Source organism: Coregonus clupeaformis, chromosome 11, assembly GCF_020615455.1.
Source record: "Coregonus clupeaformis isolate EN_2021a chromosome 11, ASM2061545v1, whole genome shotgun sequence".
Classification (NCBI taxonomy): Eukaryota; Metazoa; Chordata; class Actinopteri; order Salmoniformes; family Salmonidae; genus Coregonus; species Coregonus clupeaformis.
This window is the reverse complement of record NC_059202.1, coordinates 43,675,921-43,747,320: the sequence shown is the minus strand read 5'-3', so window position 1 is coordinate 43,747,320 and position 71,400 is coordinate 43,675,921. Positions and strand designations below refer to the sequence as shown.

Genomic DNA, 71,400 nt, shown 5'->3' with positions numbered 1-71,400 from the left:
CAGTGTTAGTAGCTTTAACATAAAATCCATAGCTCCAGATCCAGTCACCCACTAACTCGTTTAAATTACACACTAGTATGGAGAATGTGCTTAGGCAGTTTAAATAAATACATTTAGCCTGTTGTCTGAATGTTACATTGTCATGTTATTACATTTTCAAAAGTTAACTTTTGAAGCTCCTCTGATAGTTACGAAGTTCCATTTTATGAAGTGTTTTATGACGTCTCTAGGGTTAGTATTGGGTCGTTCCACGAAATGAGTGCCTTTTGCGTCCCTGTGATATTTTAAGTAGAAATTGTAGACCAATATTTAATTTTAAAAGTCGGTTATATTAAATTAAGTCCCCTTTAATATAGACCACATGGAGAATTCAATAAATCAGATTTTTCATATGAAAAAAGACTGAACCCACTGGGCACAGTCTATTCCTCGTTGGTTCAATGTAATTTCTTTGGAATGACATGGAAACAACCAGTGCTGAAGTGCCAAAACAGCTGAGGTGCCAAAATTCAGCATTTTGACATGTCCCTCCATGTGACTTCTAGGAAGGTTTTAACCCACTTAACCCCAACATTTCTCCAGGTTCACCATCATTGTAAAGCCCTAGTTATTTTTGTTGCTTTGACAAAGTCCATTTGGAATATTATTATTTATTTAATGTGATTAGTGATTCATTTACATATGTCCCTCATTTTAAGGTCAAACCTGTTACGTGAACTGAACTCTTGTTTTAATATGGTAAAACTATTCCTTTTTAAATATGTTTTTAAAAGAAACATTGAACATCTAATACTCAAATCACAGTGTAAAAGTAGGTGAGCTGGTTCTACTCTTTTTGGCCATTTGCTGGTGTTTTATGGTGAAAAACTGAGCAGGTTGAGCATAACACATCAACCCTGTCATGCATAAATAGATAGGCTAGAAATGTTTTAACAATAAATAAAAATGGTGAAGCTTGCATTCAATTGCCACTCCCTGTTCCACACAACAAGCTTCCAATCCCCTTGTGACAGGGATTGTGATCATCCTTGAGATGTGTCTACAACTTGGAGTCCACCTGTGGTAAATTCAATTGATTGGACATGATTTGGAAAGGCACACACCAGTCTATATAAGGTCCCACAGTTGACAGTGCATGTCAGAGCAAAAACCAAGCCATGAGGTCGAAGGAATTGTCCGTAGAGCTCAGAGACAGGATTGTGTCGAGGCACAGATCTGGGGAAGGGTATAAAAAAATGTCTGCAGCATTGGCCTCCATCATTCTTAAATGGAAGAAGTTTGGAACCACCAAGACTCTTCCTAGAGCTGGCCGCCCGGCCAAACTGAGCAATCGGGGGAGAAGGGCCTTGGTCAGGGATGTGACCAAGAACCCGATGGTCACTCTGACAGAGCTCCAGAGTTCCTCTGTGGAGATGGGAGAATCTTCCAGAAGGACAACCATCTCTGCAGCCCTCAACCAATCAGGCGTTTATGGTAGTGTGGCCAGATAGAAGCCACTCCTCAGTAAAAGGCACATGACAGCCTGCTTGGAGTTTGACAAAAGGCACCTAAAGACTCTCAGACCATGAGAAACAAGATTCTCTGGTCTGATGAAACTAAGATTGAACTCTTTGGCCTGGATGCCAAGCGTCACGTCTGGAGGAAACCTGGCACCGTCCTTACGGGGAAGCATGGTGGTGGCAGCATCATGCTGTGGGGATGTTTTTAAGCGGCAGGGACTGGGAGACTAGTCAGGATTGAGAGAAATATGTACAGAGAGATCATTGATGAAAACCTGCTCCAGAGCGCTCAGGACCTCAGACTGAGGCGAAGGTTCACCTTCCAACTGGACAATGACCCTAAGCGCACAGCCAAGACAACGCAGGAGTGGCTTCGGGACTAGTCTCTGAATATCCTTGAGTGGCCCAGCCTGAGCCCGGACTTGAACCTGATCAAACATTTCTGGAGAGACCTGAAAATAGCTGTGCAGCGACGCTCCCCATGCAACCCGACAGAGCTTGAGAGGATCTGCAGAAAATGATGAGAGAAACTCCCCAAATACAGGTGTTCCAAGCTTGTAGAGTCATACCCAAGAGGAATTGAGGCTGTAATCGCTGCCAAAGTACTGAGTAAAGGGCTGAATACTTATGTAAACGTGATATTTCAGTATTTTTTTAAAATAAATTTGCTAACATTTCTAAAAACCTGTTTTTACTTTGTCATTATGGGGAATTGTGTGTAGATTGAGGGGGGGGAAACAATTTAATCAATTTTAGAATAAGGCTGTAACGTAACAAAATGTGGAAAAAGTCGAGGGGTCTGAATACTTTCCGATTGCACTGTATGTCCATCTACTGTATAACCTTGTGACAGGGAGCTTATAAGTCGACCTTGGACGTAATGGAGGAATGAAGAAACAGGATTATCAAACTTCTATATTGTCTGGGGTTGGGGTAACTGATTGATCTTGCTCTCTCCCTCTATCAGACAAAGGTGATGGTCTCTCTGATGAGCACGAGCTCCTTCAAATGTGGTTCAAGCTGGTCCTGGAGAAGAACAGACTGGCACGCTACGAGGAAGAGCTGGTCATATTGTAAGTAGGAAAAGATGAGAAACACAGTACATTCTCAGACAGTGACCATCTTATGGAGTGAAGAGTGTTTGAATAGGTTGTCTTGTCTGTTGTTAGTGCTCAGGAACTCGAGCTGGAGGACAGACAGAGTCAACTACAGATGGATCTACGACACAGGATGTCCATAGACGGTATGGGTCACACACTGTGTAATTGTAGTGTAGTACTGTGCAATTGTAGTATAAGTTACACATTCTGTACTTACCACTGTTACAACTTTTATACGTTTGCGCCACTGCCCTCTATCCGCTGTGGCCCTTTGCAGATTCCAGGAAGAGCTCCAGTGAGCTGGCGGAGGAGCAGAAGATGCTGACAGAGATCATGAAGGTGGTGGAGAGGAGAGACACTCTGGTCAGCCTGCTGGATGAGCAGCGGCTGCAGGAGAGGGCTGAGGACAGAGACCTGGAGAGCCTTGTACTGTCTAGAGGCTACCAGTTCCACTGGACCTGAGGAGAGTCAGCCCTCTGGGGCAGGGAAAAGGCTACAGTACCATGCAGTTCCACAGGCAGAAGAGACAAGTGACTTCACTACTACTGACTACACTACTGGATTTGGCCACACGTGGCATGATGATCCTTTGAATATGTACATTTGACTTGTCAATTCCTACTTGAGGATCACACCTCTTATGGACCTGAGGGTTGTACATCAAGTGTCTGTATAGCCTAGTCTCTCGAGACAGCCTTCAGAGATTACTGTATGCCTATCCAAGAACATCTCAGAATGTATGCAGCCTTATGAATGGAATAAATTAAATAGAATAATATAAAACACTTTGTCAGTTGCACTTATAAACACTACAGAAACCCAAAGATTCAGCCTATCAAATATTTTTTCCATCTGAAAGTAAAATATACTTATGTATAGGCCTCTATTAATTCTGTTCATGTGTTGTATCGTTGCTGTTGTGTTGAGGAGCACTGGAGAAAAAAAATGACTGGATATTGTAACTTTATCTGCACTGTATAATCCAATACACCAAGGACAGTGTCAGTGAAGTTAATGGGTGTCCATGTTTGTAATGTTCCACAGGACTTTTTACTATTATTATTATTATTATTATGTCTGAAGTCATACACGTCAGTACTGACCACAATCAACATGATTTGATTCACTTTTATGAGTACAATTTTCCCTCCTTGTTTCATGTAAATTAAGATTGTATCTGTTGGTTCAATTATTTATTTAGTTGACAAGTTTAAATCAAATCTTATTTGTCACAGGCTTCATAAACTACAGGTGTAGACTAACAGTGTTGAAGAGATGAAAAATATTCCTGGAGAGATTGATGCACGTCGGATGAATCGTGTGGTGAATGAAGAAAAAGTGAAAATTCTATCTGTTCTTTTGTTTTTTTATATGGAGTCTCTCCCTACTCAAGTGCAGTTAGGGTATATTAACTACAGAGTCAGAGCATTTATCCCAAGACCAATGCAGTGCGATCATTGTAAAGCTTTTGGTCAAGTGTTTTCAGAAGGGAGAAGCCGAGATGTCCAAGTTGTGGAAAATATATCATGTGTTATAAAAGTGATGAAAATGTGACATGTTGCAATTGTGGTGGGAACCATGAAGCCACGTCTTTTAGAATGCCCCACAAGGGTGAAAGAGAATGAGGTGGCCAAAGTCAGGACTGTCCAGAGCATTTCATATGCAGCAGGTGTTAAAGGGGTTGAGGGTTTGAATGGTGCACTTGAAGAGTTCATGGTGGTGGATAGGCCTTTAGTGCAGGATGCAGGGGTTGCCTTTCACCAGCAGGATCCTGACATTTTAAAAGTTAAGAGGGTGGACTTTGTGGCCTTTATAGCTATGGTGATAAATGGCACTGCCAAGGTGGAGAGAAGGTCCAGGAAGATAGAAATCATTGTGGATGAGGCGGAGCGGTTCCTGGGGCTGAAAGATTTCTTGGTGAAGGAGTTACATGGAATATTGTCACAAGCCGTACCACCCTCTCAGGCCCTAGAGCCTGAGAAGGGATATATGGAGATTTGTTTTGTCAATGTACTATTATTATTTGGGTGGATTAAGTTAGTTTCCGTATTACATATGGATTTTCTTTTTAGCTTGTTTTGGTTTTAACCCATTCAGTTGGTGGCGGCAATACACCTTTAGGGTTGTATTCCGCAATAAAACCCACAGAAGAAGAAGAAGAAGAATCTGGGAACAAGGAAGGAAGGAAGGGATTCAAGGCTGGATGAATGTTTGAAATTCCGTTTCCGCTTTAGGGAGTGAAAATTGATTTGAGCAGAACTTGACTTGAAAATCTATTTATTTCAGAGACCTACTCAACTTTTACAATATTGATTGTACTTTTGGATAAGTTGTATCATGGCTTCTTCGCCGCAAAAGTCGCCATCGTCTCCGTCGCCGACGACTCCGAAATCACCCTCTTCCAGAAAGAAAGATGACTCGTTCCTGGGAAAGCTTGGAGGAACTTTAGTAAGAAGAAAGAAGGCAAAAGAAGGTACAGTTCTGATCAAAACAATACTGTCACGAACATTTCTAAACTTTACCTGCGTGAAGTAGCATGTATGTAAAACACATTATCAGCCAAGCACAAGCAGAAAATGCGTATTTTATGGAAGCCCATTTTAACTAGATAGTCGCTACAACAATGTTTCAATCTGAGCAAAAAATGCGTTGTGTAATGAAGTCACGCCTCAACCATTGTCTACTCGTCAGTCTGATTCTGTCAATTCATTATTGGTAAAGGAATATCGCATTCGCCTTCTTTCCAAACTGCAAATTCATTGAAGAGATCAGAATGGAGTAGGATACTACATAGGCCTAAATATCTGTAAACTAGCTTACACACTCAAATAATAGGATGTCTTGTATTTCAACGTTGTTGTATTGCATTGACCCGAGTTGGCCTGCAGGGCAGCCTGGGGGCGCATGCAGTGCCTAGTAGAGTTACTTACTGTAGCTGCAGACTATGGTTGCCATGTAGGGTATGCTACTACTTCAGATGCAATTACTCAGGAATGAGGTAAGAGCAAACACAACTCCAGGAGTAGCTGCACTGCTAGTATGTGTCCTTAATTTCACTGCTACAGGATTAACAAACCTATAAATGAATGAGTTGCTCCCCCATTGTTTTTCCTCAAGTTCATCATCAAATGAATTAAAGTTGCACATTAAGTGGAAATGTTCCCTCTTTGTTTGACCTGTTCAGAGTGCCCCCCACCTCCAGGGGGCCCCCAAAATGCGGTTGTCCGGCCCTGCACTTGTGCTATGATTGGTTTATATCAATCACGGATCACAGGGCTGAGTGGTTGACACACTACAGCTGAGCCCCATCCCGTCTCTCCCTCATACACACACACAGTGGCCAGGATGTCCGCAGTGTGTTTCTGGTGATTTGATGGAAAGCTTCTCTGGACCCGTGTTGCGGGAGTATATTTAATTTGAAAGACTCTGATATTTACGAAGGGGAGCAAGAGAGGGGGCACGTCCTTGAACAAGCCTGTTGATTGGACCGCGGCGAGAGAGGGAGGAAAGGATGGGGAAAGGGCGAGACAGAGTGTTAGAGACAGGACAGTGGACGTTGAGCAGGCTGGAGGAGAGGATGAGTCAGTGAAGAGTCACTGTGATGAAGGGAAGATGCTGGAAACTCAGAGGGAGAGATGGGCTGTGGAGCACTCTGCCCACCAGGTAAGACAGCCTGTTCGTGTTCACCTACCCACTGCTGGAGCATGAGGAGAGGAAGGAGAAACACTGGCTGCATTTCAATAATCTAAAGTGGCATCCTTCGCTGCTTTCCTTTCCTTCATTTACACACAGATGACGTCGCAGGATGGGTGAAAGCAATGTGTGGTAGATACCTACCACGTACTTGCTTTCACCCATCCAGTTCCTTCACATCAGTGCATATGAAGGATAGGAGACCCAGTGTCTCTGTAGCAGGTCTGAGATAAGGTTAGCGCCCCAACTCACAGCATCACATGCTCTGTGTGTGAATCACTGCTGGTCAAGAGGACATTGTGTATGGATATCATTTTAAAGGGGTGATTAAGAGGGCAGTGATAGTACCTCTCTTATTCTCTGTAGGCACATGCTGATGCATGCAATTATCAGTCATCCAATTATTTCTGAGAGAAGGCATACAGTGCCTTCAGAAAGTATTCATACCCCTTTACTTATTCCACATATTGTTGTGTTACAGCCTGAATTAAAAATTGATTAAATAGGTTTTTCTCACTCATCTACACACAATAATCCATAATGACAAAGTGGAAACATGTTTTTAGAAATGTTTGCTAATTCATTGAAAATGAAATCCATAAATATCTCTTTACATAAGTATTCACTGAGGCAATACTTTGTAGAAGCAGCTGTGAATATTTCTGGGTAAGTCTGGAAGAGCTTTCCACACCTGGATGGTGCAACATTTGCCCATTTACTATTTTCAAAATTCTTCAAGGTCTGTCAAATTAGCTGTTGATCATTGCTAAACAACCATTTTCAGGTCTTGCCATAGATTTTCAAGTAGATTTAAATCAACTGGAACATTCACTGTCTTCTTGGTAAGAACTCCAGTGTAGATTTGGATTTGTGTTTTAGGTTATTGTCCTGCTGAAAGGTGAATTCATCTCCCAGTGTCTGGTGAAAAACAGACTGAACTAGGATTTATCCTGTGCTTAGCTCCATCCTGTTTATTTTTGTATCCTGATAAACTCCCCAGTCCTTAGCAATTAAAATCATACCTATAACATGGTGCAGCCACCACTATGCTTGAAAATATGGAGAGTGGTACTCAGTAATGTTTGGGGCAAATCCAATAAAACACATAACACTTTGTATTCAGGACAAAATGGGAATTGCTTTGCCACATTTTTTGCAGGATTACTTTAGTACCTTGTTGCAAACAGGATAACTGTTTTGGAATATTTGTATTGTGTACAGACTTCCTTCTTTTCACTCTGTCAATTAGGTTAGTATTGTGGAGTAACTACAATGTTGTTGATCCATCCTCAGTTTTCTCCTATAACAGCCATTAAACTTTGTAACTGTTTTAAAGTTACTATTTATTGAACTGCATTGTTGGTTAAGGGCTTGTAACTAGGTAAGGTCTACACTTGTTGTATTCGGCGCATGTGACAAATATTATTTTATTTTATGTTCAATGTCAGCTTATTAATTTTTTTACACATTATTTTCTACCAATAGGTGCCCTTCTTTGCTAGGCATTGGAAAACCTCCCTGGTCTTTGTGGTTGAATCTGTGTTTGAAATTCACTCCTCGACTGACGGACCTTACAGATAATTGTATGTCCATTAATCAATTTTAAATTCAGGCTGTAACACAACAAAATCTGGAACAAGTGAATACTTTCTGAAGGCACTGTATGTCATGCTGTCAAGACACAGGATATTCTCCTTCGTCTTGATATGATGCTGTACAGGCGGTCAGAAGCAGAGCTGCTGATGGTGTTGATTAAGAGGATGTCATCTTCACTGGAAGGAATGCTGAGAAATCCAGCACAGGATGTTCACACCACTACAGGTGTCACTGACACAGCAGTATGGTGAAATGCCTGCTGGGGCAGGGCAGGGGTTGATGGGAAACCAGGAAGTTCTGTGTAATACATATGCTACTAACAGATGGGGAAAGTATATTGTCTTGATTAACTGAGAACAGTGTCAGATCAGATAAGCTGATTTAGGAACGGGGACACCGAAAGCTGAGGCAGTGCAGTGAGCTAAGGAGAAAAACGTGATATTGACTAAGAATCAATTGTAGCTGCTGCAATTGATTTAAGAATACAGAAGAATCTTCCCCTTTAGAACATGTCTCCTCTGTTGTGAGATATAGCCTAGGGAGGAGGAGTGTACTGATGAGGGCCAGTAAGTAGTAGACTGAGGAAATGCCTGTCTGGAGGACTCCCTGGACTTGAGATAAAATTGCAGTGTTTTTCCAATGTGCAGCAGCCTATAAGAAAATATTACTTGAGGAAAGACCAGTGAGTGAAACTACTTACAGAAATAACCACTACACCTCAATAATATACCCTATTAGACATGATAAATCAAGCAAAGCCAGGCTCCTGTGTTAGCACTAGGCTATTTTGACAAAATAGCTATGGTAGTAGTTAGCTGGTGTATTAATGGTGTGGGAACACTATTACAGTGCTATCATGTGCTGGTCCCTATCCTAGTAGTTGTCCCCCGCCTTAACAACAACCTCTCGTTTCCCCTGACCCTAAGTGCTTATGTCTGGTGGATTAGCCATAGTGGCAAAACTTAACTGATACTAAGAGCAGCAAAATACTGAGCAAAAATAAACATGTAGTAGCCTAAATTGTAGAAATACTTTTTCGTAGAATCATCACAGATTCTAAGTGGCTACTGTTTGTGCCTCCTTTTTGCTATGCGTTAGAGAGGATGCATTGTGAGGGATGTGATATCTCTCTGAACTCCGCCATCTCTCGCTTCTTCTCACCCTACAGTGTCTGAGCTCCAGGAGGAGGGGATGAACGCCATCAACCTGCCCTTGAGCCCCACCCAATACGAACTGGACCCAGAGGACACCATGCTAGGGAAGTACAGTACAGTCCCCATCTGAGAGCCCTGGCCATAGAAGATGAGATGCCTTGACACTGGCTATACCTAATCTTGCTTTCTGTTCCTACAGATGAGAATGAGGTCCGCACCATGGTCGACCCCAACTCCAAGAATGACCAGAAACTACAGGAACTCCAGAAGGTGCTGATCGACTGGATCAATGATGTGTTGGTGGGAGAGAGGATCATCGTGAAGGACCTGGCTGAGGATCTTTACGACGGGCAGGTTCTGCAGAAACTCTTTGGTGAGGAACAAGTCCCTTAATGGTTCTCCATCAAACTTAAAGGATCACTATTCCCACTCTACTACTAATCACCTTCTCCCTCTGACCATTTTCTCTCATTGACAGGAATGGATCTTGTGCAATGCATCAAATGCCTGTATTAATACATGCTGTTTTCTTTGTATATGTGTTTCAGAGAAGCTGGAGGGGGAGAAGCTAAATGTAGCTGAGGTGACCCAGTCGGAGATCGCCCAGAAACAGAAGCTGCAGACGGTGCTGGAGAGGATCAACGACTCCATCAAGGTCTCTGCCAGGAGCATCAAATGGAATGTGGACTGTAAGTAGAGGCTGAGAACTAGGTCGTATTAATTAGGGCACACCGTAGCAAAACATTACGCAACAGAAAATGAAAACAAGCGTTCTTATTGGACATGTTCAGATAGACTGAAACATGGAGGGACTGTTTTCCTCTGTTTTGGTGAGAGAGACTCTGCATACAGTAGCTATTGAGTGAGCCCAAGTGGTCAGACAGATGGAATACATGGGGGCTTCAGCTTGTTACGAGTCCATACTTGACTCACTGGTCATTGAGTTTTCTCTCTAATGGAGAAGGAATGTCTGTCTATACAGTACATTTCAGTAAAGCACTTTAGGTTTGCCTTGATGTTTGAGGCTTTTAACAAGAATATGATAATACTGGTAATAGCATTCAAACTTGTGTTTTATCATTAGCATACATGTATGAGAAAAGGGAAGAGAGTTGAAGGGATGAACTGATTTGAGTGAAGTAGTCCAGAAATATACAGTGAGGGGAAAAAAGTATTTGATCCCCTGCTGATTTTGTTCGTTTACCCACTGACAAAGAAATGATCAGTCTATAATTGTAATGGTAGGTTTATTTGAACAGGGAGAGACAGAATAACAACAAAGAAATCCAGAAAAACACATGTCAGAAATGTTATAAATTGATTTGCATTTTAATGAGGGAAATAAGTATTTGACCCCCTCTCAATCAGAAAGATTTCTGGCTCCCAGGTGTCTTTTATACAGGTAACGAGCTGAGATTAGGAGCACACTCTTAAAGGGAGTGCTCCTAATCTCAGTTTGTTACCTGTATAAAAGACACCTGTCCACAGAAGCAATCAATCAATCAGATTCCAAACTCTCCACCATGGCCAAGACCAAAGAGCTCTCCAAGGATGTCAGGGACAAGATTGTAGACCTACACAAGGCTGGAATGGGCTACAAGACCATCGCCAAGCAGCTTAGTGAGAAGGTGACAACAGTTGGTGCGATTATTCACAAATGGAAGAAACACAAAATAACTGTCAATCTCCCTCGGCCTGGGGCTCCATGCAAGATCTCACCTCGTGGAGTTGCAATGATCATGAGAACGGTGAGGAATCAGCCCAGAACTACACGGGAGGATCTTGTCAATGATCTCAAGGCAGCTGGGACCATAGTTGCCAAGAAAACAATTGGTAACACACTACACCGTGAAGGACTGAAATCCTGCAGCGCCTGCAAGGTCCCCCTGCTCAAGAAAGCACATATACATGCCTGTCTGAAGTTTGCCAATGAACATCTGAATGATTCAGAGGAGAACTGGGTGAAGTGTTGTGGTCAGATGAGACCAAAATGGAGCTCTTTGGCATCAACTCAACTCGCCGTGTTTGGAGGAGGAGGAATGCTGCCTATGACCCCAAGAACACCATCCCCACCGTCAAACATGGAGGTGGAAACATTATGCTTTGGGGGTGTTTTTCTGCTAAGGGGACAGGACAGCTTCACCGCATCAAAGGGACGATGGACAGGGCCATGTACCGTCAAATCTTGGGTGAGAACCTCCTTCCCTCAGCCAGGGCATTGAAAATGGGTCGTGGATGGGTATTCCAGCATGACATTGACCCAAAACACACGGCCAAGGCAACAAAGGAGATGCTCAAGAAGAAGCACATTAAGGTCCTGGAGTGGCCTAGCCAGTCTCCAGACCTTAATTCCATAGAAAATCTGTGGAGGGAGCTGAAGGTTCGAGTTGCCAAACGTCAGCCTCGAAACCTTAATGACTTGGAGAAGATCTGCAAAGAGGAGTGGGACAAAATCCCTCCTGAGATGTGTGCAAACCTGGTGGCCAACTACAAGAAATGTCTGACCTCTGTGATTGCCAACAAGGGTTTTGCCACCAAGTACTAAGTCATGTTTTGCAGAAGGGTCAAATACTTATTTCCCTTATTAAAATGCAAATCAATTTATAACATTTTTGACATGCGTTTTTCTGGATTTTTTTGTTGTTATTCTGTCTCTCACTGTTCAAATAAACCTACCATTAAAATGATAGACTGATCATTTCTTTGTCAGTGGGCAAACGTACAAAATCAGCAGGGGATCAAATACTTTTTTCCCTCGCTGTACATATTAATTAAAGTTGGAATCCGTTGCGGTGAAACTGCCACGTCTGTTTGCGATATTCTAACAACAACAGACATTACTTCAAACAACACACACTGTTTTATTCACTCGGACATCAATGCACATCCTTGCACACACGATTGTACATACTCTGGTGTTCTATATATTTTTATTTCTTTATTACTTTGCTGGCTGCTCATCTCCTTTTCAAAAACAAAACAAAATCAATGAGGTGAATGCATGACTACATCACGAAAGAGGAACACTTGAATGAAATTATGGAGTTTTTGATTGAATTTACAGCAGAATTCTGTCACCCAAGCTCTAACCGAATCAATGCATTGTTCCCTGCTTTCAACCTTTTCTTTTAAGCTGGGGAAAACACTTACGGGAGATGTAACACACACCTCTGTTCTGATCCTTTTAGGCTGAGAGGATCAAACCGATATCAGAGGGCTTTTAGATACTTCTCCTTTAATTTAGCATTTTATTAGGCAGGAATCAAAACCTTGTTTACTTCATTGATTGTTCTTCCAACCATTGAAAACTAAAGCAAATCCCAGTTTCTGTCGGTCTCTTGCCCCAGCGGTCCATGCTAAGAGTATAGTGGCCATTCTTCACCTGTTGGTGGCGCTGTCTCAGCACTTCAGAGCACCAATCAGACTTCCTGATCATGTGTCCATCCAAGTAGTGGTGGTTCAGGTACTGTACATCCTCTTATTTTGCTTGGCGGATAGTACACATATACATGTTTGTTACACGTTACATTCTTATAAATGCTGTTTTTACGATAAATTACAATACGACAGTACTTTGTCAAATTATACAACGGGTGGGTCTAATCCTGAATGCTGATTGGTTAAAACCGCATTCCAGCCGGTGTCTATTCCACAAGTTACTACCGGCTATGTTTGACGTAAAAAAAAATGCTCATTTACTCTGTTCTTTCTCCTGTTTCATTTCCCTTTTTTCTTTATTTTCTCTCAGAAAATGGAGGGGATTCTGCAATCTCGCCAGATCCAGGAGGAGATCACAGGCAATACAGAGTATGTCACGTTTTCACTGGTGGGATGAACCAGTCATTGAGAGAACACACTCCTCCTCACTCAGTCTGAGAGCTATGTTATGTCAGAAATAGGGAGAGGTTCAGCACAACAGTACACCACATTATATCACGGTCTTCCCCAAAAACACAATGCAATCTCTTATTCACAATATTAAGTACTTTAATATTGATTTTCATCTCTCAAATGCAATCCCTTCTGTAGCCTTTATGAAATAACTGCATCCTATTAATAGGTTTTCAAGCACAATTATTTCACTGGTGTGTATGAACACAGAAGACCATTGTATAGACCGGGATGTGGTGGTTTCTTGCCAGTCTAGCACAGCCCCAGCTGAGGTTGGAGCGGTCCAGCAGGTCCAGAGCAGCTGGGGAGATAAGTGGGCAAGCAAAGCGCTCATATTATGATCACGGTCACAGGGCTGTTATCATATGACCAGAACTGTTGCCCTGCCACTGCCATCAGAGATTACACCATGAAGAGAAAGGGTGCCGTATGCGCGTGTTTAAACCATTCCTTGTTGGCCCTCTTATGGGTGAGAGCTGTTGGCATGTTGCAGCAGCCCCTTGACTCAACATCTGTGACAATGCCCAGTGGACACATCCATTTTGTTAATGTTCAGTAAGGTTAACCTCTTATGTACCCCAACAACATTACTGTATTCACCACCAACATTCCTCTGTATCAGGTTGATATGAACGTATCAATAGGAGTTGTAGAGCAGTCCCGTGTGGCTCACTTGGTAGAGCATGGGGCTTGTAACGCCAGGGTTGTGGGTTCAATTCCCACGGGGGACCTGTATGAAAATGTGTCCACTCACTACTGTAAGTTGCTCTGGATAAGAGCATCTGCTAAATGACTAAAATGTAAAGTAGGCTGATGTAGAAATGTAATTCAATTCTTCGTGAGCTGACCTTGTAGACCAAATGGAGCTTTTATATCTTGTTTTATTCTTCTTTCTCTTTTCCCTCAGGGCTTTATCTGGGAGACATGGTATGTGTTCTACTGGGTTTATTCTCTACTAATGCATTTTCTCATCCGTCACAGTGAAATTGAAACTTTTTTTCTTAATAGCACAGTTTTCAGTATATGACAACCTTGTCACTTTTTACCTCGTTTCTTTGAGTAACGGTATTACTGTTCTCTCCGTCCATTAAGAGCGAGATGCTTTCGACACCCTGTTTGACCATGCTCCAGACAAGCTCAATGTGGTGAAAAAGGTAGTGTGTGTTATTTGTTCATACTTGTTGTAGAGGGTTTTCTGTTGTACTGTTGGTGTGCCTCACAGAGATAACTGCTGTTTCCACAGACTCTCATCACCTTTGTGAACAAACACTTGAACAAGCTCAATTTGGAGGTGGCTGAACTGGACACACAGGTACAGTATGAGCTAGAATGATCTAATGAGAATCATACCTCATCTTGTATATTGATATGAATAACCTTGTTTGTTCTTTAGTTTGCTGACGGTGTGTACCTGGTTCTGCTGATGGGACTGCTGGAGGGCTACTTTGTTCCACTCTATCATTTCTTCCTGACTCCTGAGAACTTTGACCAACAGGTATGTTGACATTTACTCGCCATTTTTCCAAATTCTATCTTTGCTCTGTGTAGTACAACAGTGAACACATTAGTCTTTGTTTTGTTCCATTTCATACATTTCCAGCAAATTGTAATATTTTCAGGCCCTAATTGTTATAGGAATCCATTAGAATACAACATAATTCAATCATTTGCATCATTATGTTCAATTCAAGATGGCTAATCCTTCAAAGTTATGAATTATATTTGCTGATATTAGTATTTATCATGAAGATTATCCCATACTGTCAGACAGACAGTATGCAACCCAAAGCCTCTTGACTGCTATTCTTAGCAGGCTTTCTAAAGGGACGCCCTGTCAGGCCTGAGCCTGGGTCCTCTCCAGCAGGCTGTGCTGTGCCAGGCAGTGGGCACCCACCCGCCAGGCAGCATCTGTAATCTGCTCCTGCACAGAAAATCAATAAGTGGCCAAGAGATTAGCGCTAATGCAGGGAGAGGTGGAGGAGCAGGGACAAGGGGTCCTTTCAGGGACAGCTGCTATATAGGAGTGCCTGGTACTCGCCTGAAGGAATCCTCCAATGGTCGGTCTCGGTATTGCTTGATTTAACACGCTCTCGTTTTTCCTTCTCTTTCGCTGTCTCTCTCTCTCTCCCACTCACTCTCTCTCTCTCTCTCTCAAGCTCTCTCTTTCTCTTAAGATTTGGCTACTAATTACCCACTCCATATTTCCTACATTGCCTTCACCTCCTAGCTGATCTGTTCTAAGACTTCCCACGTGCTGTACTGACACTCAGTACCTCACTTTTACATGAACCAACTCAACCAAACAACAACCACATTCTGACAGAAACCCCTCCCCCTTCCTTTTTGCCTGGTGCAGAGTGACTGTTTGTCCAGCTGGAAAGGGCTTATGGGTTTATTGAGCTGATGTTTGCACACCTAGGAACCTGTGGTAGGGGAACTGTAATGACTCGTGTGAATTGTATAGGTGTGTTATGGTTTGGGAGCCGTTTCCTCATACTCTAGGCCTACCTGTGGTGGCTGGCTCTTCTGTTGTGTAATTTTGCTGTCATTGTCTTTCTCATGCAGGTGCACAACGTGTCCTTCTCCTTTGAGCTGATGCAAGACGGAGGTCTGGAGAGACCCAAACCTAGACCTGAAGGTAGGTGTTCTCCTTTAGGATGCTGTTATATAGTTGCCATGGACAATTGTTTTGTATTATTTGTACATTTTTTAAAATCCTTTTCTTCTTATTTTAAAGAAGACTGATTATGGATATTTGGTGCAAAACCATGATGGCGCAATACATTTGATGCCTAATTTAATGTCAGTATTTTCTTTGTGAGAATTCCGTCAGGCAATAAGCCCTGACGGCAGTATTCTCACATAAAGCCAAACTTCTCTTCCACTCGAACTGCTCTGAGAGAATTGGCTGTATGCTCTTCTAATATACAAATCCATTCAGTGAATCGTAAATGCCACACTTTGCTGAAGTAAAAGCACTACACACCAAGCCCCTTTGTGGATATGTTTACTTTTTGGGTTTTGTGTGTGTTTACGTAACGTCTTTGCTAGTCTGTCCTTAGTATTATGTAGTAGTGTCTGTTAATGCGTGTTGAAACACATTCATGTTCAGTGTACTTTTTTGTTGGAAGTGTTGTTCCTGAATCATTTCTCATGGTCAAAACATTTCCTTTATACCACATCCTGCTGGAATTCTATTAGAAAATATGTTTACTTGTATTGAATCTACAGTTGAAGTCGGAAGTTTACATACACCTTAGCCAAATACATTTAAACTCAGTTTTTCACAATTCCTGACATTTAATCCTAGTAACAATTCCCTGTCTTAGGTCAGTTAGGATCACCACTTATTTTAAGAATGTGAAATGTCAGAATAATAGTAGAGATAATTATTTATTTCAGCTTTTATTTCTTTCATCACATTCCCAGTGGTTCAGAAGTTTACATACACTCAATTAGTATTTGGTAGCATTGCCTTTAAATTGTTTAACTTGGGTCAAATGTTTCGGGTAGCCTTCCACAAGCTTCCCACAATAAGTTGGGTGAATTTTGGCCCATTCCTCCTGACAGAACTGGTGTAACTGAGCCAGGTTTGTAGGCCTCCTTGCTCGCACACGCTTTTTCAGTTCTGCCCACAAATTTTCTATAGGATTGAGGTCAGGGCTTTATGATGGCCACTCCAATACCTTGACTTTGTTGTCCTTAAGCCATTTTGCCACAACTTTGGAAGTATGCTTGGGGTCAATGTCCATTTGGAAGACCCATTTGCGACCAAGCTTTAACTTCCTGACTGATGTCTTGAGATGTTGCTTCAATATATCCACATCATTTTCCTTCCTCATGATGCCATCTATTTTGTGAAGTGCACCAGTCCCTCCTGCAGCAAAGCACCCCCACAGCATGATGCTGCTACCCCCGTGCTTCACGGTTGGGATGGTGATCTCCGGCTTGCAAGCACCCCCTTTTTCCTGCAGACATAATGATGGTCATTATGGCCAAACAACAGTTCTATTTTTGTTTCATCAGACCAGAGGACATTTCTCCAAAAAGTACAATCTTTGTCCCCATGTGGAGTTGCAAACCGTAGTCTGACTTTTTTATGGCGGTTTTGGAGCAGTGGCTTCTTCCTTGCTGAGCGGCCTTTCAGGTTATGTCGATATAGGACTCATTTTACTGTGGACATAGATACTTGTACCTGTTTCCTCCAGCATCTTCACAAGGTCCTTTGCTGTTGTTCTGGGATTGATTTGCACTTTTCGCACCAACGTACGTTCATCTCTAGGAGACAGAACGCGGTATGACGGCTGCATGGTCCTATGGTGTTTATACTTGCGTACTATTGTTTGTACAGATGAACGTGGTACCTTCAGGTGTTTGGAAATTGCCCCCAAGGATGAACCAGGCTTGTGGAGGTCTACAATTGTTTTCTGAGGTCTTGGCTGATTTCTTTTGATTTTCCCATGATGTCAAGCAAAGAGGCACTGAGTTTGAAGGTAGGCCTTGAAATACATCCACAGGTACACCTCCAATTGACTCAAATGATGTCAATTAGACTATCAGAAGCTTCTAAAGCCATGACATCATTTTCTGGAATTTTCCAAGCTGATTAAAGGCACAGTCAACTTAGTGTATGTAAACTTCTGACCCACTGGAATTGTGATACAGTGAAATAATCTGTCTGTAAACAATTGTTGGAAAAATTACTTGTGTCATGCACAAAGTAGATGTCCTAACCGACTTGCCAAACCTATAGTTTGTTAACAAGAAATTTGTGGAGTGGTTGAAAAACGAGTTTTAATGACTCCAACCTAAGTGTATGTAAACTTCTGACTTCAACTGTATCTCAGTTTTTAGAGAGATTGGTGTCTGTATATGTGTTTTTTCAAATGTTATTATTAATTCCCTTATTTCCCAGATATTGTGAACTGTGACCTCAAGTCAACGCTGAGGGTGCTGTACAACCTCTTCACCAGGTACAGAAATGTGGACTGAATATGCAGTGTTGGGGAGGACTCATTTTATGGGGTACCACATTAAAACGCTTCAGGCATTTTTCCACAATTACATGCTACAAGGGAAGTTGTCCCTTGCAAAGAGCACTACAAACCAATTCAGGACATTCAGCATTGCTATTATGATAATTGTCTATAGATTCCATTATTCCAAATAATGTATGTTCCATATTAATAACTATTGTATGTGCCGTTTTGCCATTTTGAAAATACACTAAATACTGTATCTGTTTTTGTTTCTTAAATTAATGCATATTAGTTTGATTTTACTTCGTGATTGTATGATTGGTATTTTAATTATATATTTTTATTGATGATAATTCCCATTTTTGATTCTTAAAATGTAATATTTCAAAAGGTTTGGTATAGTGATTAATGTTTCCATCCCTAAAGCTTGTTTCATTTATCTACTAAACAAATGTTTGTTAACCTATATTTATTTTGATTTCATGTACACCTGACCTTCTCATTCACTTAGCCATTTTCTACTTTCATTAGTAGATAAGTGCCTTTATTTAAACACATACTGCATGCCGTTATTAGGAAGACACCACTTAAAGTACTGACTGTGATTGAATATGCTCTTTTACTTTATTCTCAAAACGGTTTTGCATGTATCATATATGATAAATGTTTTAATGACCCCGAAATGAAATTCCTAAATGTTGAAATGTTAAAGTAATAATCTTATAAAGAAACGGAAGCTATCACTCACGGTAACCCTTTATTTGGATAGTCCATCTGTAGATGCTCTACAGCGGTGGTCACCAAAGTTTTTTGAGTCGATCAGTTTCGGAGTCAAAATGCAAGCCGAGATTTACCGTAGAAAAACGGAAGCCTATGCAACATTAACCTATTAAAAACAGTACTGTAGTAATGAGGTTTGTGCCGTAGGCTATAGCCCCAAAACATTATCACCGCATATTGGCTTTGTTTGAATTGCCCTGCCAATGCATTGTTGTTCTTCCCAGACCATTAAAAAAAAATATATATATATATATATATATATATATATATATATATATTTCAACATTTGAGGTAGGCTATAGGATCACACCAGTAATAGTTCTGTTGTTGTATTACTTGTGAAGCACAGCTGACTGCGCATAAATTGAAATAATTTGCTTTTTTCTGTTTACTGGGCTGATGGAGCCTGCATCTGATGGTCAGTCTCAGTGGAGGGAGAGAGCAGCAGACTGAGGGTCCGCCTCTCAACATCCCTCCGCTCTCCCTTTCCTCCGCTGATACTGACCAAAAAGGGACCCCGTCTTCCAGCTGATGGGAAAACTCGAGTCGCACCGCATTATTTCTGCCTCATGCACAAATTCATGTTGTAACTCCTGTGACCAGAGAAAGTATTCCTTGATATTTAAAAATAAATAAACAAGCTGCTAATAATAACAATGCAAGCCTATCGATGCACTTTCCTACTTATTAATTGCTGCTGCAGTGCTGGTTTTAGCGCGAGTGGAACTAGGGAAAACTAAGTGAGTAAAAACTTAAACATGAACTCACTCATAAAAACAGCAGCTCTTTGCTGTATTCGTTGACAGTCTCTCTCTGGTCATGGTTTTAAAAGTTTAGAAATCATACAGTATCAACTTTACTGTAGCTTTCTTTTACGCCTGCTACATTACTGCAGACATGGTAATCTGAGCCATCCGATTGGCCAGTGGTAGGCCTATGCTGCACTTGATTTGCTCCCCCCAGGCCTGCCGGAAGGCAGAGTTTTGTACCTTGGGACATGAAATGGTTCAAAATGGGAACACATCGACTAACCGGCGGGCAGGGCAGCTGAATCGGGTGCAACTACCACCAACAGCACAAGACTAATACAAAAAAATAGGAACGCAAGGCTTATCGTTGAGTTTTTTACAGAAATGTTTGGCGATTGACTAGGAATGCCATGGAGATTGACCAGTTGGTGACCACTGCTCTACAGACTATATGTAACATTTCAACTATCTACTAATCCTAACCCTTCTACCAAACCATAAACGTAACCTTGGCAAGCGTTTGCTTTTCAACAGATAGTTTTGTTGATAGTATGACCATCTGTAGATGCTCTACAGGTGGTCATACTATCAACAAATTATCTGGACTATCCAAATAAAGTGTGACCTCCCTCACTAATGCAGAGGTATTAAAGATTTGTAAATGTGTGAGAATTGGGGTTTGTGCAAACACTGTTTCAAATGATATACACTACAAGCTTTTGTATTTTGATTACTGTAGGTACATTTAGAGTTAATTCATCCGTAGTTTGTATTACTCATCTGTTAATTCTGAAATAAAACATTCAGTCTGTGGATATTGTGGTGATTGAATGTTATTCCATTACTGTGATGTTACCAGCGGTCTCAATTCTCAAACTCTCCTCTCCCTCTTCAGAACAGGATATGATATTTTAGAAAGCTGAGGTTTGATCAGAACAGTGTTTGTAGCGGGTCTCAGCCTTGCCTGTCATATAGAGCTGAGTGACCTTTACAATACTATTAAAGATTGGGAGCAGGTGGTCACTGTTGGGGAAACAGCAGGAAAACAAGATTCTTTCTGTATTTGATCATTTAAAGGTTAAAGTAACCCGATGTACCAGGTCATGTCTGTTAGTGTAACCTATATGATATTTGGATGTCCCTGTAAGAATAGGGTAGAGCTGTGCTTTATTTCTCAGTTGATATCAAGCTAAATGGCAGTCGGCCTAGTATGAAGCCACTACAACCATAATAACGTTAGTTTCCAATGACCCATTGCTCTACCTCTGACACATTCACTACTGAACTATTATCACTAAAGCTAAGGGAGTGAGAGCTTTCAGTATATTTGAGTACACTTCCACCCTATAGAGAGAAAATAACAGGAAACGACAGCAGAGTAATTGACTGCTCGTGTAAGGTGCCTTGAATACTAGTGTTCTCCCCATTAGAGGGCAATTACCCCTTTCTCTCTCCCTCTCTACATCCCTCTCCCCCTTATTCCTTTCATTACCTTTCCTCACAGCAGAGCTAGTGTTAGTGCATCTGCCTCTCACACCTCACCTTTAGCTGGCATAAGAGTGTAGCGAGCGGAGGAGAGAGAAGGGACCATTGGCGGAGATGTGAAGAAAATAATGTAATACCTTTGGCGTCCTTTATTTGCATGTGAGGATTGAGCATTCATTTTTGGGAAAAGCTGAACACGTACGCTAAACACCAATAGAAACGCACACAATGTCTGCACTGTTAGACCCGTTTCGCTATGGGTCATGTGACCTGGCTACCCTCTCTCTCCTTCAAGTGTTGGGATTTTAACATGCTGCTAAGAAACCAGGGCCAACATCGAAGGCTGAGGCATTCACCCATAACATCACAAGCAGGCCTGTGGACTATGAATCGGAGAGACAATTGGTGCACAAACATTCATGTATTTACAGTGCATTTGGGACCCCTTGACTTTTTCCACATTTTGTTACATTACAGCCTTATTCTAAAAGTGATTTAAATTAATTTTTTCCCTCATCAATCAACACACAATACCCCATAATGACAAAGCGAAAAAAGGTTTTTAGAAATTGTTGCTAATTTTTGTATTAAAATCAATACATAAGTATTCAGACCCTTTGCTATGAGACTCTAAATTGAGCTCAGGTGCATCCTGTTTCCATTGATCATCCTTGAGATGTTTCTACAACTTGATTGGAGTCCACCTGTGGTAAATTCAATTGATTGGACATGATTTGGAAAGGCACACACCTGTCTATATAAGGTCCCACAGTTGAAAGTGCATGTCAGAGCAAAAACCAAGCCATGAGGTCGAATTAATTGTCCATAGAGCTCCGAGACGCAGAGGGTAGTGCGTACGGCCCAGTACATCACTGGGGCAAAGCTTCCTGCCATCCAGGACCTCTATACCAGGCGGTGTCAGAGGAAGGCCCTCAAAATTGTCAAAGACTCCAGCCACCCTAGTCATAGACTGTTCTCTCTGCTACCGCACGGCAAGCGGTACCGGAGTGGCAAGTCTAGGTCCAAAAGACTTCTCAACAGCTTCTACCCCCAAGCCATAAGACTCCTGAACAGCTAATCATGGCTACCCGGACTATTTGCACTGCCCCCCCACCCCATCCTTTTTACGCTGCTGCTACTCTGTTAAGTATTTATGCATAGTCACTTTAACTCTACCCACATGTACATATTACCTCAACTACCTCAACTAGCCGGTGCCCCCGCACATTGACTCTGCAACGGTACCCCCCTGTATATATAGCCTCCCTACTGTCACTTTATTTTACTTCTGCTCTTTTTTTTTCTCAACACTTTTTTGGTTGTTGTTTTATTTTTACTTTTTTGTTTAAAATAAATGCACTGTTGGTTAAGGGCTGTAAGTAAGCATTTCACTGTAATGTCTGCACCTGTTGTATTCGGCGCATGTGACCAATACAATTTGATTTGATTTGATTTGAGACAGGATTGTGTCGAGGCACAGATCAGGGGAAGGCTACCAAAAAATATATGCAGCATTGAAGGTCCCCAAGAACAGTTTAGAACCACCAAGATTCTTCCTGGAGCTGGCCACCCGGCCAAACTGAGCAATCAGGGGAGAAGGGCCTTGGTCAGGGAGGTGACCAAGAACCCAATGCTCACTCTGACAGAGCTCCAGAGTTCATCTGTGGAGATGTCTGAACCTTCCAGAAGGACAACCATCTCTGCAGTACTCCACCAATCAGGCCTTTATGGTAGAGTGGCCAGTCGGAAGCCACTCCTCAGTAAAAGGCACATGACAGCCCGCTTGGAGTTTGCCAAAAGGCACCTAAAGGACTCAAAAAAGAAACAAGATTCTCTGGTCTGATGAAACCAAGATTGAACTCTTTGGCCTGAATGCCAAGCGTCATGTCTGGACCATCCCTACGGTGAAGCATGGTAGTGGCAGCATCATGCTGTGGGGATGTTTTTCAGCGGCAGGAACTGGGAGACTAGTCAGGATCGAGGGAAAGATGAACGGAGCAAAGTACAGAGAGATCCTTGCTGAAAACCTGACCTCAGACTGGGGCAAAGGTTCACCTTCTGAAAACGCTCATGACCTCAGACTGGGGCAAAGGTTCACCTTCCAACAGGACAATGACCCTAAGCACACAGCCAAGACAACGCAGGAGTGGCTTCGGGACAAGTCTCTGAATGTCCTTGAGTGGCCCAGCCAGAGCCCAGACTTGAACCCGATCTAACATCTCTGGAGAGACTTGAAAATAGCTGTGCAGCGATGCTCCCCATCCAACCTGACAGAGCTTGAGAGGATGTGCAGAGAAGAATGGGAGAAACTCCCCAAATACAGGTGTGCCAAGCTTGTAGCGTCATACCCAAGAAGACTCGAGGCTGTAATCGCTGCCAACGGTGCTTCAACAAAGTACTGAGTAAAGGGTCTGAGTAGTTCTGTAAATGTGATATTACAGTTTTTTATTTTTTATAGATTTGCAAAAAAATCTGAAAACCTGTTTTTGCCTTGTCATTATGGGGTATTGTCTGTAGATTAATGAGGGGAGGGGAGGAGGGGGGGCAATTTAATCAATTTTAGAATAAGGCTGTAACGTAACAAAATGTGGAAAAGGTCAAGTGGTCTGAATACTTTCCGGATGCACTGTATGTGTATACTGACATCAACCGCTTCAAATGTCCCATTTATTAGACCATTTGTAATACATGAATGTGCAGAGTGAATGCAGGCGCCATCTAAGTTATAGAAAGAGTGGGTTATATGACCTGCATTCACTCTGAAGAGTTTACATGTCATAAAATCTGCTCCCATTGACAACTGTCATATGTATGTCCCGTCAGATGACCTTCTGGTATAATGACAGTGTAATAGTGAAGTGAATTGATCTTGCCTGGAAGAAATAAGAAATGAAACTATGCTCAATCACTGTATGGCTCAAATTGAAATTACTGTCCCAGAGGCTCAATTGCCAATGACCTGAAAGCATTTGGATGCTCAAGCATTGCTGCATCCCTTCCTGTCATTCTATTTACCCCCATCAACACTGCTTTCCTCTGACCACAAGATGGCGACTGCTCACATGCTGAGATCTAATTTACCAGCTCTTCTGTCGAAGGCAAATGATGTTCAAAACATGTAGCCACTTCATGATACTGTGGCCAAGGGACTGTCACGGGCCGAGGCAGAGAAGAGGAAATGAAGGAAATTGTTATTATACAATATAAAGTTTATTATACAATATATAAAGTTCTCCATGTGTTTCATCCCCCTAAGTATTTAATTCCCAGGGTCTTTTCTCTTTTCTCTTTGCTGTTCTGGGAGATGGATTAGGAGAGGTCACACGACACCGGTATAGGGTAGTAAATCAGGCCAATTTAACCCCTGACCTCAGGGTGAGAGGGGTCAATTTAAGCCAGCAGAGACATTAACCATCAACACACTTATGGAGAGGCAAGGGCCTCTACTTGAACATCACAGTTTTTAGTAATGTTTCTGGTTTCCATGAAAATTGCTCTGCATGTGTATTATATTGGCAATGCAGCATCATATCCTCTGTGCGTCCGTGCGCACACGCTTCTGTTTGCATGCGTGTGTGTGTGTGAGCGTGAATGTGTTCATGCCTGTATTGCTGAGCGATTTGAGAAATGGGAGGACAATCTTATCTGTCCCCTGCTGTGGATAAAGAGACTGGCTCTGAGAGGGGTCAGGATGCCCTGGTGTCAGGTTGTGGCTGCTGACTCAGGTCATGACCCAGGAATACCTCTTAGCTTTGTGCCAAGACCCTCCTCATCTGAAGACATGGCTGAAGAGCCCCAGGGCTGGAACCTGAGCTGGGATGAGTTAAAAAAAAAACTTCTTAAAAGTCTGAGGCAGTGCTGCCTTACACAAGGCACCAGAAAGGGTGCATATTCATTCATTAATGTTGGTATGATTAGGTAGAGGTAGAAACATTTAATTCAAAAAAATATCTGTAATCTATTGTGATGACTTATCTCCTTGAAAGATAAGTTGGCTTTTACACGTTTGCAAACAAGTGGTTGTGAAACACTCCTTCTCGGTTTATGACCTTACAGCCTTTTGGAATGGTCAAAAATAATGATTTGGTCATCAGGTCAGCTGTAGGTACAGTTCCATCCACATGCTGCAGGAGAGAAGGTTATAGACTTGACACAAACAGACATGCCATGATAATAACAATTATGGTGCATTGCTGGGTAACTTGAAAATCAGCTCTGACAGGAACATTCTATTTTCGGCTACATAATAAATGCCTACAGCTAGTTTGTTCATTTTTGTAAAAAAAAATCTCCAAAATACTGTCTATTTGGAAAGAAAGTAATCCTATCGATAGTATAATGCCAACCAACAGTCTTATTAGTTCATGGATCATTCTTGGAATCTAAGTTATCTTTTTTTCTAAACAGAAATATCAAAGAGAGTTAGTGGATAGCCTATGTATAATATCCACAGATTTTTCGTTTGTTCTTTGAAGGAAGTTTGGGCGCACTACTGTTGTTTTGTTGAATGTGTACAGTCCCTCCCACCCGTCTGGCTCAGTGGCTTCAGAGTTTACAATGACGCCACTCACGCCCCGCCCCGAAAACTCGATCTTTGCGTTCATTTCATTCCTGCTCCCATTCCGCGCATACTTCGCATCCCTGTAGATACGCCGCGAATTTTACGCACTAGCCGGCTGGTCTGGAGAAAAAAACCTTGGCAGTTCTGAAAAAACATCTCAGCTCTTACAGCAAAATCGTAATACAGCGTTGATTGTGACAATTAACCATACTAGAGGTGTTTAAGGTAAGTTTGCAACTACTTTGTATGAGAAGTTATTGTGATGCGTTAGTAGGCAACTGGAAAATCAAAGTGGTCAGATTTAATTGGAAAATAAATATTTAAGGCTGACTAGAGTATATAAAAAAGATGTAGCCTATCTAATAGAATTAGGCCCCTAGTGAAATAGATTGTAGAAACTGCAAGCGTGCCATATTGGCTGGCTGAACTAGCCGACATCGGAGATCCGTCGCTTTCACTTTGTGCATAGACGTCGTCCGACATTGCATGAAAATCTTTGACATTTAAAAATAATAATAATAATCTGAAGACTCCTTTGGATAGTGCCACGGCGTCACAGTATATCGTCGTACAATTACTGTAGAACACATATTGTTGCTTTTACATGATACAAGTTATTCAGACACTTTTGATTGATCAACATTTTTGTGTTTTCCCCCCAACAGGCAGGGAGTTGCCGTCAAGGATATTTTGCTTTCCTAGCGCAAAAAAAGCATACAAGTAAAGAGGACTTGTTGCATTCTCGGGTTTTCATTTGGCCCTTTGACATCTGTAAGTACACATTTTATTCGTACAATATAACATGTCGATTATGTAATGTTGTATCCTAATCAGTAATGTATTGCCTGGGAAAGTTATTGTTGTGTGATATATTTCTGTTTACAGTAGTATTTGGATTTGTAAACAGTTTTGCAATCATATTCACCACCGAATGACTTTTCCTTAGAAGTTATTTTGAGATTTCCATATAAAAAAAATTATATATATTTTCATTATTTTATCTGGTACATTATGTGTGAAGGTGAAAGTCCATATATTACAGAGGGCCTTTGCCTTCGTTAATGATTCATTCATCTAGGTGTGTAATACAGCCCCTAACCCTCCTGTGATTTCATGACTCCAAGAAGCAGCTGAAAATCTTTTGTAATTTGGTTTATGAATGCTATGATAAATATAGTGTTTCGTTTAATTTAATCACCATTCTCTCATCAGAGAAAATAAGAATGCAATTATTGCATGAGCCCATGGATTAGATTATAAGTTTGTTTTGATCATGCTTAATCAAATCTTAATAACCTGCTTATTTTGACACAATAATGTGAAACATCTAATCTCATTTAGATAATTAAGAGATATCTTTAGTGAAATACTGACTTGAATCAAATGTCTTCAAGTATTCAGGTTTACTTGTCATGATTTTTTCCCACGTGATATGTTATGAAACTGTTTTTCAGTCTGATCATTGGTATGTCAGTAAAGTTCATGTAATTATCACTTTCCTAAAAGTAGACTTAGTTATTAGATTGAAAATAAAGCTTGAAATAAATATTTTGTCTAGCCAAGAGGGACTTCAAACCTCTTCTGAAATCAGAGGGATGGGGGGAGGTGCAAAATTCACTTCTGGGAGTGGAGGACTGTGGGGAAGAGGGGAGGGAGGGATGGAGGGAAAGAGGGTATTTTATTATCTTTGCTGTGTTTAGGCTGTGAGCGTATGGACAGTGGCGTAGTGCAGTTTCGCGGGGCCCCCGGAAGATCTGAGCAACAAAAATGCAGTTTTCTTTGTGTGGATATTTTTTTTTTGCCATGTGGCAGAGAGAAACATTTCCAGTTTTATAGCTAATTTCATGCTATTTTACACATTTTGCCATGAGTCGGAGAGAAAATGTTCCAAATTTCCTGTAATTCCAAAAAATCTAAATTGGGGTCCCCAACCTCTGGTTGGACTCCAACCCCAAAGGTTTGTGGGCCTTGCGCGGGCTGCGGGGATTGTGTGCTACGCCAGTGCATATGAAGCTGTTGAATCACCATGGGCAAACAGTCCTGTTCTTCAGTCCGTTGACATCTGGTTTAGTACTTCATGCACCTGTAGAGGGAAAGAAATGCAAATCCAGACGTTTGCTTTTACCCCTCCCTGCTGTAGAAATGTGGACTAACGACCATTTGTTCGGCTGTGTTTGTCCCTCACTGTCTAGGCCAGCCTATTGTTATCCCTGCAACAGGCTGTAGTGGCTGAGGCACCATATGCCTCCTATGTGCCTAGTCGGTGCTATCTGCTCATTTAGCTTATCAATGGCATTACAATATGGTAGATTTTTGAGTGCCAGCTTTTCTCCTTGTTATTCTGTCTTTGTATGGGGAAAAGGGAAAGGCCTGACACACCGAAGCATCCACAGCCTTAGAAAGTTACTTGGATAGGCTACTGTGATTTAGGAGTCAGGCTATCTGAATCTATGTAAAATACCTGGACTTTATCCAAAACAACAAAATATGTAATTGACATGTCTTTTAAGAACCATTGGTCTCATCAACATGTTATAAAATCAACAGGTGATTTACCTTCTGAGTGTGGGAATGATAGGCCTACACTGCTTTGTGTAACAAGAATCTCTCACGATTTAATCTGATTGCAAATCATTATCCCTCTCCTATTCTAAAGAGATTTTGTCTTAAATGGCCATTTTAAACATTATTAGAAGTGACCATCTTAACTAAAAGCCATGGAAATTAAATAAATTCTCAGTGGAAACAGTGTATCATTTGGTCCCTTTCTGACATTCCCATGTCTTATTTTCATAGTAGTGAAAATTAATCCTGAGATAGATTGCCTGAGAGAAATATGTCTCATTTCTCTGGTCTGATAAGTTGCCTTGTTATCTGATACTCACAGGACAGAAAATGTGCGGCGGCCACAGAGAAAGGCTGTATTTTGGGAGGGAGAGACAATTAAACAGAAGGTAAATGGAGTGTAAAAGAGAAGAAAGAAAATTCATATGTAATGACATTTGGGAGTGGGTTTGTTAGAGCAACAATGCATGGTGCGGTGGACTGGTGTGTCGCAGCACTGGGGCAGGGGCACGGGGGGCAGGCTTTGTTTGGAGAGCAGGGGAACAATGGGCGTCCTCCGGGGGCATGGCTGCCTGGCTGCAGGAGGGCCGGCCGCTCTGCTGGCCTGTTCCCCGGGCCTCCCCCCGTGCCCTGAGGTAAACCCTGTGTCACAAAGGGAGCGTTTCAGCACGGTCTGCTGCGCTGCACTTTCAGCCGCGCACGGCCCCACAAAGCAGACGGTGGGTGCCACCAAAACCGTACAGCTGGCACTCAGCCAGTGACGTCATGGCAGTGCAGCTGCTCCAGCGCTAGCTGCAGCCGCGGGGAATCTCTGCCTGCCAGCTTCTTCTGGCTGCACTTTGGTCCTGTCCACCAACCCTGAGACCACTGTAACTGTAGGGTTAGGACACACAAGACCACAGGGTTAGGAATGTAAAGAGGATGACAGACGAGGGAGCTTTCATTATCCCTTCTCATTAGTATCAACAGCCCTCACAACAAAAAAGTTGTCCAAATGTAACAAGTTGAGGCGTGCCATCTATTTAATCAATGGGATTAAATAAATTGCTCCATAAAGCCTTTTTTTTTATTATACCATATTATACCACTTAAATTCTTACTTAAATATACAATAGCAGCATCAGAAATTAACAGCTTCGTAATTCAAACCATCTGACAGCTGAAATGCTATTTTCCTTTTATTTATTTTTTAGTCTTTCTCTTTTCTAAAATAAAAATCCTCATAGCTGTTTAGGCTATGGATGGTGGGACCCACGACCGATGTGTCATGAGAGCAATATGCAACCCATCCGTCACTACATGAGTCAGAACCTGAAGTTAAACCAAACCTCCTCAGAGTTCTTGGCCTCAGCTGAATCAGGAAATCCAGGCTCCAACTGCTTCCTTTCCCCGGACTGAGTACAGTACAGTAGTAGTGGCAACATGTACTGATTAAACCACAAGAAAATAAAAATACCTTATTTTAGCAGATACATTGAGTACAATTGTTGGTTCCTACAATGTTATTTAGCATATGGCACAATGCTACTACTTTACTTGGATTACTGTGGCCTACTGCATCATTGGTTAAGTACTAACAGATAGGTAGCCTAGCGGTTAATAGTGTTGGGCTAGTATCCGAAAGGTTGCTGGTTCGAATCCCCGAGCCGACTAGGTGAAAAATCTGTCAATGTGTCCTTGAGCAAGGCACTTAACCCTAATTGCTCCTGTAAGTCTCTGGATAAGAGCGTCTGCTAAAATGTGAAATGTAACAGTTATGATATCTAGGCTCTTTTGACAAAAATGTACATTGCAAGAGGAAGTCAGATGTATTATTTAAATAAAAGATGCCCACATCACATTAGGTTGCACTTTTGTCTGTAAATAAAAGGTGCCTTTGACTATTTCAATGGGAGAGGAGGAAAACACAATTTGGGCTAAATTGAGTTTGTACATTTCATTAGGTGGAGCTGAAACGGCCTCTTTGTTGCATCCTGAGCGCCATGACTGTTATCTAACAGAGGTTGTATCAGTGGTTAGCCTAGGGACACACATGGTTCACAGCCCTCTTTGAAACCACATGCTCCTATCCTGCGGAGTGTCAAGGAAGGATTATACACTTACACTCAGCAGGCTGCTCTGGAGTTCACACTTCTTGGAGCATGTTGATATTACTCCAACCCAGGCCTGTCTTTCCTGGTAGAGCCTATTGTTGAGGGAGAGAGTGACGCTCCAGGAAGATGACAGATAATAGAGGGGTCTGACTCAGCAATATAGCCACCTGAAGAAGAATAGGAGTTGTGCTTATAGGAAACACCAGTAACACAATACCTGGAGGAAGTGGGCCTGCTCACAGATCTATGGACAATACATGGGGGAAGCAGAGTCTTTTTGGCTGCTACAACTACGTTGCTTAAAGCTGAAAATTGCACAAGATAGTTTTGAATTCTCGGACAGAACATTAATTGTTCAGCATATATAGTACTACAGTATTACTGTGGACCCCTTTCCATAGTTCACAGAGACAAGCCTCACTTGAACCAATTGAACCATTGGGAATCTGCACTGGCTGGCGGTCAGCAAACAAAATAGTTTCCAGAGGGTTGCGTTTCACCTACATGCCATTAGCACTTAGGTGGGAGGAGATGACACTGCTGAAGGGGAGACAGACAAACAAAAAGCGCTCTCCTCTCCTCCTCATGTAGTGGAACTAGTGAAGTATCCTGGTACTGTAGCTGTCTATCGGGGCCTGAATGCTATCAGAGTTACCATGCTGCCAGGTTAGCTTGGGTTTAGTGATTACTCTGCCTCCATAGCCTGATAGCTGGACATTGTCAACCGTTCAGAACTGTAGGAGGAGGCCAATGACCCATACAGACAGTCATGAAGTTCCTCTAAAACAACTGGATGGCTAGTGTAGGCACAAGTGGACCACCTATTACTGTTGCTTTTTATATCTGAATTGGTATCTTATTTTCCCTCAACAAAATATTCCGTTTTACATAATTCTTTCATGAACCATTCATCAATTAAGTTGTTGCCTGGAAACAGCTACATGTTATTGCTTTAATGCAGTCAAAATTGATTTCCCATTTGTGTGTTGGGTTTGTTTCTATAAAAGAAATGCAGCGCCCCAGTGTTTTGTATCATGATGTAGCAATAAGTAGAACATTCAAATTGCTGTGGTTCGCTACTACACATTTGAAATAATATTGCATGATGAACAAAAATTTCTGTGACATCTGTTTCATCTATTAAAGTGAAATGGTTCAGCACGGTGTGTGATTGTTGGAAAATACAATATGTATATTTTTTATCAATCTTTACATTTAATATTGAACACAAAATGAACACAGGATTTCTATTTGATGTTTCTGTTCCCAGTTTTCCAGCGTACAATGAATATATCTGAAGTTCTCACTATAGTGCAGGCCACCTTGAACTGCATTGACTGAACTTGAACTGCAAGACTCATCCGGGTAGAATTCAATTTAGCTCTATACAATGATAGACATCAGACTCCAAAAATAAGCTACATGCTGTGACTAATATTTGTGAAATTCACTTAAATGGATTCGTCTTTAGAGTGACCGTCATTAGAGTGACTTGCTTTATACTATGTTGGATCCTATATCATGCAGGGGCATAGCTCGAGCCCTTTCTATACCCTGTAAGATATGTGTTCCTACGTCTCTCTATCTTTATGTCACTAATAAGAGCATTTCCATGTTGTGCAGCTTGTGGTATGTAGTAATCTGCTCAGACTTGACTGTTGAATTGACACTGGCATTTCCTCCTCTCACAGCCAGTGATAATTAGCTAGTGTGTTTTGTATTCAGTAGAAACCTCAGAGCACCACTCAGTGACTCTGTGAATAGCCAGGGTCTCAGCCTGTGTCTCTTATTAACAAGTATGGCAACAGTCCTCTGACACATCAATGACCTTGTTACTGCTGTCTTGTTACTGCTGTCTTACAGGACAGAGCCACCTGGTTAGGACTGGGGTTGGTTGGTGCTCTCTGTGGTGTTGAGGCAAAAGCCGAGAGCTGCACCTCTGAGGATGGTGTTGTCATTTGTCATGTCATTTGGAGCTGTGAATGGACTGGAGCCCCATCCAGCCGTGCTCACTGAGAACCAGTCTCTCCTGGTAATGAGGATGTCTCTCTCTGTCAGGTGTTGGGAGATGGAGGGCATGCTCATTAGGGTTGACTATTTTCCCGGTATTTTACAAATGTTACATCCCGAGAATAAATCACTTTTCTCCCGGGTAACCCAGTATTTCCCGCCAAATCCGGAAGTGTCATTCAAAAGCATCATAACGTATATGATGTCTGGATTTGATTAGAGCTTTGATCAGCATGAGAATTTGATTTTAATTTTGAAAAATAATAGGGCCTATTTGTATAATTAGTAGGCTGACGCATATATATATATATATATATATATATATATATATATATATATATATATATATATGCGTCTACTAATTATACAAATGAAGATAAGGACAACAAAACGTATTTCATTTAACTTTTGAAAGCGAGGAAGGAATTAAGCAACAATAGAGATAGAAAGACTAATATTCTGAATATTTCCCCTAATGTTATTAGCCTACCTCCTCTTTCTCTCTCTATTGTTGCTTCATTCCTTCCTCGCTTTCAAAAGTTAAATGAAATATGTTTCGTTGTCCTTATCTTCATCATTCTAATGACATCATTGAATAATATAGGACTAGAATTAGATGTAGAAGGCTTTCAATTCTCTTCACGAAGATTGAATGGTTATGGGTCTGAATAAATAACTGCTATAGCCTACCACCATCGCGCGTTCGCTCTTCTTTCAAACTACCCGTGAGTTCTATTGGCTGCTGTATTTAACATTCAGCAAAAAAGAGCTTGCATCCCTCTTCGACTAGTCCATTGCTATAACAAATGCAAAATAAATAATGTCCAGCAAGCTATTCTAGTCTAGATTTTTCTGCATTGGACTCCAAGAGCTAAGGAGCATTTTTTAAGGAGAGGCCAGCAGAGCACAAGTGCTTGCGTATTGCGCAAGAGACAGAGGCTATAAGTTAGAAGCTTATTATGCATAACCCATCATTATTTAGCTACATATAAGGCTAATACTGCATTGAATGTATTACCTGAAAGAGGTAGGCTAGGACATCTAAATATAGGGCTATATATCAATCTAGAACAGGATTATCTATTTTGAATACAATTTGAATGGAGTTGATGGAGAGAGAAAGACTGTGAGAGAGTGCTCGCACGTCCACTGATTTAAAGCAATTTGAGTAATAGGCTGTTTTAAAACTCTGCAGCTGCAATATTTTTTTTAAATGTACAATTAAAAACCAAGGTGACCCCTGAAAGCCAGATGGAGATGGGTAAATAAGACGCACATTTGGTCTTTATATTACTGTAGCATAGGCTATGCTGCAGAAAATGTACAGTGGCTTGCGAAAGTATTCACCCCACTTGGCATTTTTCCTATTTTGTTGCCTTACAACCTGGAATTAAAATGGATTTTTTGGGGGGTTTGTATCATTTGATTTAAACAACATGCCTACCACTTTGAAGATGCAAAATATGTTTTATTGTGAAACAAACAAGAAATAAGACAAAAAAACTGAAAACTTGAGTGTGCATAACTATTCACCCCCCCAAAGTCAATACTTTGTAGAGCCACCTTTTGCAGCAATTACAGCTGCAAGTCTCTTGGGGTATGTCTCTATAAGGTTGGCACATCTAGCCACAGGGATTTTTGCCCATTCTTCAAGGCAAAACTGCTCCAGCTCCTTCAAGTTGGATGGGTTCCGCTGGTGTACAACAATCTTTAAGTCATACCACAGATTCTCAATTGGATTGAGGTCTGGGCTTTGACTAGGCCATTCCAAGACATTTAAATGTTTCCCCTTAAACCACTCGAGTGTTGCTTCAGCAGTATGCTTAGGGTCATTGTCCTGCTGGAATGTCAACCTCCGTTCCAGCCTCAAATCTCTGGAAGACTGAAACAGGTTTCCCTCAAGAATTTCCCTGTATTTAGTGCCATCCGTCATTCCTTCAATTCTGACCAGTTTCCCAGTCCCTGCCGATGAAAAACATCCCCACAGACTGATGCTGCCACCACCATGCTTCACTGTGTGGATGGTGTTCTCGGGGTGATGAGAGGTGTTGGGTTTGCGCCAGAAATAGCGTTTTCCTTGATGGCCAAAAAGCTCAATTTTAGTCTCATCTGACCAGAGTACCTTCTTCCATATGTTTGGGGAGTCTCCCACATGCCTTTTGGCGAACACCAAATGTGTTCTTTAAGCAATTGCTTTTTTCTGGCCACTCTTCCATAAAGCCCAGCTCTGTGGAGTGTACGGCTTAAAGTGGTCCTATGAACAGATACTCCAATCTACACTGTGGAGCTTTGCAGCTCCTTCAAGGTTATCTTTGGTCTCTTTGTTGCCTCTCTGATTAATGCCCTCCTTGCCTGGTCCGTGAGTTTTGGTGGGCGGCCCTCTCTTGGCAGGTTTGTTGTGGTGCCATATTCTTTCAATTTTTTTATAATGGTGCTCCGTTGGATGTTCAAAGTTTCGGATATTTTTTATTACCCAACCCTGATCTGTACTTCTCCACTACTTTGTCCCTGACCTGTTTGGAGAGCTCCTTGGTCTTCATGGTGTCGCTTGCTTGGTGGTGCCCCTTGCTTGGTGGTGCCCCTTGCTTAGTGGTGTTGCAGACTCTGGGGCCTTTCAGAACAGGTGTATATATACTGAGATCATGTGACACATATATACTGAGATCATGTGACACAGGTGGACTTTATTTAACTAATTATGTGACTTCTGAAGGTAATTGGTTGCACCAGATCTTATTTAGGGGCTTCATAGCAAAGGGGGTGAATACATATGCACGCACCACTTTTCCGATATTTATTTTTTTGAATTTTTTGAAACAAGTTATTTTTTTCATTTCACTTCACCAATTTGGACTATTGTATGTCCATTACATGAAATCCAAATAAAAATCAATTTAAATTACAGGTTGTAATGCAACAAAATAGGAAAAACGCCAAGGGGGATGAATACTTTTGCAAGGCACTGTAGGCCTACCTGTCACAAGAAAAAACGCTACCATGATGAGATGATAGGTCTACACGTGTATTGTGAACTGCGCTCCATACTGAGATGGGCTAACAATTTATTGTAATTTACCGGTTTCTCGCAGTTATATATCCCGGGAAAAGGGAGTGGTTTTGGGTGGTAAATCCTGGTAAATCTCGGTAACCGGGTTCCAGCCATTCAACCCTAATGCTCATATTAGTCAGAAATTCAGTTAATTTTTTTTATAGCATTAGGTCCCACATCTTGCTATGAATGTATGTAATGTACCTCATATTACATCAAATGCAGTGCAATCCACAGACTGCATAGCAAACTTAGATGTGGAGGCAGAAGTCAGCATTTCAGAAATATTCTGGATTTTTCATCCGCTCCTCTCCATTTTTACAATTATGACGGCAACAAAGGATGTGCAAATGTTAATGGCATAGTAGGGCAGTAAATAGACCCGTTCAGGTGTAGGGATATTGAAATAATGGCGTTGTGTTGAGGCCTCTCCAGAGAGATAAAGGAGCTGTGTCTCACTTAGCCCAATGCTGAAATGACAAACGGAACAAGATGGGCACACTCTTTCACTGATGCATCATGCTATTGAAATGCAAAGAGATATCTGACAGAGAAAAGCATGAAAGGAGGGGTTGTCAGCCTTTGAATTTGAATATCCAGCCTTATAGACTCATAAACTAATAGCAGGGCTTAAGTAATTCATGTTATCAGTAGAAATTAACTGAATAGCAGGGGATAAAAGTCTTTTTTCTCAACGATTGCTTGTAAGATGTTGGAAAAGATCTAAGAACATCATTCGTTTGTTTCCTCTTGTAGATAATTAACCCTTTTGTATTAAATCTGTACTTATTCATACAGGTCTCATTTCATAATTACAAAATGCAAAATTGTATTATGAATGGCCTTGTTAGTGCAGTTGTCAGAAATATTTTCAGGCTTTGTAACTGGCATCTTTGTGCGCTTATATGGCTACCTCCGAGTCCAGCTTTTGTTTAACGGTTAGGTTAATAGAGAAAAATCCCACTGTACGTCTCTCTCTCCCTCTCTGTAGGTTTCAGGCATGGCCATATCCATTTAGTAGTGTTGTGTGAAGGTGTTTTCACATTGCCCCTGTGGGGAACAGCTTTCCTAGAAATGGCAGAAGATTGGATGCCAGGGAGGTTCTGGTAAAACACAGTGTTTTGTGTTTTGTCTGCATTTTAGATGGATGCAGCTTCCAAGAGAGAAAACATATCCACGAGGCAGAGGACCATGCTACTACTTGTGTTCACTGTTACAGTGATAACATGATCAACCCCCTACCAACACAACCCCCTGGTGATGCAAACACTCATATATACATATCATTACAACACAATGTCTGGTCGGCCTCCCTATTTCCCTGCCTGCAGCGATGCACATTGCATATACAGAGGTAGCCCCAGAAGAGCTGGAATTAGAGCAGGCGGGAGAGAGCGAAAGAGAGAGAGAGCGATAGAGAGAATGACAGAGAGACAGCTGCCTGGTGTGAATGTATGCCCCCTGTTTCTGTGGAATCGCATTCATGCCATGGCGTTTGTTTGGAAGGCTGTCCCTGCCTGGAGGATGAAGTGCAGTGTAAGTGTAGCCACAGTATATTGTTGCATGACTAATCTCCCCCTCCCATCTGCCACTGGGGCCTCGGACAAGCAGTCCCACTCCAGCATCTAGCACGGCCATATTGCACCAATCACAACATTCTGTCTCCCTTTGCCCCTCCCTCCCTCCTCCCCTACATTAGTACAGATCAGTGGAGCAGAGAGGCAGCTTGAGCTGAGACATTGCCCCATATTGTGCACCATCGCATAACATAACAGAGCAACCATGTCCAAACATCAGATCCATATGAGTAAATCCATATGTAAATCCAGATTATCTTCTTATTGTTTGTTTTTTATCATTGGAAGAACTGAAGCATTTATACACTGTCTACTATGTTATTGACAACTCAACAAAAAAAATGTACATGGAGAAAAATAAATTTATCAGACTTATTATTAAAACTCACCCTCTTGTTGCTCATAAAAAGCATATTTGATGTATGCTGGAATTCAGGTTACCAGTTTGATTAAATAGGGCCTAAGTATTGCTTCCAGATTCCTCTTTAATTTTGCAGCAGGTTTACATAATTGGGAAATGGGAATAAGGGGGGGTAAATGTATTTGTCTGCAAAGCCTTTTGTGATGTGGTTTGTATCGGGGTGCTTTAATCTTTCCCAGCGGCCCACTCTAACAGGAAATAATCAAGGCCCTGGATGCAGATTAGTGAGGTGATACATTTAAGCTCAACAGATGAGTTAATTATGCAGTTTTCATTGCAGGGACTACACTGATAGGATTCTGCTCTTTGCCAATTCAACACCAAAATGCTAATCCGGAGGGATTTTCCTATTATCTCTACAGGGATACAGAAAACATCCCTGTGTCACACATGTCACATGCTAATTCTCATTTTTCTCCTGAGTACCAAATGCATGTTACTCATATGTTATACAAAACATAGAATGATTTTTATGGTTTGGATTTAACAGCATATAGACAGTCATCACTGTCTGTGCCTAAATGTCTATTTGTTGAACTTTGGTGGGCACTCTCAGTGCTGTGAATATGTATGTCTATGGTTGCCACACATGTCAGTACAGTTCAGTAAGTGCCACATATGCATGTAAAGAGCTTAATATTGGAAGAGCTTAATATTTCATCACGTTAGGTGCGGTAAGCCTCTTTCGACTTCCTAGAGAGATGGGTTCTGGGAAAGACACTTGTGGGAGTGTGGAGGAAAACCTCCGCTCCACAGATATCCTGCTGGGCAGTGGTGATTATAGTAGCTAGGCATCTCCAAAACACTTCTGAGTGTCACTGTAATCCATTTGCTGACAGATTCTGTAACGCCAAAGAGTCCCCTTTAGTAAACATTCTTTTTTGTTTACCTTACTAAATCTACCCCAACTATCTCTGCCATCTACTCCTCAAATAATGCTACTATGTCTCAAATCATGCTACTATGTCAAACTAACTGAAGGAGAAGGTATTTTACATGAGGATGCTGAATGAAGCCAAATTCATTCAACATTTGAATTACTCCTTTCTCCCATCTGATAACCCCCATTTATCAGCATGCTGTTAGTGATTACTAACTCAGTTCATAAATCAGTGGGGGGAGAGTCATTTAGTGGTTGGAATGGAACGTTTTCCCCCCACCAATAGCAGTAGTTAGTTGTGCAATGTCAGCACTCAGCACACAAAACCAAATTCAGTCAAAGCTACGTCTGCTCTGTGGCAGATTCTTTACCAGCAGCCCCCACCCCCGTCAACCACACACACACACATACACACACACAGACACACACACACACAGACAGATCCTCCAGTGTACTGACATTCTAGAGGAAACATATGCTGTTAGTCGCTCTTTACAACAAAGCGTGCTCCATGAATAGGATCTTGTTTGAGAGGAAGGAGTTGCTGCTCGGCAACTGGATGGGGAGGGGGGGGGCAGCTGTGTGGCCATCTCCACAAAGCCATGGGGAATAAAGTATATTCCAGCTGTACACTTTCTCTATAGGAAACATTCTACTTGTTGGGGTGGATGTTGTTTATGATTGTTTCGAAATTTAGATGATGAAGTAACTGTATTTAGACGTGAAATTGACAATGTCATTTTGAATAGGATATTGTGAATATAGACTCATATTTCTGGAGCTCCATGAAGCCTTTGTATGGCGATCCCCCTATATGAACCCCAGCCATATTGAAGAGCTTGGTGACAGACTGTCTTTGAGTAGTGACTGACTATGATAGTGGTTTCCAAGTAGATGGCAGCTGGTGTGGATTAATGCTACCCAAGGCCTCTCTTCTATTAGCTCTTGGCTTGTGGCTTCCTTCTACCATGTTCTTTTATAGCCTTTTTATTGTATCCACATGTTTGTTTTGGGATTGGATCACATTATTCTTTCACCAGGTGTATACAGCATTAACGATCTGTCTTGCTATACAATGTCATGTTAAGCTGAGGAGAAATGTTGATAGGAATAATCCTCATGCCTAAATCCTGGCGACAGTTTGAATGTTCTCAAACTTAGCACTTGTGTAAAAACGACAACTCTCTGAGCAAACATAGCAGTAGTTTCCCTCGTTGTCTCGCTTGTGTTCGCTCCCTTCCCCTGCTCTGCTGCTACTGCTGCTGCCCAGGCCAGAGTGAACCAGGGCTGCGCTTCTCTGTTGGTGCTGGATGCAGCTGGTTTATACTCTGCTCTGTAACTGACTAACTGACTGTTTGTTTGTTCCGCTGCTGGTCTCCAGGTTTCTCCCCCTAGTGTGATCCAGGCCTGGGCATGGACGAGCGCACCGCCACTATGGACCCCAGCAGTTGGAGCGGCAGCGAGAGCCCCGCAGACGACATGGAGAGGATGAGCGACGGGGCCGACAAGGGCATGGATGGGGACCCCGAGGGCGTGTGGAGCCCTGACATCGACCAGAGCTTCCAGGAGGCGCTGGCTATCTACCCCCCCTGTGGGCGCAGGAAGATCATCCTCTCAGACGAGGGCAAGATGTACGGTAAGTACGGAGGAAGAGAATAACTCCAAGAAAGGCTCTAATGCAGTTTGTTACAACTGGGCTGTTGTTCACAGAAGTGGACAATGTGGGAGGTATATTTAGTTAGAATTATTAGAAACAACACATACTGCACAGTGGTGAGTTAGTGAGAGTGGAAGAGTGGTGAGTTAGTGAGAGTGGAAGAGTGTTGAGTTAGTGAGAGTGGAAGAGTGTTGAGTTAGTGAGAGTGAAAGAGTGGTGAGTTAGTGAGAGTGGAAGAGTGGTGAGTTAGTGAGAGACATGACCAGTGAGTCTCTGCTGGAGGCCTGGAGTGCTGTGGGAGGGAGGGAGGCAGGGGTTTAGAACTAAAGCCAGTGTGAACCATTAGTGAGGAGCAGATGGTCGTGCGGCTGCCACCAGCTGCGCCGTACACTCCCCCCTCTTTCTCACTCCCTCACACACACGCATACATACACACACACACACACACACTCCCTCACCCTCCCTCTCTTCTTGGGCTTGGCTGGTGATGTTGGGAGAGGGAGGACACTCCCCTCCTCCTCCTTCTCTGAGTGTCATAGTTGCTCACAGCACACAACACAACATCCAGTGTCTGCTCTCATGTGACCTCACTACCCAAGCTCACAGTCTGTGTCAAACTCAGGCCTCTTACCGAGTCAGAAATCTGATGTGAGAAAGATATTATATGCAGAAACGAGAAAACTATTTTAGAGTCAGATGTAACAGTACTGTGGCACTTTGGGAACTTTTAGTGCACTTTTTCTGGTTGTAAGTGTGTATACTTCTATATGTTGTTGTATAATGTCTTCAGGTTGTTTCTGAGACTCTTGACACACAATGGAGTCAAATGAGATCATCTACAGTGTTTGAGTTTATGTTTATTGAATATGGCCCTAACTAGATCAATCTCTGTCTGAGCGTGTTGACAGACGTGTTATCTCTGCTTGGTTGTGATTTATTGAGTGGGATCAAGACAGGGTAGGTCAGAGGTCATCAGTATTTAGATATGTTCCAGACTCAGCTGCTTGTTTCTTTACCTTCTCTAGAACATAACAATGATCCCTCTGGGATTTTACTCAAAACCTGATTCTGTAAGTTTGACACTAACACATATCCATCATTGGAAACTGGGCCAGTATACCTTGTGCACTTGTCATTGTAGTTTATTCTAATGTATTACAAATTGCTATGCGTTACTTATGGATGGGATCTGCATGTCAGCATATCAGGTAAGGAGGACAAGAGAGCGGGTTGAGAGGCATGTAGAGTTGGAATACTGAGCAGTGATTACTGGAACTGTGGAAGAACTCACTCCTTCCTCTCTTCTCAGCCGTGGATCCACTGGGTCCTAGTGCTTGAACTCTGACTCACCGTGGACTCATGTAGCAGGATATAGCCTGTAACACAACCTCATATCTCCCTTGTCTACAAATAATATCCTCCACATAGCAGACCATGGATTTGCCTTTACAAAACACTCAGATCCTGTTGGCCATCACTGTGCTGTGGAACCTCCCTCTCATCCCAGAGCTGATGAGAAACAGATAGAGAGGTGCTCCAGACTGATTAAGTGGGCTGATTGCTAGAAATACAATGGTTTGCATTAGTTAGCACTGGAACCACACAGATGGCCTGGATTCAATAACAACTTAATTTGCTGTCCGACGGGTCGCATCCTGATGAGGCAACAGACAGTGGCTGAGCTTTCACGACGTGAGACAGATGTTTGACCAAGGACAGTGCGGTACCGTGTTGGGCGGCGTTGGCATCTGAGAGACTGGAGGAACGACTGGATTACTCACTAGAGGAGGCGGAGTGAGGCAGAGCAAGGCTCGGGTCCTCCTGAGTGCCCCTCTTCAGCCCTCTGCTCCCTCCGCTCAATGCAGTTAATTAGCAACTGTCTCTATAGCAACTGCCTATTGCCTCTAAACAATGTCTATTTTTCCTGTTGCAGCGGAGCTTATCTTAGTGTTTACCTGTGGGGCTCTCGGGTGCTTTGAGTCTCAGTGGGGCCTGGCACGGTGCCCAGCCCAGCCTGGCCTGGGGGGAATGATGGGCTGGGGAGAGGCTCTTTCCTCTTTGTGGAGCGCCGACTGCTCTACAGGAACCAGATTGAGCAGGTAGAAGGAAGGGACACGACCTCAGCCCGGCCAAAATGCCCACAAACTGACTGATCACAAAACATATGACTCCTCCACCACAACCTGTACGACTGCTTGTTATTTCTCTCAGATGTCTCAATGTCTGTGAAGTTATCAACTACTTTGCACTTCTTTTGTCCGAGCGATAAACTCTAGAGAGAAATCAGCGTTTTTAAATGGTATTAACAATCTCCATCTGGTTTAGATGAGGAGCAGATAGGCCTCCACTGTGGTTCCATTCTGCCGCCATTTATCCTGTGAGTTGAGAGGCCTGTCATGATGCCTCATCATCATTAGACCGAAGCAATCTGCTGTCTCTCTGTTGGTCAGGCCAAATATCCCAGCATGGCTTAGCTGTAGGAGAGAGCAGAGCAGAGGCAGGCTGGAGTATGTTGCACCATTGTTGACATGGCCATTTCTCCTCTCTGCTTCAGGAACAGGTAGTGACTGAGGTAATCGGTAGTGAATCCTGGATTAGGTTTGGATTTGGCCCTTTTAAGTTCTAAGATACATTTTCAATGTCAAATCCAGTGCATTGTCACTGTCACCAATGATTAGCTAACTTTAAATTATTTTTAAAAAGGAAAGAAAAGGTTTATAAATGAGTGATTGGAAGCTGTGTACTTCTGAGCATTGATTTGGTTTACATGATATCTCGTCTCTGCCTCCTAGCTATTGTGGATAAGATCCTGTACATCCAAGCTGCCAACATGGCCAGTATGAGATGAGACATACAGTCCTCCTGCCCTCAGGGTAATGGTGAAGCATGCTGGGGTGGCCTGGGTCTGAGTCATCCTGGGGTCTGGGTCTCCCTCAGGCTATCCTCCCAGTATGGTACATACAGCATCATGGAACTACAGTAACATGTTACAGTATGCTTCACTATATGATGGGTACAGTACAGACCCTTAACTTCAGCTGCTAGCATTTATAGTTGTAGCCTAAACCTCTATTAGTAATAATACAACTATAAATGCTAGCAGCTGGAACGTACATTTTTAAGTTACTTAAATTCAATCTGTCCTCCAGTCTCAAAGACATTGTTTAAAGTCATGTTACAATCCGCTAGTGGACTACCTGTCTGTCAGTCAACGCTCATGCCAGCTTGCTCTCTACAGTACAGTACCGTGGTGTGGGCAGAGTTGGTATTGACACTGAGCCACTGTCATTTTCCCTGGTATGGACCTGGATGGCACCGTGGGAAAGACCCACCTGCTCCTCACCTTGAGGAACAGCACCACGGAGTTCTCCTCTATACACTATACGTATTTCCTATACAATGTATTATGCCTCTTAGAGAGCAAAGATAATGCTTAGAGAGAGTTAAGAGTGTGACTTACACACATTATCTTTAACAAAGGATGGAGACACAGAAGTTGCACCTCTTCATTTTTTAAACAATTCTTCTATATATGGTTGCACAGGCTGTGCGTAAAAAATATATAGCCAGGAAGCATAATGTTCTTTATATTTTCTGTATTACGAGTAGTCGTCTTTTGTGGTGTGATTGTTTTTGGAAGGGTTTTTAGGTAGGCAGCTGTGATTTTACTATCAGTTATTTTACTACCTAAGAGTGTTGCAACATTACTTTGTCCTGCGAGGGAGGCAGGTTATTGACGATGCGCAATTGAGGTCTGGGAGTTTTTATTGAAGGTGTGTTAAAAAATAATAATGAAAAGTGCTCAGGAAATGTTTGGATAATTGTAAGGCAACAAAACTCTTTGTGTTTTGTTATTTTATTTTACCTGTATTTAAGCAGGGTGTCACCATTGAGACCAAGGTCTCTTTCACAAGGGAGCTCTGCATATACAATTTCATAAGACAAACTCAAACATCCCCACAGCATGATGCTGCCACCACCATGCTTCACCATAGGGATGGTGCCAGGTTTCTTCCAAACGTGATGCTTTGCATTCAGGCCAAAGAGTTCGATCTTGGTTTAAATCAAAAACAATATAAAACAAGTAAAATACAGCAAAACACAACTATTCAAGAAAAACAATTACATTCCTCAATAAGAAGGTCCCCAATCAATATTTTAAATTGCCCGAGCGGCACCAGAACAACCAGCTGTAATGTATTTTGTAGTTGGTTCCAGCAATGAGGTGCTTTAAAAATAAAGCAGATTTACCTAGTTTGTTGGAGACTCGAGGAACCTCAAGAGTTAACCAATCTTGTGAACCAGTTTGGTATCTCGTGTTTTTATATTATAACAGCGATGTTAGGTATGTCGGAAGCTTGTGTAGTAGAGCTTTGTAAATAAAAAGGGAATAGTGAAGTGATCTACTGGACTTTAATGAGGACCAGCCAACCTTTTAATACAGGATGTAGTGATGAGTATCAAAACTGTCACCTGTGATAAAGCGAAGGGTGCTATGGTAGACGGCATCCAATGGTTTAAGAGTAGTGGCTGCTGCATTCTGGTAAATGGTGTTACCATAGTGTTGTGCCCTAGAGAAGCATTACAATGGTCAGGGTGTATTGTGGTTGAAACCTTTACCTTTCCAACCCCGAATCAGGGACACTGACAATATAATTGTAGTTGCCTGTTGCTGTACTGTAACAAAGAATGTTCTTTTATAATTAATATATTGTTATTGAATGAGAAAAACACTAAAGACCTCCACTGTTTCTGTCTTAAAAATGAATGGCTATCATGAAAGTGGGATGGTAGGAATCGTTCGAAGAGGATAGTTCAGAATGCTGCAGTAATGTGAGCCTGTGTGCCTCCAGAGGGGTGTAAGCTGTGACCATGAAGGGCATGCCTGTGCCTGTCGTCTCACACTCACATGCGCACACACACACACACGAAACAGAAATATCAATATCATGACTTACAAAGACCTGCCATGTTTCCATAACATACAATAATAATTGAAACAAAAGGCATAGAGATTATTATCCAGTGGTATACTCACTGTCTTCCTTTCAAGGTAAATGGAGTGAAAGAGGCTCTTGGCACATCTTTGTTTGTTACTAATGACTCAGTGGCCTTCAGGGTTAGAACGTGTTCGAAACAGAGCCTCGCTCTTCGCAGGCATGTGTGTGTCAGGAAAGAGCACTAGGTGTTCATCTGTAGGTCGTTGTGTTGCACTCCCTTCTGATGTAATTATTCCAGGAACAATTTGTTCCTTTGAAAGACATGATAGATTCATGATACTTTGTGTGACGGCCCACACAGAGACAGAATGACAGAGGTAATGATGACAGAAAGTGTTGTTGAGATAGGAGGAGAATATGTGAGAGGTCACAACACTCAATGCTGTTTCTCTCCCTCTTTCTCTCTCTCTCTCTTTCTCTCTTTCTCTCTTTCTCTCTCTCTCACCATCACTGTACAGTATTTGTTTGGATTGACTAAACAATTCCGATGTACAGTACAACATTTTGCTTCACATAATTTTTTTGGCTAGGTTGAAGAAAATCTTGAAGGTAAATACATTCATCAGGCAGCTTGAGGGCCTGTATTTTTTCATGTGTGATTTCCAGTGTGTAATGTTTCCATCCAGGCCTCTCTGTCAGAACACTGAGAGGCCCGAACACACAGGAAGCATGGCTAATTAGTCCCATTAAAACCAACCAACGGCTGCAACCAACCAGCAGCATTCACTCACACAGGCCGTTAGTATGCGTAGTAGACCACAGTTTGGGATAGAGGGAATGTGGTTCTTAGAGCGCTGTTCTTCTGTATATATACACACACACACTTAAACACACACACACAGTGCCTTTTTAATTTCGAAATTGCGATGAATGAATACAGTGGTCCTTTGCCAAACCAAGACGTGGTCGTTGTGGTCTGTGGACTCCTCGGTATATTTCAAGCTCATCAGAGACTGGGCTCAAGCTGAAGTTTGGAGTCATTCTAAAACAACTGAAGTGCTTAATTGTGAGTGGAGGCTATCGGCATCAGGTATACAGCAGCCTTCCATCCTTAACGTCATGCATTAAGAAAATGTTTTACTGACTTTGAAACCGTGTGTTCTGGAAGTACCACTGAAATGGAAATGGTTCTATAAACAAAGTCAAAATCACTGCTGCATACAATGGGGTGCCTTAATCAAAAGGTTGGATGTTTCTGCCTTTCATTTAACACGTGTGCGTTACTGTGCAAAGGTTTCCCCAAATTAGCAATTAGAGCAGCAAGTGATGTTTGATATTCCCTGATTGCTGTGTTTGGCTTTACCAGTGGCTCCTTTTGTATGATGAAGTGTGTTGTGATTGGTGGAGAGTTGGATACATCCATAGGGGAGGGCTGGAGGGGTATGTTGATAATGAGAAAAGCCATCGTCACGGCCTCAGACCATCTGACTTTGGCCTTGAAGTCTTTCTCTCTGGCCCATTCTCTAAATGGGAGTGGGGTGGGGTGCTGGGGGATCATAATGTACCGTGTTAAGCCATCTAGAATAGGCAGCTGGTCGGGATGGAGTCAGATGTCAGCCTGCCAGGAGTGTGTACGTGTGAGTGTGTGAGGATTTATTTGTCAGGGTGGGTGATGGCCGCACCCATTGACTGCTCTGAGAGAAACACCTGCATTGGAGCTGTAGATCGTATCAGACTAAGCTCCCTATCTCCAAGCTAAGGGATTGGTCAGAGCAGCACCATCTGGTTTAGGGACACAGGGCCAGGGCTAGATCTATTTCCATTCAGGGTTAAAAGGTCCAGAAGTAATACAGTATTTTTGTTTGTTTCTGTCTGTTTGTTTTGATCTTACAGTTTGTATGCCTGTGACATTGCAGCCTCTTTAGATACATTAAAGGTGCTACAGATAAGATTTTATGAATTTTTGCATTGTCATTTCAGAAAATGTCCATAATATGCAGTATCTGCAGTAATAGTGGAATGATAATGTTTCGTAGTATTACTTACCCACCAGTGTTGTGATTGGCTGTGATATTCACCTATTGATTTCTCCCGCCGGAGTGGCATCTGTTGTCAAAATGGGAAAACTGTTTTGACTTTGGCTGTGTTATCTAGTGGAAATCGGCCAGTGTAGAAATCACTCTGTCATTTCCTGGTTGCTAAAATTCTACATTGTTCGCTCAATTTCAGTTTATGTGAGAAAACAAGCACTGAATAGCGTAGGGAATCATTTTACCACCAAAATCTCTGTGAAATATATTTTCAATAACAAAAATATCGTTTTTACAGCTGTTTGCAGCTACTGGACCAAAACCGAAAGTAAAAGGCTCAAGCATGAGTCTCCACCATGTTACAGGGAAATGGGATGCAGGGGAGGGGGAGATTTGTTTTGAATGCAGCCTAGGGCTGTTGCAATTCACCTAGCTTCCACATAGGGGCGGAATTCTAGGTGTAGCGCCTTTAAATTATTAAGTCTTAACAAAGTTAAGTTGCCATTGGCCAGTCACCTGTTCTGTTTCTAACCATAGGAACTACGTAGTTGGTTTCTGGAGCTTTAAAGTTGGAATCCGTAGCAGTAAAACTGCCGCGTCTGTTTGCGATATTCCAAAAACAAAGACATTACTTGAAACAACGAATATCGTTTTTTCCCGTCTGACATCATTGTAAATCATTGCACGCATGATAGAACAGCAGTATGTACTATGATCATTTTTTACCACTGAGCAGAATGATCCTCTTCCCCGTTTCAAAAACAATAACAAATGCGCCTGTGGCGCTGTTTCACCAAATGCGGATCTCAGCTTTAAGGTCTAATCACTTGGATGGGGCTATTACTCCCATAACATACCCCAAGGTAGCCCTCTGTGTTTGTGTGTGACAACATGGAGGCTAGACCAGACAGAGCCCAGGGGATGGAGCTGGAGTAAAGATACAGCAGCTTTAGCCATGGTACTGTTCCAGTGTGTAGTAGTTATAGGGCCTCTCCCGTCTCCCCAGCCAGCCAGGGACCTCCCACTGAAAGGCTCCATATTGTTGGCTTAGGCCTTTGTGATGCTAATGTAGGCCTGAGACCCTTGAGTCATCCATCATGGCCGGCGGGACAGCCAGGCTATTGTCCAGAGGATTTGGGTCTCTCCTGCACTCACTCCGCTCCGCCGAGAGACAGGGGCCTGCCTGGAGCCCAGTGCATTCTGGGAAGGGGGAGTAAAGAGCGGAAAGGATTAGGGCGCCCGTCGCTGTGTAAATATGGGCTAATCAGAGAGCTATGAAAGGAGGGTGCCTGCGACAAGTTTGAGCACTGGACCAAGAGACAAGGCATTTTGTTGTACATGGGCATATTTGTGTGATTTGTAATGTTGGGAGTTTATAATTTTGATACGTTTAAAGTTGCTAGCCTCACTACCTTGACTGCAACATGCAGGAAAAGGATGGAACTGTACAATACGGAGGGCAGCTTCTTTAACTGGTTCAAGATCATTTCATTGGCTATACAATGTTTGGTTTTTATTCCATTTCAGTGTTTCACAACTTTGGTTAATGTCAAGAACAGGCCAAGTCACAGTTGTCTTTCCTTATGGCTGTGATTCACGATGACACTTGGAAACATCTCTGAGAAAAGCCTTTAAATCCCTTGTTATGATGTTGGAAACAGCTCATATTGCCTGGCAATAGACATTTATGGAAGAACGTTTAATGGCAAAGCCACATGAAGAGTGCAGTGAGTGAGTGTATGAGGGATCCTCAGGTTGTCAGAATGCCAGAGTGTTCTCTAGGGTCCTCTGACATCACCCTGTATGCTGCAGTACAGAGCCTTGTGGGAGTATGGTCAGTCCATCCTTAAACGAGGGCGGGGAAAGGAAATGAGAGCTTTAAAAAGATCTCAGCTAAGAGACGGGCTGTTACACACACACACACAAAAAAACATTTTAAAGCTGTTGTTACCAATACAAATAATTTTGACGTGTAACATGAAGACACTAACCTGCGTTATCCTGGAATTTGAGTGTCAGTTGTCCGTTGGTGTCAGTGGAGGGTGATAAAGTACCTCTCTCTCTGGTTATGTTGTGTGTACTGTTGTGGTGTTGTGTCTCTGCCCTTTGTCTCTGACCCCTGCCCTCTAACCCCTGCCCTGGATCAGTAGGGCTGAGGCCGGGTCACAGTGGGTCAGTGTGGGTCAGTATCCTGCTCCATCCATCAGCCTGGTAACTGGGAGCTGAAACGGGAACACAGAACTGCCCACACACACTATCAGCTGTCAAGTGGCACTGTCGAAGTCTGCTGATCAGGCAAACCATAGCAATGAGAGCTCTAAGCTCCAACCGTACATAGTCAGACATCTCCAACCCACACACAAAAACCCTATCTTGTCGACCCACTGAACTCTCAACTCAAATCTGTTAACCTTAACTCCAACCCATATACTAAAGCCTAGTACCTGTTAACCTCTGCTGTAGGCTGCATTATGTTCTCCATCATTTTAATTACTTAAGGGATAGCCTATGAAAGGAGATATTGTCCAGTTACCTTGAAGGATTTGCAAGGCAGTTGAATAAGATGTTATTTCTATTTCTAAGTGTTTTCAGAGAAAACTCATTTGAATGTGTGTTTCTTGGCACATGCAATAATGACACTAAAGAGTGACTGCCCCTAAAAAGCAACTTCTCATTTTGAAAACGGCCAATGTGGCATCGATATGAGTCAGAAACTTTTATTCTAGTGTCAAAATGTACTACAAAGTGTAAATAGGATAATTCCGGTCATACAGTCAGCCTCGTCCAAATGGAGATTTGCGAGATGATAGGAAAAATGTATATGTCATGGAATGAAGGGTACCATTACTACCGTAACAGTTTTCCTTGGGTTGGGTTTATTTAAATCCTGCCCACAGCTGGCAGCACCCAAGTAATCATCAATTCGGAGCGCAGCTGCAAGCGACCCGATCGTAATGCCCATGGTCAATTTGGTTTGACATTCCATACCCCTATGGGGTTAGTTAGGGACCATCAGTAAATTACACAATGTACATGGGACAATATTTTTTAAATGTCAATAGCTCCAAATGTAAAGGACTTAAAATCCTCAAACCAACTATAAATTATAGAAATGTATTTACAAATATTGAAAGCATTTAATGAGCCAACTAAAATATGTGCAACATGAAAATATTGTGCCATTTACATTGTATAATTTATTGATGGTCCCTAACTAGCCCCAGAGATAGGCTATCCAATGTCAAACCAACTTTGCCACAGTTGCACACCAGCTGGCTGAAACTAATTGGCTAAATAAGTTGGCTAGCACTAGCTAGCCTCTGCGATTTCTAGACACAAGACCTGGTTAGACTGTTTCAGGTCATCTAGAAGGGTGAGCGACTGTAACTGTACTGTTTTGGCAGAGTGAATGTACAAACACTTGCCACGTGCTAACGCACACACAACAGACTCTCGTTTGGCTTCAGTCATGGCCGCTGCATTTATTAAAGACCAAGCTGAAAATGAGGCCAAATCAGGAAGTTCAGCCCCCATTAAATGGCTGGTTTTACAGAGAAAACAAACACAGCAGGAATCTGTGATGGAGCTGGTTTTGAATAAGAGTTCAGAAGAAAGCTGAGGGAAATGGAGCAGTGTTACCTCTTTGAAACGTAATGAGACATTTTACTATAATAATGTCCATCAGTGCAGAAACTTCTCTCTCTTGTCTCTCTTCTGGCAGTGCAATCTTTTTGTCTAGCTCTAAAAATAGAGATTAGCTTACTGAACTCATAGTGGGCTATCTTATGAGTATCATGGGGGGGGGGGATTTCTTGGTTTGGTCTGTTAGGTTGAGGGTCTTTAAACCTCTCTCTCCTTCCCTCCCTCTTTCTGTCTCTCCCCCTTTCTTTCTTTCTTTCTCTCTCTCTCGCCATCCCTCTGTCTGTCTCTCCCTTTCTCTCTCTACCTCACCCGCTCTCGCTCCCTCTCTCTCTCTCTATCCATCCCTCCCTCGCTCTCTCTCTCTCTCTCTCTCTCTCTCTCTTCCTCTCTCTCTCTCTCTCTCTCTCTCTCTCTCTCTTCCTCCCTCCCTCACCCTCTCTCTCTCTCCCTGTCACTCTCCCTCTCGCTTGTTTAGTGCTATTGCCAAGTCCTGCTGAGTGTGTTTGCAAGCTGGTGAAAATAATGAATTATTCAGCAGTAAGCATGCTTACAGCTGGCCGTTTGGGGGCCTTTGATCTGGGAATTGGGTGTCTGCATGAATGCCCGTATTGTCATGTTATGTGTACACAGTGTGTGAGTGATTGAGAGTAGGGAGGCCCCAGCATGGGCGGCGGGAGATTACAGTGCGGGCATGCTGGGTGCAGGGTCACACCACTAAATCCCCCAGATGCTGTTTTTTCGGCCGAGGTCACATGTTATACGCCAGTCCGTGTTGCCTTAACAAAATGGTCCCCTCCAAGTGAACGAGGGTTAGGGTTAGTATCACCCACCAGGCCCCCTCCACACACACACCTGTCTGGAGTAGACACATAAGCCAGGAGGCCACTACCTACACACACAGAGTCCTCTGACCTTTCTAACCTAAGTGCTTTGTTTCTTCCCTCAGGTCGCAATGAATTGATAGCGAGATACATCAAACTGAGAACGGGAAAGACAAGGACAAGAAAGCAGGTATGAGGACTCATCAGATATGCTGTGCACTTCTAAACCACTCACGGTCCAATCCCTCATATACACATATTGCCATTTTCTGGAACCCTTAGAGGTTGCTGGAGGGCAGGTCATCTGACACTACTGGCCAGGCGAAGACACTTTGACCTGTGTGGCCATGCATAGGAGAATCAAACAGGTCTCCTATTGAAGGATGTTTTTGCATGATGCATAGCACGTTTCACTGTCAAGCCTTAGCCAGAGAGAAAGGTGGAAGGATACAGAGCGCTGGATGCAGTTGTCAAGGGAGGAGTGTGTGCCCGCAGTGGCGGGGTTTAGGCCCTATTTCTTTTCATCTCCATGGTAACCATCTGTTCCCTTGTCTCCCTCCCAACAGGTCTCCAGTCACATTCAGGTTCTTGCCAGACGGAAATCTCGGGAGTTTCACACCAAGCTAAAGGTAAGAGCTACTGCCTTTGGACCTCCAAGCACTGTTTGTCTAGCTTCCTGTTTCTGTTGCCGTGGTAATGGGTGGGATGCCTGATGCTGTGACTCCAGTATCCTAGATTCCTCACATCCAATATTCCTGTTTAGCATTCGATGGGCTAGTCCCATGCTTCCCCCAGTTTGTTGCTCTGTTTCTTATTGCTTCCTGTAACTTACAAAAGTGTACACTTGCTCAGCGGAACTAGAATGGCTTTGCAAGGTGATAGTTCTACACTCTCTTTCACTGATCAAGGATTGAATTGTATGTTCAGTTTCATAATATTTCATATAGCATATAATCTTTTATTCAAGAAAAATATCTTACATCAATTGCAAGAAAATATTGTAACATTTAAATGATAATATACTTTTTTTCAAATATAAATATTGATCCTGAAAATAAATTGCACCTACAATATCTCCCTGCATGATGTTTGGACAGCAAGCCAATGAGGGCAGCATGCTGGCAAGATGTGTCCGCTGTTGATTGTATATGAGCAGCTTAGTGTTGGAGATAGCAGTCAGCCAGAAGCTATGACCTTATCATCATTTAACACTGAAGCTGTTCTTTGTGTATGTGTGTGTGTGCTCAACTTGCGGGTTGGCTTGCATACAAAGTCATGTTTTACATACCACTGTCTATACCTCCCATGTCATCTCTAACAATCGGAACATGATCATTCTGTGTTGTAATACGGACAGTAGTTAGTTTTGTCCAGATAGCAAAGTGTGACGAGTGGGCTGTAAGAGTAAAACCACTCTCATCTCTTTGCATTCAGGTCACATGTATGGTAAGTACCACCCTCAAAATACTGTACTGTTGGCTGTGCTTCAGGCCCATCTGTAAAGCTAGTTGTCCCTGCTCTTAGATCCATAGTGTTGTGTCCTGCTGCTAAAGGCCCATGTACTGTGTAATGTATGTCCTGTGTGTGTATCTATCACCAGCAGCTACTGTGTATCCACTCCATCTCAGTGTATCCACTCCATCTCAGTGTATCCACTCCATCTCAGTGTATCCACTCCATCACAGTGTATCCACTCCATCTCAGTGTATCCACTCCATCACAGTGTATCCACTCCATCTCAGTGTATCCACTCCATCTCAGTGTATCCACTCCATCTCAGTGTATCCACTCCATCTCAGTAAATCCACTCCATCTCAGTGTATCCACACCATCTGTGTATTCACTCCATCTCAGTGTATCCACACCATCTCAGTGTATCCACTCCATCTCAGTGTATCCACTCCATCTGTGTATTCACTCCATCTCAGTGTATCCACTCCATCTCAGTGTATCCACTCCATCTCAGTAAATCCACTCCATCTCAGTGTATCCACACCATCTGTGTATTCACTCCATCTCAGTGTATCCACACCATCTCAGTGTATCCACACCATCTCAGTGTATCCACTCCATCTGTGTATTCACACCATCTCAGTGTATCCACTCCATCTCAGTGTATCCACTCCATCTCAGTGTATCCACTCCATCTCAGGGTATCCACTCCATCTCAGTGTATTCACTCCATCTCAGTGTCTTCACTCCATCTCAGTGTATCCACTCCATCTCAGTGTATCCACTCCATCTCGGTGTATCCACTCCATCTGTGTATTCACTCCATCTCAGTGTATTCACTCCATCACAGTGTATCCACTCCATCTCAGTGTATCCACTCCATCTCAGTGTATCCACTCCATCTCAGTGTATCCACTCCATCTCGGTGTATCCACTCCATCTCAGTGTATTCACTCCATCTCAGTGTATTCACTCCATCACAGTGTATTCACTCCATCACAGTGTATCCACTCCATCTCAGTGTATCCACTCCATCTCAGTGTATCCACTCCATCTCAGTGTATCCACTCCATCTCAGTGTATTCACACCATCTCAGTGTATTCACTCCATCTCAGTGTATCTACTCCATCTCAGTGTTTTGTCTTTGCCAGCATGCTCGTCCTCTCCCAAGGCTTCTTTCACTCAAATGGCAGTGAGGCATTCCATTAACCAATGCTTGCATGAATTCATATGTTGTCCTGTGTGTCTCAGTCGGTAGAATGTAGTGCTTGCAACGCCAAAGGTTGTGGGTTCAATTCCCGCAGGGGCCAGCCATATGTAAAATGTATCATGATTGTAAGTGAACAGAAATGAACAGAAATGCTACTAAAATGGCAGCATACCAGAGGATGACACTTAACAGAGAACTCAAGCACCAGAGTGCCTTTTTTCCCCAATGTTCAGCATACACTAGAATCTTGCCCAGATGTCGTTGTTTGTGGGATTCTTTCACTTAGTTGTGCCACTAATGTACTGTTTTCATACAAGACAAACTCTGCCTTTAGAAGATAAATACATGAAATGGTCTGGTATTCAATTCTAGACTCAATAACACCACAACGTGTATTCTGTGCTTTTATTCACCAGTCTGAGAGAGATGTATGAAGAGCAATAGAAATCTGTACTCTTAATAGCACATTCTGTTCAGGTGTATAGGCGGTCTTGGTGTTCCTGTGGTCTTCTCAAATAATCCATGTCTTCACCTGCTGGCATTGTAAAGAGTTCTGTTGGGTGTGTGTATGTGTTTGGCTGCTGTTGCTTGTTTTTTGGCCCACCACTCTCTGGCTGAGTCATTGTGTTGTTTTCTGCTGAAGGACCAGAGTGTGAAGGACAAGGCACTGCAGAGTATGGCCTCCATGTCCTCGGCTCAGATCGTCTCTGCCACCGCCATCCACACCAAGCTGGGCCTCCCAGGCTTCCCAAGACCCACCTTCCCTGGGGCAGCAGGGGTAAGACACCCCTCACTAAACACACATCTCTCGTAACAATTACTTTAAGTGCATTGTTCCATCCTGATTGTCCATTCATTCATTTACTCATTTTCCCTAGTTTTGGCAGGGTATGATGTCCACTGGCCAGCCTGGATCCTCACAAGAGTAAGAAGTCCTAATGCTTGTCTTGTTATTGGTAATATAAGATGATGAAGTAATAACTTCACAAACTTCACAAAGCTTGATGGTATAACTGGTATGTAGCCAGTTCATTCTTTGTATTATTGCATTAACCAGGTCAACCTCCTGATTCTGTGTCTTTTTCTCTTCAGTGTTAAGCCATTTGCCCAGCAGGCCTACCCCATCCAGACAGCTGTAACGACCACCATCTCAGGTGAGGGTACCCTTTTACCCTATTCACCCTATTTCTATCAGCTCATTTCAATTCCTCTTAGGCCAACGCTCAAAAGAAACTCCAATGGCACCTATTACCAGTACATGAATACTGTTACATGGCTAATGCTACTATTGATATAGCTAATGGCCATAATGTAAGTGAGTGTTGGATAGTAAGGGGTGGGATGGTAAAGTGTCAGTAAACGGTGGATAGTAAATTGGCAGTGTTATATGTTACCCCCCCTGCCCCGCCCAGCGTACGAGCCTCCCACAGCCCCCATGCCTACAGCCCCAGCCTGGCAGGGCCGCTCCATCGGGACCACCAAACTCAGACTGGTGGAGTTCTCTGCCTTCCTGGAGCAGCAGAGAGACCCTGACTCTGTGAGTACCTGCCCTACTGTCTTCCTTTCCACACACAGTAAAACACACCTGGGTAAACCAGTAGTTGTTTCTCAGACAGCGTCCCAAACCAGACCAAAGCAGGCCAAACTAGTGCCAATTCCTGAGGTCAACCGTACCGCCTCAAACTGGGGCATCTCTTCACACACACTCACAGACAGAGAAGGTAAAACAATGACAATAATACCACAAGCAAAGCAGAATCCCTCCAAATACCAAAGTGACTCTGGAAAATCGATGTTTGCCATGGCACAAGCGATTTGTCATTTTGTCACTATTTCTTAGCTATTGCTTTTTTGCTTGTGTTCTATGACAGCGGACATTTATCTTGGGGTAGTGAGATATCTGAGACCAGTATTTATACTGCTATGCCTGTGCACATCTGTGACTTTAAAACAACCCTGAAAAGAAAACATTCTCTTCTGAAAAGGTTGTCAGATCATACATGACGTGATAAAGTCATTTTGAAATATTCATAAACTCAGCAAAAAAAGAAACGTCCTCTCACTGTCAACTGCGTTTATTTTCAGCAAACTTAACATGTGTAAATATTTGTATGGACTGTGATGTCACGAGAGGCTGTGTCCTGGAGGGACGTTACATCCCCCTGAGGTGGCTGCAAACCCAGACAGCTATGGCTCCATCTGCTGGTATGGTCGGGAACTCCACCCCTCTATGGCCAATCTTCCCACGCAGCTGAAACAAATGAGGAGCTGATGAGCTGAAGGTTGGGGAAGTGAAGAGACACAGTCTCCAACCTGGGCTCTCTGGAGGACAAGAGTGCTGCACGTCCACTTCCATGAGGAATATAAGGATTTGGAGATACTTACCTTTGGGAAATACTCACCTTTGGATATATGCACCTGTGGAAATACGTGAGAGACATTTGGAAGGACTTTTTGCTGGGTTGGCCACTAGCTGCAACGTGGACTACAGTAAGGCTGGGGAAAAGTTATCTGAGCGAGTGAGAATTATGATTTTGGATGTGGAAGAGACATCCCTGAACTGTTAACCCTTAAAGAGCCACAAGAGAACAGAATTTTGTTATATTTTCGTTAATTTCCCAAGACCTATAATAAAATCCTTGTTTTGTTTGAACCTTGTCTCCTTGCACTACTTGAGCAATCCCGCTGAAAGCTGTGTAGCCTCTCGTGACGTCACAGATGGTGGAGAATACGGGCACGCTCAAGCGTTAATAGTGCATGTCAGAGGAGGATACCGAAGGTTTGATCACCCAGTTTTCCAAGTTGGCCGTAGGCTCCCCGCCGACGGAAATGGAGGACATATTGAAAGCCCTTGTTGCTGGCCAGCAAGCCCAGATGCAAGCAAACGTGGCTCTCTTGGAGGAGCAAAAGAAAGCCAACCTTCTGAAGGCAGAGGAATTGCAGTTGCAGAGACAGAGGGTGGTCCAAAATACCCGCCCAATAAAGGCAAGTGACTTTATATCTAAGATGGGAGCTACCGATGACATTGAGGCATACCTGCATGCATTTGAGGCCACGGCCACTAGGGAAGCCTGGCCCAAGCAACAGTGGGTTGGTCTGTTAGCCCCCTTTCTAACCGGGGAATCGCTGAATGCTGTCCGGGACCTGGGCCCTGACCAGGTTACTGACTATGATGCCCTGAAGTCTGAGATCCTCAGCAGATATGGACTCACAAAGTTTGGTATGGCCCAGCGCTTTCACAGCTGGACCTTCCAACCAGACCAACCTCCTCGGGCGCAGATGCATGAACTTGTCCGAATCGCAAGGAAATGGCTGGATCCGCAGAGGAATACAGCAGCGGCGGTGGTGGAGGCCGTTGTGGTGGATCGTTACCTACGCGCCCTGCCTTATGAGGCAAAACGGTTCATCAGTCAACAGGCCTTGACCACGGCTGATCTGACCGTGGAAGCTGTGGAAAAGTACCAGGCCACAGCGGAGATGCTGAATGCTTCCCGAAAAGACCCCAGGAGTGCGGCCCCACCACAAATGGGAAGAACCCGTCCAAAGGACCCCAAGGTCTCGAACCCAGCCACGTCAGGACTTATCCCGGCTCCAGGGGGAGCCAGAAACCAGACGGGTCCAAGAAGAGTACACCAGGAGGGGGAAACTCGACAGTGTTACCGGTGTGGGGAGATGGGACATATCTCCTGGCAGTGTGGGAAACCAGCCGATGAACCTATGCCCACTGCGGAGTCCTCCAGCTCAGCACCCACACACCGTTTTGCCTCGCTCTTGGGAGTCGTAGATGGCGGCCCAGATCGACCCCCACCTGCCCGGTAACTGTGAATCACCATGATGTGGAGGCCTTACTGGATTCTGGTAGCCGGGCCACCCTGGTGCGTAAGGATTTGGTGGGCCCAACGTGTCTGACCCCGGGGAAAGTCCTCCCAGTTTCCTGTGTCCATGGGGACACCAGAGAATACCCCATTACTGAACTTACAATGACCAGCACACGGGGAACCATACACACGACGGCGGGGGGTGGTTGATTCCCTCCCCGTCCCTGTCCTAATTGGACGAGACTGCCCAGCCTTTTACCCACTCTGGAGAGAGTCTCAGGAGAGGATAACCCGAGTACCTCGGAAACGGAGAGGCAAGACTCATCCTGGGAAGGCTCCGGTGCAATCCTCCGAGTTACTCACTCCCGCCCGGGCTCTGATAGAGATGGCAGGTGCCCAGACCGACACAGAGACGGAGCTACAGAATCTGGACAAAGAACTGTCTGGTCTGAAGGGGACCGCTGAGAGGTATCGTTTGTTAAAGCAACAGTTAGACATGAAGACAGAAGAGTTAGATATCCTCCATGCTAAACTCCAACAGAGCTCCTTCCCTAAGCAACAGGAGGAGCTGGAGAGGCTGCGCAGGACCATCGAGGAGTGTGAGGAGACCCTGCGCAGTAGTAAGGAGGTCCAGAAGAAGGCAGAGGAGAAGTACAAGGTGTTGGAGAACAAGATGAAGAATGCGGAGGCAAAGAGAGAGAAGGAACTGAAAGCTGCTCAACAGAAGCTAAACTCTGCTAAAACCAAGGCTGATGCGTTCAGTAAGAAACTCAAGGAGAGACAACAGGAGGCTGAGTCCCTGGTCCTAGAGGTGGAGGAGTTGAAGAGAGAGCAGGCTGGCAAGCACCACGGCAATGCGGACGCCCTCTCCCGGCGTGATGCCTTCTTCGCTGCCTTTACCCCGACGAGGACGTCGGTCCCGAGGAGGGGGATGTGTGATGTCACGAGAGGCTGTGTCCTGGAGGGACGTTACATCCCCCTGAGGTGGCTGCAAACCCAGACAGCTATGGCTCCATCTGCTGGTATGGTCGGGAACTCCACCCCTCTATGGCCAATCTTCCCACGCAGCTGAAACAAATGAGGAGCTGATGAGCTGAAGGTTGGGGAAGTGAAGAGACACAGTCTCCAACCTGGGCTCTCTGGAGGACAAGAGTGCTGCACGTCCACTTCCATGAGGAATATAAGGATTTGGAGATACTTACCTTTGGGAAATACTCACCTTTGGATATATGCACCTGTGGAAATACGTGAGAGACATTTGGAAGGACTTTTTGCTGGGTTGGCCACTAGCTGCAACGTGGACTACAGTAAGGCTGGGGAAAAGTTATCTGAGCGAGTGAGAATTATGATTTTGGATGTGGAAGAGACATCCCTGAACTGTTAACCCTTAAAGAGCCACAAGAGAACAGAATTTTGTTATATTTTCGTTAATTTCCCAAGACCTATAATAAAATCCTTGTTTTGTTTGAACCTTGTCTCCTTGCACTACTTGAGCAATCCCGCTGAAAGCTGTGTAGCCTCTCGTGACGTCACAGGACATAACAAGATTCAACAACTGAGACATAAACTGAACAAGTTCCACAAACATGTGACTAACAGAAATTGAAGAATCTGTCCCTGAACAAAGGGGGGGTCAAAATCAAAAGTAATAGTCAGTATCTGGTGTGGCCACCAGCTGCATTAAGTACTGCAGTGCATCTCCTCCTCATGGACTGCACCAGATTTGCCAGTTCTTGCTGTGAGATGTTACCCCACTCTTCCACCAAGGCACCTGCAAGTTCCCAGACATTTCTGGGGGGAATGGCCCTAGCCCTCACCCTCCGATCCAACAGGTCCCAGACATGCTCAATGGGATTGAGATCCGGGCTCTTCGCTGGCCATGGCAGAACACTGACATTCCTGTCTTGCAGGAAATCACGCACAGAACGAGCAGTATGGCTGGTGGCATTGTCATGCTGGAGGGTCATGTCAGGATGAGCCTACAGGAAGGGTACCACATGAGGGAGGAGGATGTCTTCCCTGTAACGCACAGCGTTGAGATTGCCTGCAATGACAACAAGCTCAGTCCGATGATGCTGTGACACACTGCCCCAGACCATGACAGACCCTCCACCTCCAAATCGATTCCGCTCCAGAGTACAGGCCTCGGTGTAACGCTCATTCCTTCGACGATAAACGCGAATCCGACCATCACCCCTGGTGAGACAAAATCGCGACTCGTCAGTGAAGAGCACTTTTTGCCAGTCCTGTCTGGGCCAGCGACGGTGGGTTTGTGCCCATAGGCGACGTTGTTGTCGGTGATGTCTGGTGAGGACCTGCCTTACAACAGGCCTACAAGCCCTCAGTCCAGCCTCTCTCAGCCTATTGCGGACAGTCTGAGCACTGATGGAGGGATTGTGCGTTCCTGGTGTAACTCGGGCAGTTGTTGTTGCCATCCTGTACCTGTCCCGCAGGTGTGATGTTCGGATGTACCGATCCTGTGCAAGTCTTGTTACATGTGGTCTGCCACTGCGAGGACGATCAGCTGTCCGTCCTGTCTCCCTGTAGCGCTGTCTTAGGCGTCTCACAGTACGGACATTGCAATTTATTGCCCTGGCCACATCTGCAGTCCTCATGCCTCCTTGCAGCATGCCTAAGGCACGTTCACGCAGATGAGCAGGGACCCTGGGCATCTTTCTTTTGGTGTTTTTCAGAGTCAGTAGAAAGGCCTCTTTAGTGTCCTAAGTTTTCATAACTGTGACCTTAATTGCCTACCGTCTGTAAGCTGTTAGTGTCTTAACGACCGTTCCACAGGTGCATGTTCATTAATTGTTTATGGTTCATTGAACAATCATGGGAAACAGTGTTTAAACCCTTTACAGTGAAGATCTGTGAAGTTATTTGGATTTTTACGAATTATCTTTGACGACAGGGTCCTGAAAAAGGGAAGTTTCTTTTTTTGCTGAGTTTATAATTTTGATAAGACAACCTTGCCAAGAGAGATTGAGAACTTTTAGAGCCGGTTTCCCAGACATAGATTAATTCTAATCCTGGACTAAAACGCATTCTCTATTAACCATTGAAAACTTTTTTTTGTCCAGGACCAGTCTTAATCTGTGTCTGGGAAACCGGCCCTTAAGGTAATGGAGAAGTCATAAAATAATGCCAATAGAAGTGATCTATTTAAACCTGTTGTTTTCTCTCTCTCATCAGTACAACAAGCACCTGTTTGCGCACATCGGACAGACTAACTACTCGTACAGCGATGCCCTACTGGAGGCTGTCGACATCTGTCAGATCTACGACAAGTTCCCAGAGAAGAAGGGAGGACTGAAGGAGCTCTTTGGAAAGGGTCCTCACAACTCCTTTTTCCTGGTCAAGTTCTGGGTGAGTTTAATTGCACATGCACACAATGATGCTTTTTAAAAGGCGCATTTTCGGCTGTCCACTGCGTTGCTCTATAACGTGTCTTGAATTGAATCCCAGTCTTTATTGTCCACACAATTTGGCATCACTATAACATGATTTACATCTAAACAAACAACTTTAATGATACATACATTCAAGTATATGCATCATGAGTGAAGCCAAGGATATGGTTTTGTGTTTGAATGTGTGTGCGTGTGTATGTGTTTCCCCTAGGGTCTGATGTAGTTGCATTGAGGCTTTGTTTGAACACCTGCCTATCTCCTGACAGGTGTGAGAGATTGGGGCAAACTAAGGAGATTGCAGCAGCTCCCTACCAATGGAGTCTCTCTCTCTCTAAGCGCAAATATTTACTGGTACCATTCTCCACGGCTTTACTTACTATTACATCCTATATAGTCTATTGGCAAAAAAAGGCTTTATTTGATTTTCCTTCTCTTTGTTACATGCATGCTGGTTCTCTATTAGCTTTGAGATACTCAGTAAAATCCCTTTCTTTTGTTCAACACAAAAATATTTTCATAATCTACAGCTAATAGGTTTTAAAATTTGACCATATTAATTCACGTCAACATGATTTAAATTCAAAATTCAAATGGGAAACACAAACAAGACGGTGTGTCTCTCTTTAGACATTAGTGAAGAGCCACTGCATCTGAATTTCAAACATGGACACCCACCCTCTAAACAATCGCCCTCCTCTGATCATTACAGGCCTTAATAACCAGCTGACTTAATGAAGGAGCTATTTAATCCTTTGTTCACATGATGAACTCAGTGTTTTCTGAAACAGACCGTCCCCTTCAGAGGACTCTTATTAAATTGTTTATTTTTACATCCATTCATCCATTTCTAAGATACGTCTTGTGCCATTTGATATTTTTAAAGCTTCTTTCCGTCTCATTAGAGATGCAGGAACACAAGATTATTGTACAACAGTGTTTACCGGTAGATAGCCACTCAACTCATTCTCAGCATACAGACATGCCAAATAATATAATTGCAAGTATTGTCATACACCACTAGAGGGCCTCGCTGCCTTAGTAACCTTTACATCGTGTTGCTTTCCTCAAGTTAATCTTGACATTCAAAGAAAATCACTTTTCATTTAAACATTTTCAGCATGTGTTTTGTTGAAAACGTTTAACTCATTGTTTTAGCTGTTGTTAGTCAACATTTGCTTGACTATGTAGTTAAACCTCTGCTGTTATGTTATCCTGATGCAGGCTGACCTGAATTGTAACATCCAGGATGACTCTGGGGCCTTCTACGGTGTGAGCAGCCAGTATGAGAGCTCTGAGAACATGACCATCACCTGCTCCACCAAGGTGTGCTCCTTCGGCAAGCAGGTGGTCGAGAAGGTGGAGGTGAGTCCTAGTCCTACACACACCACTGTGTGCTTGGTGGAGAAGGTGGAGGTGAGTCCTAGTCCTACACACACCACTGTGTGCTTGGTGGAGAAGGTGGAGGTGAGTCCTAGTCCTACACACACCACTGTGTGCTTGGTGGAGAAGGTGAGGGTGAGTCCTAGTCCTACACACACCACTGTGTGCTTGGTGGAGAAGGTGGAGGTGAGTCCTAGTCCTACACACACCACTGTGTGCTTGGTGGAGAAGCAACTAGAAAACGACACAAATGACTCACAATTACCTACTTTTATATTTGTGTTTCTCACAATTGCTTACATGAGTGTTTTAACTCCTATTTGATCGTGGTGGACATTGTTCCCTCCACTCATTTATACAACGGGTGGGTCTAATCCTGAATGCTGATTGGTTAAAACCGCATTCCAGCCGGTGTCTATTCCACAAGTTACCACCGGCTAAATCTATGACGTTAAAATGCCTATTTACTCTGTTCCATCTGACTGCGCAATCCACTGTCTCATCAGCCCAGCCAGGCAATTTATAAACTTGATCTCCACTATAAAAAGCATTTATTTTAGACTAACATTTACTTTTCAACAGCGGAGATTTGTATAAACCTTGCTGTCTGTCTCTCTGACATTTGCAACATCGTTTCAATATTCAAATTCGATCTCCAGCTGTCCCATAGTAATGAAAGTGTCGGGAGTCGGGGTGAGACAGACAGGCAGGCAGCTTTTCTCAGCCAGTCGAAATCATGAATCAGCATCATTTTTATGGATATTTACAAAGAACTATCAATAGAAAACAGGACAAACGAAACAAAGTGCAGCTAGTTTGCAGTCTTTCCAGCTTCAGTTTGAAGTGATTGTGTTAACTGTGTTGTTGGCTAGCTCTCGAACAACAGTGTCCTGACGAGAGAGCACATTTTCTATGCCAGGTGAAATCGCGCATCATTAGCTCATTGTTATGGATGTATCCAAATAAATGTAACTAGAAAATAGCTTAAACAAATGCAACTACTTTGTTGTTATTCTGGCTGCACTGTTTGACGTGACTGTAAATTAGCCGTAGATGGCTAGCTAGCAAGCAAGGGATAAGAACGTTGGCAGCCAGTATGGCAATGGAACATTTAGAATGAACGACTGGGTCGCGTCCATAGATACAGAACAAAAAGACTGAACGACTGGGTCGCGTCTCTGGCAACCGAACCCATAGAACGAACGACCAGCCGGCTTGGGTAGCAACCCTAGATTTGTGTCGGGACTATATCTTGTGGAAGAATGAAATAGTATGAATAAATGTATCAAAATAACGTTTTTAATGAAAATATGTAAATCATTATTTGAATATGTTGGTAACCCGTTGTATAAAAGTGATAATGCCCCTTGAAGCAGGTGTTTGGAGGATATATTGGCACGGTTTGCCGTGCCAATATAGAACACTCTAAGAACACCCATGCCAATATATCCTCCAAACACCGGCTTCTCAGGCATTATCACTTAATTGTTTTCTTGTGAAGAGCTGCACTCAGTGATGTCTCTCTCGCTCTTCTTCCCCTTCAGACGGAATATGCTCGCTTCGAGAACGGACGCTTTGTCTACAGGATAAGCCGCTCCCCCATGTGTGAATACATGATCAACTTCATCCACAAACTCAAACACCTGCCTGAGAAATACATGATGAACAGTGTCCTGGAGAACTTCACCATCCTATTGGTAAGGATGTCCTACTCAGAGTCATCAATCTGTTTGTATACTTATAACAAGTGTGTGTCTGTCTGGTCTGTCTTGTCTGTCTTTCTCTCTGCATATGTGTGTTTTTCCGTGCTTGTCTGCATGTCTCACACTGCATTTCTCTTGTGTTTCAGGTGGTGACCAACAGAGAGACACAGGAGACGCTGCTTTGCATGGCGTGTGTGTTTGAGGTGTCGAACAGCGAACACGGAGCTCAACATCACATCTACCGGCTAGTCAAGGAATAAGAGACTGAGGCCTAGATTCAATCAGATCGAGCATTAACCGACATCCGCATAGCAGATGTTTTGGAGGTGTTGGAGGTGTAACTGCGGTTTGAGCTGAAATATCGGTGAGCGGCTGCTCTTGTGTGGCACCAACCACTCCCTTCTTTATTATCCCTACCGCGTTAGAAGTTCAAGACAGTGCTAGAAAGTGTAGGTTCTATCAATGTTAGAAGTAATGACTTTCAAATGTCAAACCATTGATGTTAGGCTAATGCATGTTTTCATGTTCATTTGGATGGGGGATTGATAGCCTATCAGTCTAATTCGAGTGTTTGAACTTGTAACGTGGATGCATGAACTTCTAACGCGGCTGCATGGGATTTTGTCGGATTATAGTCGGGTGTGATTTCGTTGCATCCAATGGCAGTGTCCACGATAATGTAACGCAACGAGCCGCTTGTGGATTGGACAGCTCTCTGCAGTTCCACCTCGGACACCGCCAAAACAACCCCTATGCGGATGTCAATCTGATTGAATCTAGCCCTGACACTCAGTGTAAACATACTTCATTCAGACTGGGACAAACTATCACATAGAGCTATCTACCTGAAGGACATGTAGCTTATGAAGGATGGAGGGAAGACATTGAAGGACAGACCCTGAGTATTGTCAGGGTTGTGGGAGAGACACGAGGCAACCGCCCAGTGAAACATGCCTTCAGAATGACTTACTGACAACCTTATGGAAAGTGGCTGTGCCTCTACACAAATCCCACCCACAATGTCCTTTGGTTACATTGGGGTGAAGTCTATCACGGATAATATTATCATTATATTTTTGTCTTTTTAATGTATATTTGTATGAGTGCAGCTGTCAATCTGTGGTATAGTTGTGTCATGTGCCATTTTTCCAGACTAGTTCAGGTCTGTAGTGTAGAAAGTGTACATATGAAGGGGCATTGTGTAACATAGGAAGATGTTCTGTGGATTACATTTGGAAACTACTATCAGTTTCCAGCTTTTTATACTGTAGTCATCACCAATATGAACCAATTACATAATAGCCTTTCTTAATTAGATAAATAGAAAAACTATACAAACAGTTACTATATATACAAACGTATGTGGACACCCCTTCAAATTAGTGGATTCGGCTATTTCAGCCACACCAGTTGCTGACAGGTGTATAAAATCGAGCACACAGCCATGCAATCTCCATAGACAAACATTGGCAGTAGAATGGCCTTACCGAAGAGCTCAGTGACTTTCAATGTGGCACCGTCATAGGATACCACTTTTCCAACAAGTCAGTTCATCAAATTTCTGCCCTGCTAGAGCTGCTCTGGTCAACTGCAAGTGGTGTTATTGTGAAGTGGAAAAGTCTAGGAGGACCAACTGCTCAGCCACAAGAGAAATGCAGTGTGGTAGGCCACACAAGCTCACAGAACTGGACCGCCGAATGCTGAGGCACGTAACGCGTAACAATCGTCTGTCCTCGGTTGCAACACTCACTACCGAGTTCCAAACTGCCTCTGGAAGCAACGTCAGCACAAGAACTGTTCGTCAGGAGCTTCATGAAATGGGTTTCAATGGCCGAGCAGCTGCACACAAGCCTAAGATCACCATGCGCAATGCCAAGTGTCGGCTGGAGTGGTGTAAAGCTCGCCGGTATTGGACTCTGGAGCAGTGGAAACGCCTTCTCTGGAGTGATGAATCACGCTTCACCTTCTGGCAGACTAATCTGGGTTTGGCGGATGCCAGGAGAACGATACCTGCCCGAATGCATAGTGCCAGCTGTAAAGTTTTGTGGAGGAGGAATAATGGTCTGGGGTGGTTTTTCATGGTTCGGGCTAGGCCCCTTAGTTCCAGTGAAGGGAAATCTTAACCCGGCAGCATACAATTACATTCTAGACGATTCTGTGCTTCCAACTTTGTGGCATCAGTTTGGGGAATGCCCTTTCCTGTTTCAGCATGACAATGCCCCTGTGCACAAAGCGAGGTCCATACAGAAATGTTTTGTCTAGATCGGTGTGGAAGAACTTGACTGGCCTGCACAGAGCCCTGACCTCAACCCCATCGAACACCTTTAGGATGAATTGGAACGCCAACTGAGAGCCAGGCCTATTCTCCCAACATCAGTGCCCGACCTCACTAATGCCCTTGCAGCGGAATGGAAGCAAGTCCCCGCAGCAATGTTCCAACATCTAGTGGAAAGCCTTTCCCAGAAGAGTGGAGGATGTTATAGCAGCAAAGGGGGGGCCAACTCCATATTAATGCCCATGATTTTGGAATGAGATGTTCGGCGAGCAGGTGTCCACATACCTTTGGTCATGTAGTGTACATGTAACTGTGTGAACATCACTATCACACAAACATTTTCCAAAGAAAAAATATGTAGGTTTTATATTTTGTACATTTTGGATAACAAAGCAAATACTAAACTATAATGAAGACCGGTAAAATTATAATTCCAGGGACAATATAAATAAGATGTATGATGATTCAGGTACAACTTTGCAGCACAGCTCTCTCATATCTGCATCATATCTCCTGTGCCCAACTAAAAATTAACCGGTATTGTTAGGTATTACTGCACTGTTGGAGCTAGGAACATAAGCATTTAGCTTCACCCGCGATAACATCTGCAAAATATGTGTACGCGACCAATAAAACTTTATTTGATTCGAAGAGGAAAAGCACTGTGATAACACAGCAAGACAATGTGTACAGACCAGAGATTCCTCCTAAGTTATCTTTTCTCTGAGCTGCTAAGGTTTTACCCCGTATGACAATGAAGCAAAGAAATCATAGAATACACATATTGAACATTCAAAATGGACACACTGTACCATAGTCACCCATCCCAAAGCACTTAGTTCCTCTGTATGGTTATGCGAGGTGGCGTTAACTTGTTGAATAAACCCTCTCTTTTTAGTGACTGAGAAAGAAGTCAAAACACTCCCATACATTAATCTCTGTGTTTCCCTGATTCTGAATGCTATACAGCCTTATTTTGCCTGTCAATCTGTGGCCTACACTACTGGACACATTAACCGTGGTGGTAGGAAATGGGATCCTTACAGATACTGTACCTCTACTACTCAAGCTGTGAGATCTTTCCTAAGCTGGCGGACAGCCTTGTTATTTTCATACATCCCAGTGTTGCGTGTACAGTGCCTTAGTGAGTAACTTTCCACCAATGGGCCAATGGTTTGCTTGGATCAAAATGCATCATATTTGTGATTCATCATGTCGGTCATTATAAATACACTGTTAACTATAAGTGGTTCTACATGTACACTTATCTCACCTTGTTTTACAAAATAACTGTGGTAAATCATACATAGATTATTACAATGAACAAGTTCCATGTGTAATAGCAGTAATAACTTTGCATTGCCTATCAAAAACCAAAAATCTGGAGACATGTCAGATGTGCAATTGTCCCTTGCACTGTAGCATAAAGTGCCTTTGGTCATGACTTTCCAGCGAAGAAAAGGTTTAAAAGAAGCTAAACCAAAAAGTCAAAGAAAATGGTGGAAGAGATCACCAGAATGCCTTTTTCCAATGTGTTTCCCTGTAGAACACTATTCATTACCACAACAATTGGACTATTTCTGGGCGGCAGGTAGCCCAGCAGTTAGAGCATTGGGCCAGTATCTGGAAGGTCGCTAGTTAAAATCCCTGAGCTGACAAGGTGAGAAATTGGTTAATTTTTAAATTTATTTTATTTAACCTTTATTTAATTAGGCAAGTCAGTTAAGAACAAATTCTTATTTACAATGACGGCCTACCCCGGCCAAACCCGGACGACGCTAGACCAATTGTGCGCCGCCCTATGGGTCGCCGTTTATAATGGCAGACCCTGGCCGTGACCCCACTCCAAGGGTGTCTCAGGGGGAGTTGGGATATGCAAATAAACACATTTCCAATTCACACGTGCGTTTAATCCACACTTTACAGTTTAGTCATTTAGCAGATGCTCTTATCCAGAGCGATTTACAGTTAGTGCATTCATCTTAAGATAGCTAGGTGGGACAACCACATATCTCAGTCATAGTAAGTACATTTTTCCTCAATAAAGTAGCTATCAGCAAAGTCAGTGCAAGTGTTAGTTTACTTGTACATGTGTGAAATAGGACAAATATAAGCACCCACCTAATTATTATTTGGGAAAAGATTGTACCCTTAGGTGCATGTTCAGTTCGCAGTGATATCCCTGTGGAGGTCTATTTCATCATATCATTCTCACAGTAGATCAGTTGTGTAATTATAATATCATATGCACACTAACTTATTACAGTCCAGAAAACATAATGCAGTATACTTGTATGTTACACTGTTGCTGAAGACAATGGATCAGGGTTCATGTCATGTTTGGAAGACCTTTGACCTGTGTTTTAACTTATTAATAATTGTGACTAGATTCTGGGGTGAACAACAAAGTCCACCGTTACAATAGTTTCTGTTTGAATGTGCTCTATGTAGGCTATACTTTACAATGCTTTTGTGATGCCTCCAGTTTAACCAGAGCCAAGCCTGTTGGTTTCACAGCTGGGTTCTCAGTATCTCTGTTCTGTCAACCTGGAATATAGATTTCACATGACAAGTCTTTGGAAGATATTATTTTAAATGGGCACAAGGAGGTTTTTTACATAAACATCAGCAGCAAAGCTCTGGGCCATGTGCTCTTCGTCTATCGGTACTGGTACCTAATTTTCAAAATTGGCTTTAATTTTTCTCAAGTTTGGATGGCATCCTCAGAACATTGTGTGCAGATAATTTTTAAAAGGTGATTTGTATAAAGAAGAATGTATTCTGAGATGTCCTGGTACACATGTTTAATATTATCTTTAATTTTCTTAAAGATTGTGAATTTTTGAGACAAGCATATGAAAAGAGAAACTGACAATATGTGTGTTGTTACTGCAGGGTCTGGTCTTTGCTTTGTAACTTTTTCTTCATTGCTAAAGTGTTAGATATTTTATAGCTTTCTAGAAACTTTGTATGCATATAATATCCAATAAAACTAAATGGTCAATTCTGTTTCCGATTGATGATTAATCATAATTTCTCAAAAAAATAAATGAATTGCCCTCGAATAAAGTATAAGTATTTCAGTATTAGCCTACCTTTGATATTGCTGGAACGATACAATACTCTTAATGCACAACAGGGGGAACTATATCCAAAAGAATCAGGCCTCGCAACCTGTGATACTGTGCAACGGTTCACTCACGTGAGAATAAATAGTAACTCCAATGATTGTTTTTCTTGAGCCCGGATATGGCAATCCTCTTTGAATACATCTCCTGGCTATGTTGATGTTGGAGAATAACCTGCCTGACATTATTATAACCTCCAGCCTGGGGTTTTATGTAGTATTTGGTGCAGCAGGTAGCCTTGAGGTTAGAGCGTTGGGCCAGCAACCGAAAGGATGATGTACAGGAGCCGACAAGGTGAAAAAAAGATAATATGTCACAGTGCCCTTGAGCAAGGCACTTAACCCTAATTGCTCCAGGGGCGCTGTACAATGGCGACCCTGTTCGGAACCCCACTCCATGCGGGTGTCTCGGGGGAGTTGGGATATGCAACAAAACACATTTTACATTACACTATGTGTAACAGGACAAATATGAGCCCTCCCCAAAAAAGTATTATTATTATTTCATCAACGAACTTGGCCTGTCATCAACTGTCAGCGTCAGAGGAGGATAAACCAGCCCTGACCAATGACAATCTGTGATTCTGGCCAGGTCATTAACATATAACACCACTACAACAATCCCCATGCACCAAAGACCTCTGCAATAATCACAGACAAACTTTTGTTTTGTTTTATGAAAATATATTCGTTCACATTCACATGTCTTTGGGGGGAGTTGTTTGGGTGGCGGGGTCAGTTTAGGCTAAAGACTGTAAATAAATATAGATAGATATATGGGATGAATGGTAAGTGTGCTGCGTGTTATTGAGGGCAGAGAAATTATGTTCTGAGCAGCTCCATTAATAGTTTTTATTGATTTGTTTCTATAGAAGACCAGATCAGAAGTCATCAAGATGTGAAATAATGGTGTGAAACAAGGGGGGCCCTGTCTTAATGGGCATCAACATAAACTAATAAAAGGCGTTATAGATAATGGTCCTCTGTAGCTCAGCTGGTAGAGCACGGCGCTTGTAACGCCAAGGTAGTGGGTTCGATCCCCGGGATCACCCATACGTTAAAAAAAATGTATGCACACATGACTGTAAGTCGCTTTGGATAAAAGCGTCTGCTAGATGGCTTAATTAATTAATTAATTAAAAATAATACGTGTGAGACATATCAGAATATTTGTGTAGTTCAAGTTTCACTTGAATTAATTTAATATGACATATAACACTCACTTTAAAATGTGTTAACTTTTTCATCTTTCACGTCAGAATGAAGGTATTTTTGACCAAAGTACAGCAAGCAAATTGGTGCGTAAAATGCACACAAAGTGGGCGGGTAATGTTACATACAAAAACTTCTGGAGTATGGCAGTGTATTGTGGTGATCAACAGACACTGGAGAGTGTAGAGTCCCGCTGCGCGCAGAGGGTGTATACTTTAGTGTTTGCATAGAAATGTACCCACAGTAGTGCGTGCCAACCGAGAGGAAGGACCCCTGTTCCTCCTCTGCGCACAGTGTTCCAAAAAGAAGTCTGCGGGGATAATGTAATGCCCCCTACTGAACAACTTCCCAGCATGCCTCTTGAGTCTGCTACGGGAATAATCCTACATAGAGGGAAGTACTGCGCTTATTATTTCATGAGAATGATGCCATGTCTACATAAGAATAAGGACAGCTCCAAACGAAGGTGTGTGACACACTTTTCTTTCTACGCCTGAAAAGTGGGACCGAGGAGTCGAGAGGGGAGCAGAAACTTTGATGAGCAACTGGGTTGGAGGTTTTTCCAGTATGGAGCAGGAAGAATGCAAGGTATCAGTATGGGTCTGCCGGGAGGAGAAGCTAGTCTCGGGGCTGTCTAAAC

General features: G+C 43.0%; 4 protein-coding genes across 12 annotated transcripts in view; all 4 read left to right on the top strand.

Annotated features, from left to right (window-relative positions):
- Positions 1-3,877, top strand: part of LOC121576922 (protein-methionine sulfoxide oxidase mical2b) — a 95,804-nt gene extending 91,927 nt beyond the window's left edge. For all 4 annotated transcript variants that reach the window (XM_041890513.2, XM_041890515.2, XM_041890514.2 and 1 more), the window contains 3 exons: positions 2,467-2,572; positions 2,669-2,742; positions 2,877-3,877. In XM_041890513.2, the coding sequence (XP_041746447.1) occupies positions 2,467-2,572; positions 2,669-2,742; positions 2,877-3,061 (365 nt within the window). In that variant the 3' untranslated portion in view covers positions 3,062-3,877. The remainder of the gene's footprint in view (positions 1-2,466; positions 2,573-2,668; positions 2,743-2,876) is intronic.
- A 727-nt stretch (positions 3,878-4,604) lies between these two features.
- Positions 4,605-18,925, top strand: LOC121576923 (alpha-parvin). Of its 2 annotated transcripts, none has more exons than XM_041890518.2 (12): positions 4,605-5,072; positions 9,057-9,146; positions 9,242-9,415; positions 9,591-9,731; positions 12,390-12,505; positions 12,791-12,849; positions 13,841-13,860; positions 14,026-14,087; positions 14,177-14,245; positions 14,327-14,428; positions 15,499-15,571; positions 17,849-18,925. In XM_041890518.2, exons 1-12 carry the CDS (start codon positions 4,937-4,939, stop codon positions 17,923-17,925), a joined length of 1,119 nt encoding a protein of 372 aa, XP_041746452.1. In that variant the 5' UTR covers positions 4,605-4,936; the 3' UTR covers positions 17,926-18,925. The 2 variants fall into 2 exon arrangements, with proteins under 2 accessions (XP_041746452.1, XP_041746453.1); XM_041890519.2 differs by lacking the exon at positions 4,605-5,072 and adding an exon at positions 6,089-6,262.
- Positions 18,926-25,557: 6,632 nt separating this feature from the next.
- On the top strand, positions 25,558-65,574 carry LOC121576925 (transcriptional enhancer factor TEF-1). Of its 5 annotated transcripts, XM_041890522.2 has the most exons (14): positions 25,558-25,712; positions 26,153-26,258; positions 39,464-39,718; positions 51,298-51,362; positions 51,739-51,801; positions 52,607-52,618; positions 54,479-54,613; positions 54,714-54,760; positions 54,928-54,989; positions 55,248-55,372; positions 60,846-61,019; positions 62,285-62,425; positions 63,988-64,140; positions 64,293-65,574. In XM_041890522.2, exons 3-14 carry the CDS (start codon positions 39,496-39,498, stop codon positions 64,404-64,406), a joined length of 1,314 nt encoding a protein of 437 aa, XP_041746456.1. In that variant the 5' UTR covers positions 25,558-25,712; positions 26,153-26,258; positions 39,464-39,495; the 3' UTR covers positions 64,407-65,574. The 5 variants fall into 5 exon arrangements, with proteins under 5 accessions (XP_041746456.1, XP_041746457.1, XP_041746454.1 ...); XM_041890523.2 differs by lacking the exon at positions 52,607-52,618; XM_041890520.2 differs by lacking the exons at positions 63,988-64,140; positions 64,293-65,574 and adding an exon at positions 62,471-62,835 and having other exon boundaries at positions 62,285-62,419.
- A 5,419-nt stretch (positions 65,575-70,993) lies between these two features.
- The window catches only part of LOC121577340 (ras association domain-containing protein 10), a 2,158-nt gene continuing 1,751 nt past the window's right edge, over positions 70,994-71,400 (top strand). Inside the window, exon 1 of the mRNA XM_041891097.1 lies at positions 70,994-71,400. This exon is cut by the window's right edge and continues 1,751 nt beyond it. Within this exon, the coding sequence (XP_041747031.1) occupies positions 71,298-71,400 (103 nt within the window). The 5' untranslated portion in view covers positions 70,994-71,297.

Coding starts and splice junctions, on each gene's coding strand:
- LOC121576923 (XM_041890518.2), top strand. CDS start 4,937: ATGGCTTCTTCGCCGCAAAAGTCGCCATCGTCTCCGTCGCCGACGACT. Junction 13,861..14,025: donor GGCTTTATCTGGGAGACATG/GTATGTGTTCTA, acceptor CCGTCCATTAAG/AGCGAGATGCTTTCGACACC. Junction 14,246..14,326: donor TGGCTGAACTGGACACACAG/GTACAGTATGAG, acceptor TTTGTTCTTTAG/TTTGCTGACGGTGTGTACCT.
- LOC121576925 (XM_045223566.1), top strand. CDS start 39,496: ATGGACGAGCGCACCGCCACTATGGACCCCAGCAGTTGGAGCGGCAGC. Junction 54,761..54,927: donor CAGCCTGGATCCTCACAAGA/GTAAGAAGTCCT, acceptor TTTTCTCTTCAG/TGTTAAGCCATTTGCCCAGC. Junction 61,020..62,284: donor TTTTCCTGGTCAAGTTCTGG/GTGAGTTTAATT, acceptor ATCCTGATGCAG/GCTGACCTGAATTGTAACAT.